We start from the raw sequence: 71141 nt of genomic DNA, 5'->3' as shown, positions 1-71141 counted from the left end.
GGACTAGTTTGGTCATCAGTCTTCTCCCACACCCCTGCACTTTCTATTTGAAATTGTTCTTTTGTTTCCATTCCCCTCCTCCACTCCACACTCCCACGTCCTTCTAAGACTTCACTTTGATACTGAATTCTCATTATTTTCAATGGGAATTTTTATGCATTGAGCCATGTTTGTATAGCAGGAATTCAGGAAGGACAGATGGACTGAGATAAACACTGCAAGTGGATTTTTGGGACAATCACCAAGTGCAATTTCATGGTGGGTGCCTCCAGGTGGATTGGGGCAGGGGGTATCCTGTCTGGGATCTGGGGACATTTGGTTTAGCTTTAGCAACCTCAGACTTGGCCCTAATGAGAAACCCTTTATGCGTGGGCTCTGCTTTTTTGTTTCTTCTTTCCTTTTTTTTTTTTCTTGGTTGAACAGAATGAAAAATATCACTGCCCCCAACACATGTTCTCCTAGAAGGGGACCAATCTCAAAGCCCTGGGCAGAAGAACCAGTTGCTTCTGGTCACCTATCATCCTAGCCCTGTTCTCTGCCCTCCTATGCTTAGAAAGAGTGAGGTGGACTGACTACTCAGATTGTAGACATGCCTCTCACCCCATTGCCTGCTAAACACCACCAACCCTTCCTCTGATCTTGGTCCAGTTGATGCCACATCCAGGAGGAAACGAGCAGTGGCCTGGTCTCCCCATTTGGCCCATATCCGCCCGTAGGTTTGCCAAGATCCACATTCTCCCCAGGCCCAAAGAGCAATTATTTGTTTCTGTTCAACCTTCAACTCTAAATGTCCCTAAGGCTACCTTCCCTGGAGCTGGCTGGGTCGGATCCCCAAATTAGAGACCGAGTGTGGAGATGTGTGGAGCATGACTGGGGGGTTGAGGGCAACCAGGGGTGATTAATTGCTGCTGTTTCTCCTAAGGACATAATCATGTGTGGTCGCCTTAGACTCTGTCTTTTCCTAAAACCACCCATTCTATCATGTCATGGAGGTGAGATTTCCTCTTCCTTGCCTTCTGCCCACAAATATCACTCATTCAGTCACCCATTCAGCAGGTACGCAGCCTCCTCCAAGGTGAGCTTTTCTCAAGGCATGATCGGAAACTTTCATCGAGCAATATTTATTGAGTGCCAACTATGTGTTAGGTACTGTGCCAGGCACCAACAGACTAGTCGTAAGGGAAACACGGCTCCAGCTTCATCTCATTCCCCAGGTTACACAGGCAGTGAACCCCTTTCGGTCGGACAGTTTCTCCGTTGTAAGTGTTTGAGTCCACATCACCCAGCCAGGCTCTGCGTCTTCTCCTTCCTAGCTCCCACCTCTGCAGTGCTGACCACAGCTGGAACCCCAGCCCCACTTCTCAGCCAGTATTCATTTCCCAAAACTACCCAGCCTTTCTCTCCCTTACTTCCACCTCTCCTCACCAGGCACCCAAAAGAGGATGCAGAACTAGCAGGCTGGACGTTAACCAGCTGTGTCTACTCTTCTCTGCTTGGCACAAGATGGGGAGCAAGCTGGAACATATGCGTCTTCCCCGCGTGCTGCTCTGAATGATTGGAAATTTGCCCACACTCACACATACAAATCTGGGCATTTGGGTGCAGGCTTTTCTAGCCTTTCTGTTAAAAGACTCCCCTCCGTAGCCTAAAGGTCCCACCTCCAAGGGAAGGCTTAGGCAATGGCCCAGTCTCTTATCAATAACCATGCCTTCACCCAGGGACTTGCCCCATACCTCCTGAGACTTCTCTCCCTCCATTCCCACCCAGGCTACCTTGTGGAATCATAGAACCTTGGAACTGGAAGGCATCTTAGAGGTTATCTGGCTGGAGTTGTGTCCGACAGAGTTAATGAACAGCAGCCTGGGCTTGTTTCTGCTCTTCCCTCAGGCCTTCTTCCATCTTGTCCTCAACCTCAAAACACACTTGCACAGACTCTTCTTGTACAGGCACCAAAACCAACTCCTCTCGCCCTGAGACTGTGCCCTGTGATCTCCAGTCCCCCCGCCCCAGTCGCTCCCCTTCCCCGTTTCTGGAGTTTGGCCAGGCTGTCCTGGAGAGACTCTGAAGTGTCCTCCTTTGCCTAAAAAAGCAGAAAGGTCGGCGTGCCCCAGGCTCTGAGTGTGTGAGCAGAAGAGGAACTGGGGCGAGGGGGAAGGAAAATGACTTTCATGGAAGCTCGTTTCTTCTCCCCTGCTGGCACAGACGGCATGTACTTTTGTCCTGGCCGCAAGGAGCGATATTGGTTTACTCCTGTATCCTTAAAAAGTTACAGAACTGTGTCTTAAGAGAATTATTTATAGTTACTATAACTGAATTGACAAATGTCAACTTAACTGATAAATTATATTTGGTAAAATAAAGAGGACGTTTATTTAGGTGGTTGGTGGTTTCTGTGTGCCTCATCTGAAAGCAGCATCTGCTGTTGTGGGGGCCCCCTCTGCTGTCCCCCCTCCTAGCTCAGAGGTGAAAAGGGGCCAAAGTGTGACAAGGACTGAAACGTCCCTTAAATACAGAGATTGTGTGAGAGAAAACACACGTTAATCACTTACTGAGACCCTGGGATCTACACAAGTGGCCGAATGCAGACTCCTTGCTCTCAGGGAGGTGGCATCCTGATTCCCGCACACTGACTCTGTGTGACACTGCGCTAGAGGTATGAGCATCTGAGTTAAGGTTCCCTCCTTCCAGTGGCTTTCACTCCGGTTGGGTCAAAACAATAATAATAGGAGCCCTGGTGGCAAAGGGGTTAAAGCGTTCAGGAGCTCATCGAAAGGTCAGTAGTTCGAACCCACCGGCCCCTCCAAGGGAGAAAGATGGGGCAATCTGATTCAGTAAAGATGTGCAGCTTTGGAAACCATATGGGGCAGTTCTACTGTGGTCTATAGCGTTGCTATGAGTTCGAATCCACTTGGTGACCGTGGGTTTGGGTTTTTATTATTAGTGAATATGTACTATGTGCCTTCCCTGTTCTCTGCAAGCCCTGAAGAAATTTACACTTCACTGCAAAGGACTGGAGTCAGACAGGCCTGGGTTCCAGTATCAGCTCTTTTGCTTGTGTCTGTGTGACCTGTAGCAAATCATTTACCCTCTCAGAGTCTGTTTCCTCATCTGTTCTAATTCCTATTTCATAGGATTGATATGAGACTTCAGTGAGATAATGTACATAAAGCAGTACGGACTGCCTGGCACATACTGAAAAACCAAACCCCAGACCTTTGAGTCGATTCTGACTCATAAACACAGTAAACTTTAAAGTACCAATCAAGAGGACAAAACAGTGACTACCAAAAACCAAACCTGTTGCCGTCAAGTCACTTCTGATTCGTGGTGACCCCATCTGTTACAGAGAAGAAGTGCACTTCATAGGGTTTTTAAGGCTGTGACCTTTTGGAAGGAAGCAAGTCACCAGGCCTTTCTTCCAAGGCACCTCTAGGTAGATTCAAACCACCAACCTTCCAGTTAGTAGTTGAGCACTTAACTGTTTGCACAACCCAGGGACTCCTGACCAATGACTAGGCAATGTCAATATACTAACCAAGGGCAGGGCAGATGAGAAAGGCACCTTAATCAAGTATTGGGGGTCAGGGAAGGCTTTTGGAGGGAGACACGCCCAAACTGAGAGGACCAGGAGTTAGCCTAGCAGCAGTGGGAGACGAAAGTTGTCCTGCAGAGGGAACAACGTGCTAAGCGGGGAAGTGAGCCTGGTGCGTTTGGAAACTGCAAATGACTGGAGTTGGGAGTGCAGAGGGTGATAATTAGATCCATGAGACGCACACGCATTTCTGACAAAGCAGGTTTTCTGAGATGACAGACACAGAAGGGCAAAGGCACAAGTCTGCCTATGCTGGGAACCACTGCCCACCCAAGACGCGCCCCCTACGGAATTCAGGACAATATGATACAGCATAGACTGAGTGCTGAATGGATGCCACTCGCAGAAACCAGCCTTTTCTAACAGGCCTGGGCTCTAGAACTAACTCTTCAAAGTAGCAACATGTTAATAAGGCTATTAAAAGTTAATAGAAAGAGGATAACTGCTAGTGTTTTACAGTACAATGTACTATACTATACAGTGTATTTTTAATAATAAGCCCCACTCATGACTTTTTATATGGCAGACATTTAATTTTCACAACAACTCTACAAGATAGATATAATCACCATTTTACAGAGGGAGAAACAGGCTCAGGGAGATTAACTGTCTTGCCCAAGGTCATACACTCAAAACACCAGGTCTCTCTCACCCCATGCCTTCCTGCCATGCCTGGAGTCAGATGAAACAGCTGGCAGGATGCTCCTCTGTAAGAAAGCACGAAAACGTGGCTGAAATATGGTGCCTGTTATCTCAGTTTTACTCATGAGACGTCTAACATTACTGTAAGATGTTCACTGTCTACTGAAATAGTACCTTCCAGTGGGCATTTAAAAACAAGCTTCCCAGATGCCAACCTATCTCTGATGATATTTTTGCAACATAATTACAGGCAATGCCACCAACCCTGAGATCAGCCAGCTGACAGTCTCATGAAACCAGCTGTCTCCTTCCAGCTAAAATTCTGAAACCAAGTAATGCGTGGTAGAGTGCTGTTTACTGCAAATGAGTGTTTTATTCTGTTGTCTAAATATAAAATCTTTTAATATGGCTCCCCCAAAAATGTCTGGCTTAGGAGGAAAAAAAGAACCCTAGAAAGGAAACAAATTGCAGAAAAGTTGATAGTTTGGCCAACCAGAAAAGAGATTGTAAACATTCTTTGAAAGACTTTATGGCTGTATTCATCTTTAGTTAAGTGCAGTAACTAACCCTACCTAAAAACCAAACCAGTTGCCATCGCATCAACTCCAGTTCATGGTGACCCATGTGTGTCAGAGTAGAACTGTGTTCCGTACGGTTTTCAATAGGTGACTTTGCAGAAGTAGATCACCAGGCCTTTCATCTGAGGTGCCTCTGGGTAGACTCAAACCTCCAACCTTTTGGAAGTTAAGTGTGTTAACTGTTTACGCTACCCAGGGACTCTTAACACTGCCTAAAAAAAAAAAAACCAAACCTGCTGCCATTGAGTCAATTCCGACATTGGTAATTCCTTATTTTGAACATGAATATTTTTTATTATAGGCATAGTTTTCTCTTAACACCTACCAAAGAAATGTGGAACAAGTATATAAAGAGTGTTCCTTTGAAGAAGCCCACAGGTGTATCTCTCTGGCCTTGACTCTGCCCCAGTCTGCCATGTGCATAACTTTCAAGTGCATTACCTAAGTTGTTAACTACTTCACAAATTATTCAGAAATGAAGTATAGGAGTTATAGAGCCATGAAAAGAGAAGCTATCTTAAAGAAATCTTTGAGAGGATAAATGACCTGCCCCAGGAGACATAGATTATTTGTGTCAAACCTGAAATATTGATGAAAGTCTTCTGATTGCCAGGTCAAAAATCAAACCTCCCACCATACAGGTTCAAGAAGGTGAGGAGATGTCACCATTGCCTGAGACACCATGGGGTGGGGGACAAGCCAGGAGTGCAGTGACTGATCTTTCTCCACTGTAACTCTACCGCTGTGGAGGACAGAATTCATCACGTGCCCACTCAGGATTCTACGTTCCCCGTCTCTTGCTTTGCTTACCATCTAGGTTATCTCGTTTCCTGTCTCAGGGTCAAAGCAGACAGCTGGAAAACTCTGGGATGTTGAGAACTCACCTAGCAGTCTTCTGCTATTCCACACAGGCCGCCTTCTCTAATCAGGGCAGATCACTGCTGTTTTATCTGCACTGTCAACAAGTAAGGGTCGTGTTGTCCACTTCCAGACTGAGGAAACTCTTAGGAAACACGCTGAAGATGCCGCCCTTCTGGAGGTCTCCCTGGTCCCCACACACAGCTTATATTAAAAAAAAATAATAAGCACAAGATTTAGAGATAGACATAGATTATTTAATCCCAGCTTTCTCAGTTTATGGCCATAATTAGCTTCCTTTGATCCTCAATTGCCCCATCTGTAAAATGAGACCACAAAGTCTTTCTTGTGTGGTTGCTAGGCACATGATTATATAATGTGGATTGGATGGGTGGTGGTAAAAAATGAGAACAGAAATACTCAGGATGTACAGTTTGAGATGATATGAAGGAACTAGTGAATCAAGAAATTGTTAGCCTTGGATGTAGTTCAACTTGGACAAGGCTGTGTGATGGGAACAGGTCGCCATGAATGCACTGTGTCCCTGGGTCTGGCCTCATCCTCAGAGCCTCAGAAACTCAGTCCTACCCAGAAATCATCTCCCTCAGGGAGACTGACTTGGACCCACCAACTCACAGAGGCCCGTACATAAAAGACTGGTCATGGGCAGTGAGATACCTTGGCCTGATCAGCATATTTGCTTCCTGAAGGCCAACATGGGAAGGCAGATGATCAGAAGGTACCTGGAGAGTTTAGAATCATAACAGACAAAGTTGTTTTTATAATACCAAAACCAAAAACCAAACCTGTCGCTGGCGAGTCGATTCTAATTCATAGCGATGTTATAGGGACAGAGTAGAACTTCCCCATAGGGTTTCCAAGGAGTGGCTGGTGGGCTCAAACTGCTGACCTTTTGGTTACCAGCCAAGCTCTTAACCAGTGTGCCACCAGGCCTCCTGTTTTTATACCAAGAAAGAATAATGCATTGGGCCTTGTCGATTGGCTGCATCCATCTCTACAAAAGTGGTATACCCCACAGATGGGGCAAATATTCCCATAAGACTCTGGTCTTTCTCCACCAGACAGAGTTTAAAAGAGCTGTGCCCAGTAATGTCCTCTCAGAGTCTCCTTTCCTTGTCTCTAAGACTGACCAACTTCCCTTTAGGTAACACATTCCTTCTTTAGATATGTCTGTACCTTCAATCAGGCTATGTCTCCTGCCTGGGAACCTCTCGTTACATATTGATATTTTAGAGTTTAATTCTGGGAGAAAGATTGTCAGTGGGTAATTAAATATGGCCTTCGGGTACAGTAATTTCTGTCTTCCTCACCTCTTAACCAACAAGTTACCATCAAGTCAGTTTCAACTCATGGTGACCTCATGTGCATCAGAGCAGAACTATGCTCCATAAGCTGGTTTCTCAGAAGAAGATCAGCAGGTCTTTCTTCTGAGATGTTGCTGGTGGACTGGAATCTCCAACCTTCTGATTAGCAGCATTTACACCCCACCCCAGGAACTCCCCCTCACCTCTTACAGAGGTGAAAAAGATGTAGGTAATTTTTTTGTAATTAAAATCGAATCATCTCAGTGCTGGAAGGGAACTCCATTTTACAGATGCCCAGTGGTAAATGGACTTTCCCAGTGCCACTCTGACAACTGGGGCCACACACTGAGTGCTTTAAGCCAAAATTTTCTCTCTAGCTTCCACCTCTTTACTATCTTCTTCCCCTGGTCCTTATCTGGGGTGGAAGGGAGGGTATCCACAGAAGAGGAAAATGTGGCAACAAAAGCAATAAAAACTATGGTTTGGGGTTTTCCCTAGGTGCTCCCAGGTTTACAATTAGCCCTAGACTCTTGGGCACAAGCCAGCAGAGGAATGACTGGCAGATTGCTGTTCAAACCCATCAGCCTCTTTCTCTAGAGGGTGTCCTTGGGGACCTTGCTGCAGAGATTTCCAGCCGAACGCTTAGCTGAGTCACAGGTATCTCACCGAAATGCCTTCCCCTCCTCCGAGCAATCACCGAAACACCGTGACTTTTGGAATGAGTCTGGGGCTTGGGGCTGATGGATAGCTGTGGCACCATGGCCTCCCCGTTCCCTGGCTCTGACCCTCCCTCCCTGCTGCTGGACCATTTGCTCCATCACTTCAGCCTCCATTTCACGTTGGTGTTGGGTGCCATTGACTCGTTTTCGAGTCATAGTGACCCCATGTAACAGAGTAGAACTACCCCATAGGGCTCTCTTGGCTATAATCTTTACAGAAGCAGATGGCCAGTGCTTTCTCCCGCAGAGCCACTGGGTGGGTTCAAACTGCTGACCTTTTGGTTAGCAGCCAAGCGTTTAACCATTTGCACCACCGGGGCTCCTTGGCAAAATGCTAGGGATTTGTGAATCCAGCTGAAGGACATACTGGTATTCACTGTACTCTTCTTTTAACCTCTCTACAGAGTTGAAATTTTTCAAAATCAAAAGTGGAAAGTAAACAGTAGAAAGAGAAAGGCAGACAGAAACAGAGCAAGGCTGACCACTTACCCCAGCTTCCAAAAGACTGTGCTCCCAACATGTCTATGCAAATCAGTTGCTTGACACTCTGAATGTTTTTCTTTCTCTCTTATTTATAACTGTCTCTCTGGGAAACTGCAATCAGAATTGCAACTTAGTATCAAAGAAATATTCCTCCTGCCCCCCCCCATTCCACCAAAGGAACCACTAGTCCTGTGACTTGGGGGAGCGTCAGTAATTTGCTCATCTTCCTTTTTAAACCTTCACTCCCCACATTTTCTGATTTGGGAAACTACGGGTAGTTCCCACACTGACAACCGGGGTCGAAACCAAAATGTTGTGTTTGAAGTCCCCACTTCCTGTGTAATGCACTGGTTGTTTATAAGTCAAATAATTGTAAACTGGTTGTATAGTTAAGTGACCAAAAGCTGAGCAGATTATAAATGCTTAGGTGACCGATACGGGCTGCAATAATAAAGGAAATATTCATAAATGAGGTGATACTTAAAATCAGGCCTTAACGCAGCATTTCTCAAAGTGGAATCTGGCCTAGGATTCACCCAGGTATTTGCCAAAAACACAGATACTCCTGGGTCCTACCTCAGCCCTACAGAATCAGAATGTCCCTATTGAACAAGTGCCCTGTGTGATTTTTATGCGCACTAAAGTTTAAGAACTTACAGTGTGGTAAGCATTTGAAAGTGAAAGAAGTCTGAAGGGTATTCTGATGGGTGAAGGACCCTGGGCAAAGATAAACATAAAAAATGAGATGGCTTTTCAAGAATATAAGGAGGGCGGGTTGGGGGAGGGGGATAAGAGACACTTAAGAGCCACTGAGCTTCTGTTAAGAGTGATGGAAAAAGTTGGAAATAGATAATAGTGACGGTCACACAACATGGTAAATACTATTAATGTCACTAACTTGCACGTGTGAAGAATGTTGAAATGGCAAATATTTTATGACAATAAAAAATAAAAAGTGTAAGAAACCCCACCTTGTTGGAGGGAAGAAATTCCCATTTCAGGTCCGTTGAGATGGAATGAAGTTGGTTAGGTAGCGTGGGGCCAGCATGAAAGCCTGGACACCAGCTCAGGGAGGTTGACCAGTTTTTAGAAGGTTTTTTGGTAGGCATGAAGGAACAATAATAACATTTTAGGAGAATCATCCTGGCCAGTTGTGTAGGATGAATTGAACGGAAGAGAAACTGAAGTCAGTAAGACCACTGAACAGGTTATCGAAGTAATACAGGTGTGAGATGCGGAAAGCCTGAGCTGGGAAAGTACACTACATATGGAGCAGAGAGGGTGGATGGAGGAAACATTCTGGAAGGAGGAATCAGAACACACATGATGCCTGACTTTTTAGAAGGGAAATGGGCACACAAAAATCAGTTGTGTTTCTATACACCAACAATGAACGATCTGAAGAGGAAATCAAGAAAACATGCCCATTTACAATATCATCTAAGAAAATAAAATACCTAAGAATAATTTAGCCAGTGAAGTGTAAGACTCATACACTGAATACTGTAAAATGTTGCTGAAAGAAATTAAATAAGACTTAAATAAGTGGAAAGACATCCCATGTTCATGTTTTGGAAGACTTAATATTGTTAAGATGCCAGTATTACCCAACCAAAAAAAAAAAAAAATTACCCAAAGCAATCTACAATTTAATGCAATTTGTATAAAAATTCAGAGAGCCTACTACATGGGCACACCAGCCTAGGGGCAAAGACAAGAAGGCAAAAGGGAACAGGAAAGCTGGTAACAGAGAACCCAGGTTCAAGAAGGGGAGAGTGTTGACATGCTGTGGGGTTGGCAACCAACGTCACAAAACAATGTGTGTGTTAATTGTTCAATGAGAAACTAATTCGCTCTGTAAACTTTCATCTAAAGTACAATAAAAAAAATCCCAGCAGCCTTTTTTTAATGAAATGGAAAAGCCAATCCTCAAATCCATATGGAATTGCAAAGGACCCTGGACAGCCAAAACAATCTTGAAAAAGAAGAGCAAAGTTAGAGGACTCACACTTATAATTTCAAAACGTACTATAAAGCTACAGTAATCAAAACAGTCTGGCACTGGTTGAAGGACAGGCATTTAGACTAATGGAATAGAATCAAAAGCTCAGAAATAAACCCATACATCTATGGCCAATTGATTTCTGACAAGGATGCCAAATCCATTCAATAGGAAAAGAATAGTCTTTTTAGTAAATGGTACAGGAACAGCTAGATGTCCACATGCAAAGAAATGAAGTTGGACCCATACCTCACATCATATACGAAAATTAACTCTAAATGGATCAATGAGCTAAATATAAAAACTAAGATCACAAAACCTTAGTCAAAAACATCGGGGTAAAACTTAAAGACTTCGTTTTTGAAAGTGAATTCTTAAGTATGACACCAAAAGCATGATCAATGAGGGAAAAAATAAATTGGAGTTCATCAGAATGAAAAATTTTTGTGTATCAAAGGACTTTACCAAGAAAGTGAAGACACAATCTATGAAATATTTGGGAACTATATATCTGATAAGATAAGAATTTACTATCCAGAATATATAAAGAACTTCTGCAATTCAACAACAAAAAGACAACCCCAGTTGAAAAATGGGCAAAGGACTTAAATAGACATTTCTCTAAAGAAGATGTACAAATGGCCGAGCAACACACAAAAAGATGCTCAATGTCATTAGTCATTAGGGAAATGCATATCAAAACCACGGTGAGATACCACGTCACACTCACTTGGATGGTTATTATTAGAAAAACTAAAAAGTGTTGGCAAGAATGTGGAGTGCCCTCATGCGTTGCTGGTGGAAATGTAAAATGGTGCAGCCACTGGGGAAAACAGTTCGGTCGTTCCTCAAAATGTTAAGCATAGAATTACCTACTAACGATTCTACTCCTAGGTATATACCCAAAAGATTTGAAAACAGGGACTTAAATAGATACTTGTATCCCAATGTTCATAGCAGCATTATTCACAGTTGCCAAAAGGTGGAAACAGCCCAAATGTCCAACAACAGATGAATGGATAAGCAAAATGTGACACACATACAATGGAATATTACTCAGCCATAAAGAGAAATGAAGTTCTGATACATGCCATGACATAGATGAACCTTAAAAACATTATACTGAGTGAAGCAGGTCAGACACAAAATGACAAATATTGTATGATTCCACTTATATGGAATGTCTAGAATAGGCACATGCATAGAGACAAATGCTTGTTAATAGTTATCAGGGGTTAGGTTAGAAATAAATGATGCATTGCATTGGGCAAATTTGCTGCAAAAGACCTCTTTGAAGTGTTAAAAAGCAAAGATTTCACTTTAAGGACTAAGGTGCACCTGACCCAAGCCATGGTGTTTTCAATCGCCTCATATGCATGTGGAAACCCTGGTGGTGTAGTGGTTAAGAGCTTGGCTGCTAATCAAAAGGTCAGAAGTTCAAATCCACCATGCATTCCTTGGAAACCCTATGGTGCAGTTCTACTCTGCCCTATAGGGTCGTTTTGAGTCAGAATCAACTCTACAACAATGGTTTTTTTTTTGTTTTTTTTTTTTTCAGATTCATGTGAAAGCTGGGCAATGAATATACCATGAACTGCCAGAAGAATGAACAAATCTGTTGTGGAAGAAATACAGCCAGGGTGCCCCTTGAAAGCGAGGATGGCAAGGATTTGTCTTATGTACTCTGGACATGTTATCAGGAGGGATCAGTCCCTGGAGAACGGCATCACACTTGATAAAATAGAGAGTCAGCAAAAAAGAGGAAGACCCTCAATGAGATGGATTGGCACAGTGGCTGTAGCAATGGCTTCAAGCATAAACGACAATCATGAGGGTGGTACAGTACCAGGCAGTGTTTCCTTCTGTTGTATGTAGTGTCACTGTAAGTCAGAACTGACTCGATGGCGCCTAACAGCAACAACAGGAGTTAGGAGGAGGAGGAAATGGGAGTTACTGCTAAAGGGGTACTGAGTTTCTGTTCAGGGTGATGTAAAACTTTTGGAACTGGTGGCGGTAGCACAACATGGTGAATGTAGTATCACTGAATTATATACTTAAAAAGGGTTAAAATGGCAAACTTTTTGTTATATATATTTTACCACAATAAAAATTTTAAAAAGCAGTGGGGGGGGAGGGCTGTAAATGGACATCTGTAAAAGGAAATATTAATAATGCTCATGGTCTGAAGCCTCAGCAAAGGGAAGAAATGACAAGGCCAGTGACCGAAATAGGGAAAGTGAGAAAAGGAGCCGTTATTTGGCCAAGTGATGAGTTCAGTCCAAGAAGTAATGAGAGGGAAGCTGAGCTGTGGTGGAACATCCAAGTGGAGGTTACTTTTCGGAAGTTGGATGTAATGAATTAGAGGTAAAAACAGAGAGATATTTGAAACCAAGGGCAATTCACCAAAGGGAAGAGTTTATAGAACAATCAGCTCAGGGATTGTCTTGTTATCTAGGGTTGCTATAACAGAAATACCATAAGCAGATGGTTTTAATAAAGAGAAATTTATTCTTTCACAGTCTAGGAGGCTAAAAGTCCAAATTCAGGGTGCCAGCTCCAGGCGAAGGCCTTCTCTCTCTCTCGGCTCTGAAGGAAGTTCCTTACCATCAATCTTCCCCTGGACTGGGAGCTTCTCAGTGCAGGAACCTCAGGTCCAAAGGATGTGCTCTTCTCCTGGCACTACTTTCTTGGTGGTATGAGGTCCCCCTGGGTCTCTTTGCTTGCTTCTCTCTTTTACATTTTAAAAGAGATTGGCTTAAAACATAATCCAGTCTTGTAGATTGAGTCTCATCAACATAACTGCCGTTAATCTCATCTCATTAACTTTATAGAGATAGGATTTACAACACATGAAAATCACATCAGATGACAAAATGGTGGACAATCGCACAATACTGAGAATCATGGCCTAGCCAAGTTGATAGATATTTTGGGGGGACACAATTCAATCCATAACAGGGATCAAGAACCAAGCCTTAGGAAATACTTAGGGGGAGACGGGATGGAGAGAAACATAAAAGAAAAAGAGGTAGGATGACTATGAAAGAACAACGTCACAGAAGTCAAGTGGAAATAGATTTTAAGCCATTTGAACTATGTCAAAGCAAATAGGAATTGAGAAGGGCCATTAGAAAGGGATCTGAGACATTGTTAAAGATGTCTGACCTCCCCTAGCTAGGGTAACAAACAATTTGAGCTAAATAAATTGTGAACCATGCTGATATTCTTTCCTGGCAGAAAGCTAAGTGATAGTATTTCTACCAATAGATGTGGGCAGGATTTCACGAAGTCAGCCCTCTGGGCTATTTCCCCACAGCCCTACTGCTCCCACTTCTATTCCTGTGAAAAGCATAGAAAATGAAGCTCACCTTGCTTGCCAAACATACATCTTGTCCCCTTACCGCCTGCCTAAAAAACAGGCAGGTCGGAAAGGTTACAGGATGAAAATTTTAAATTACTTGCAAAACGAGTTTAATGATGATATGGCCAACAGCAGCAACAAATAAATAGAGCAAGGCTGATCCAATTAGCTTCCAGCTCAAATGATACATGTTTTGTCTAGAATATGGACTAGAATAGGGGCTGTGAGAGTGAGAATGAGGAACTATCTCTTGTTTTCTATCTTCATTGCTGTGGCTAGTTATTAAATGTTGTAACTTTTGGCATGGGATTTTCTAAGGGCCGGTCTCTTGGGTCAAGTTTCCCTGAACTTGCCTGATACTGGGTCATACCCAATGCCGTCAACTCGGGAACAAAAACCCAGTGCCTTCAAGTCGATTCCGACTCATAGTGACCCTATAGGACAGCGCAGAACTGCCCCATAGAGTTTCCAAGGAGCGCTTGGTGGATTCAAATTGCCAACCTTTTGGTTAACAGCCAAGCTCTTAACCACTATGCCACCAGGGTTTCCACAGAGCTCCATAGAACCTTTAAAGATACGAGGAATCTAATTTATCTGTAGAGGGATTTAGGAAGGTGAGATCATGTTGAACAAATCACCTGGAAGAACCCAGAATTATTTTAATATAAGATCCCAAACTAGTGACGAATTATGGGGGTTGTGAAAGTCTTGAAACTTCGCGTAGGCTTTTTTAATAAAAATAGTTCATAAACTACTTTTCCCAGGAGGCCTTGCGGCGAGCCTCCACACTCGGCTAGTTCTCTTCACCGCGAAGTGACATGGGAAATGTAGTGCTTCTCGCAATCTGCACGTGACGCATGCGGAGGGAGGCGAGGGGACCGCGCCACCAAGGCCAGCCAGGGTCCAGGAGTGAGGTGTGGAGTACTCTTATCTCCGAATTTGGTTTGTGCAGTGGGGGCAGGATCCCCATCTTCTGGCCCTAACCTTGAAATAAGCTGACCCGGCTTCAGTCGCCCACTGGAGCCGCCCGCGGGAAGTGCGGGTGGGTGAGGCAGCGAGGTGCTCCGTCCCGTTTCTCGGCAGCCGGGCCGGGAGGGGCAGAAAGTTCCAACAGCCGGGGGGCTTGGAGCCGAGCCCTACGCCCCACCCAGGCTGCGGCCGCGGGGGAGGAAGCGCGTAGAGGTGGAGTGCAAAGTTTCCTTTTTTTGCTTTTTCGTCAGAGCCGCCCCAGAGGCGGTGGGTGGGAATGCCTGACCTGAGTGTGTAGGGAGTCCGGAGCTAGAGGGGTTAAAACGCTTCCCACCTCCCTAAAACGCACACCCCGCTAGCCCGCCATGGGCAGCCGCGACCACCTGTTCAAAGTGCTGGTGGTGGGGGACGCCGCAGTGGGCAAGACGTCGCTGGTCCAGAGATACTCCCAGGACAGCTTCAGCAAACACTACAAGTCCACGGTGGGAGGTGAGACCTCGCTGGGGACAGGGGGGCGGCTGGACAGAGGCCCGACTAAGGACTCGAGCTGTGGGCCCAAGTGGGGTGGAGGGGAGGGAGCTCGTGTCCGTGGGTCCTTCTCAGGTCAGGAAGTGCGTGTTCGGGATCCTGAGGGGAGCGATTACTGGAGGTTTGATTTGCATGCCCCCTTGGGCTGCCCCACTTAGGTTTTCCCCGACAGAGCCAGCTGCCTGGAAAGAGATAGGGCGGAGGTGTGAAGATAAGAAATGGAGAAGGGAGGGTGAGAGAAAGCAGTTTCTGCGTTTCGCGAGCGAACTGTGAACTCAAGTTTCTTGCAGCCTTCGAAGCTGTCACAGGCAAATCTTAGCGAGGGGCAGGGGCAGCTGAGACCCTCTGTATGGCTCGGTAGGTGCCAGCTGCGACTGTGCGTTGTGGAGGGAGGAACAGAAGGATGTTTCACCTGGCCTCGAGGGGAGGACCTAGGACGTTGAGCTGGTCTGAAGGACCCTAGCTTTGTTATGGGAGTGCCTGGGCAGGGTGGGGACGGCAGATCCTCTGTGGGGCCTTGGCCACAGAATCAGGTGCTTATCAGGGCTGATGAGCTGTGTATTGTCCACTGATTGCTTAAAGGCAACCTAGGAATTCTTTGAAAAATGTGAAATATACCACTTTTCTGACCGATCTTCCTACCCCTCTTTCCCTCAAAGCGGGAAGGGGAGGAGGACAGGGGACACCAAGACTTAACTCATTTCTCTCTCAGGTGTGGATTTTGGACTCAACTGAGCTGTTTTTTTCAGAGATAGAGATGCCTTGTGGTTCCCTTTTCGTTAACTAGAGCGTGTTTAGCTGAGAGGAAACCCTGGTGATGTAGTGGTTAAGTGCTACGGCTGCTAACCAAAAGGTCAGCAGTTCTAATCCACCAGGTGCTCCCAGGAAACTCTATGGGGCAGTTCTACTCTGTCCTGTAGGGTTGCTATGAGTCGGAATTGACTCCATGGCAGTGGGTTTAGTTTTTTTGGTTCTTAGCTGAGAAGAACTAGTAAAGGGAAGAAGTAATTTAAACATTTATTTGTCTCTGTTAAAAGAACTTTTTTAAAGGAAAACACTTGTAACCCATTGCCGTGAAGTCAATTTGGACGACTCATAGCGAGAGCGACCCCATAGGACAGGGAGCCCCATAGAGTTTCCAATGCTGTAATCTTTATGGGAGCAGATCGCCAGCTCTTTTCTTCCTCAGAGAGGCTGGTGGGTTCAAACCGCCGACCTTTTGGTTAACCACTGCGCCACGAGGGCGCCTTGTAAAAACTTGCATTAGTCTGAATTTTGAAAATGGGTACTGGTGTTCATACAGAATTTTTTAAAATATCAAACATTTACATTGCAATTAAAGCATTCTCTTTCCCCTGTAAGACCATCAGCAAAATTAAGGGTTTAAAGTTTCGAAGATTGTTTCCTAACCACTTTGCCTCTTCCCCCTACTTCTAAATAATATGAGGGTCCCTATTTCATGGATGGATTGGAGCCTTGGTGGCACAGTGGTTAAGAGCTCATCTGCTAACCAAAGGGTTGGCAGTTTGAATCCACCAGCTGCTCCTTGGAAACCTTATGGGGGGTTCTACTCTGTCCTATAGGGTCACTATGAGTTGGAATTGAATCAACAGCAACGGGTTTTGTTTTGTTTTGTTTTCCTTTTAATTTAATGGATTATGGAGTCCCTGGGTGACATAAGGAAAACCTGGTGGCATAGTGGTTAAGGGCTGCAGCTACTAACCAAAGAGTTGGCAGTTCAGATCCTCCAGCCACTCCTTGGAAACCCTATGGGGCAGTTCCATTCTGTCCTTTAGGGTTGCTGTGAGTCGGAATCGACTCGACAGCAGCGGGTTTGGTTTTGGTGTTTTGGGTGATGCTGTGTGCTCAACTACTAGCTGAAAGGTTGGCAGTTCAGAGCCATCCAGAGGTGCCTCCGAGACAGGCCTGGCAATATGCTTCTGACAGGTCACAGCCTTGAAAACCCTGTGGAGCATAGTTCTGCTCTGCACACATGGGGTCGCCATGAGTCAAAGCCGCTAACAACAACAGTATTTCATGGGATTTGAGTTAAAAATGTCTTGCTAATTAACTTTTAGCAATTGCTCTGGTTTTCCTTTCGTAAAGAGTATACAGTAAAAAATCTGCAAAGCCAGGACTTGTGTAAGACGGAAACCTGCCGGAAGGAAAACAAATATTTTCCAGTGTGGTAGAACTGTGCCTTGTCAAAGGCAGAAGGAAGACTTCCGAGACTCGGAAAAACAAGGCATTCCCATCGAGTTCTGGTGCTGACAGTTTTCACTCTGACTCTAGCAAATTTTTTAGGGGGGGGGCCGGGGGGCGGCGTTTATTATAAATGTCCCCCAGCTCTTATTTCTGTCACAGATGTGGAAGAATGTATTTCCAGACCTCAAAAATTATCCTATTTCTCTGTTATCAAAAAGCTTTTCTCCTTGGAATGCTTGTTCAGCCTTAACTCACGGAGTCTCAGCACATCTAATGGAATCCTGAACAGATGTGGCGGTAGATTCCAGCGTAGCTCTTAAGCGCTATCCATGCAGTGTTCATTTCCTGGGAATCCTCTGGGACTTTTTCACTTTAATCCTGTTCCGGCCTGGGATAATTTCTATCGCCTTATGGAGGATATAGAATCCCCCAGGGCGTATTTTTCTCCCCCTGCACTTGAATTAGAAACCAACAGTGAAATGGAATGTGGAAGATGCAAGAGCGACCACACTTACCTCGTTTCTCCTCCCACCCCATCATCCCTTCCCTGAGAAAACCCCCAAATCTCCCAGAGACTGTTTAACCCGAGATTAGGAGTTGTTTTCATAATGACTGTCACCTTCCTGTCCCCAGCCTTTGAGACAAATAGTGTCAAATAAATTGTTTTGGCAGCAGAGTAACAGCTGGAGACTCCTTCGGAGAGGAAGTATGAATTATCTGTCTCATACCTAGTACACGAGGGTGGGCTCGGCTCAGTCTGTTAAGGGCTTAAAAATAAATGAGTAATCCCCAAAACTATTGCCCTGAGATACTCTTCAGACCTTGGATGTAGACTAGCCCCTGAGGCCACCTTATTTAGCTCTAAAAAATAAGGATTATCACTTGTAAGTACTGTGCTCCTTTAAAAAATCACCTGTACGATACCAAACAGTCAACAGTTACTGTGAAACAAAGACGGCAATATGAGGGGGCAGGGAGATGAAAATGGGACAACCAGAACGGAAATAATGAGTGTGTTCACACATTGTGAAGGGTGCAGCCAGTGTCACTGAACAACTCGCGTAGAGGTTTTTGAATAGGAACTTAAACGGCTGTGTAAACCTTTACTGAAAACACAATAAAATATTTGTAAAAATTAAAAATAAAATGGGTTTGGGAGCTGTGTGCCCCTAGAGTTGTAACTGCAGATTTGGTCTGGGTGTTTTTCAAAGGTTAAATTTCATTAACGTATGATATCCATTATACTTTCAGTGGATTTTGCTCTGAAGGTTCTTCAGTGGTCTGACTCGGAGATGGTACGGCTCCAGCTGTGGGATATTGCAGGTGAGCTGGGCAGGCTGGATAGGAACAAGGGAAGAAAGTTCAGTTCAGCTAGCAGTCTGTCAGAGAAAAAGGGGGACAGCCAAAACCCAAACTTCTTTCTGAAGGTGGAATGGTTAAGTTGCTCTGAGGATACAGAAACTTAAAGTTTTGCCCTAAACAGATGTAGAGCAGTGTTTGTGTGACTAAAGGGAATGGTAAGGTGGTAGGTTGTCCAGACCATAGGTAGACACTTCCACAGCAGGGGCAGGGCACTTTTTCTGGGTTCTCAGCTGACCTTGATGAGAAAAAAGATCCCTAGAAAATAGAGATAATAATAAGAAGTAGTAGTTTGTCTTGGAAGAAGTACAGCCAGAATGCTCCTCAGAAGCAAGGATGGCGAGACTACATCTCATATACTTTGGACACATTATCAGGAGGGACCAGTCCCTGGAGAAGGACATCATGCTTGATAAAGTAGAGGGTCAGTGAAAAAGAGGAAGACCCTCAACAAAATGGATTAATGCAGTGGCTGCAACAATGGGCCTATACGTAAGAACAACTGTGAGGATGGCACAGGACCGGGCAGTGTTTCATTCTGTTGTACATAGGGTTGCCATGGATTGGAACTGACTCAACAGCACGTAACAACAACAGCAACAACTCTTAGTACGTGCAAGCATACTCCTGAGCATTTTAGACTCACTGGCCCACAAATCCTCACGACAATTCCATGATAACAGCTACTGCCTTTACCCCTATTTTACAGGTGAGAGATAACGAAGCACTGAGAGCTTACCTTGCCCAGAGTCACATAGATAGTAAGTGGCAGAACAGGGATTTGAACTTGGACAGCCTGAGTGCAGAATCTTTACTACATATACTGCCTTTTCCCCCACAATCAAGGTAGAGAAGGCAGCGGGTCAGAGAGGGGACTGAAACTGTTTCTAAAATCACCTCCTTGTGTACCCTCCCCTTTCTCCACAGGACAGGAGCGCTTCACCTCTATGACACGACTATACTATCGGGATGCCTCTGCTTGTGTTATTATGTTTGATGTTACCAACGCCACTACATTTAGCAACAGCCAGAGGTGGAAACAGGACCTGGACAGCAAGCTCACACTGCCCAGTGGAGAGCCCGTGCCCTGCCTGCTCCTGGCCAACAAGGTATGGGATCAGTCTAGGAAAATGGCCTATGGTCAGAGAATATCCGTGGTTTAGAGAATATAGTCCAAGATGCCGTCTGGTTCTAGGCATCTTTTTCCCCTTCTCAAGTTGGCAGAATCATCTCTTCCGCTTTTCAGGGGATGGTGAGAGTGAAGCTTTCTTTGGGAAGAATGTTTATTATAGATTTTAGATGCTGGTGTCCTTAGCCCTTAGTTGGTGCTGGAATGTTTTAAATTCACAGGTATCTGAGCAGTGTTCCTATTCCCAGGAAGTTTATGATGTTGTCTTTTATTTCTCTGCCAGTGTGATCTGTCCCCTTGGGCAGTGAGCCGGGACCAGATTGACCGGTTCAGTAAAGAGAATGGTTTCACAGGTTGGACGGAAACATCAGTCAAGGAGAACAAAAACATTAATGAGGCCATGAGGTGAGTAACTTACGCTGTTCTGGGCATAAGTGTGTAGATTTCCCCACCTTCCACTGCCGCCCCATGGGCCCTCTTTTTTTGGTTCTGAGCCAACAAGAACAGATTGAGTCATTGGAATGCCAGTTTCTGAAGGTCAGGGATGCATCTTCCCTCCTGAGATAACTGGGGACAGAGGGGCATTTGAACCTTGTGGCTTTTCTGAATGCTGTCTTTTGATAAAACAGATGATGTCTGCCATTTCTCCATCACCTCCAACCAGTTCTCAGGCTTATTTTTTATTTGCTTTTTAGAGTCCTCATTGAAAAGATGATGAATAATTCCAGAGAAGACGTCATATCGTTGTCCACCCAAGGGGACTATATCAATCTACAAACCAAGGCCTCCTCCAGCTGGGCCTGTTGCTAGTAGTGTTTGACTTGTTTTTCATTCCAGTTTAAGGAGATCTTTTCAACTCTTCCCTTTGGATGCTCACCAAGCAGTTTTATTAGGTACATTTGAATGTGCCTTGAAACCATCAGTCGGCTTGTATAGCAGCTGTCCAGTAAGGAGGCCCATCATCATTTTAAGAAGACACCTGGGACCCATGTGCATTTCTGGATCTCCTGAAATTATCTTAGCCTTGCTCCTGCCTCACATGGTTGGGTTAGTGCCTTCTGATTAAGGAGGATCATCTCATATCCAATTCGTTATATGGAATTTTGTGGGAAGGGTTAGAAATCACCATCTGTGTTTTAAACATCATAATTCTCAGCTGCTTTGACCTGATTTTTCCATTTGATGGATGTTAATATCATGACTTCAGATTGAGGGGGTGGGGATCAAGTGTCATTTCCCAAATTCTAGGTCATTGCTTGCAGATACTTTCTGTCTTGGATTTTGAATTTAAACATCAGATTCCAGGATGTAGAAGGAGAGGCCTGGACATCTGTGGCTAAAGTCATAATTTGCTTCCTCTTGTCTTGGCTTCAAGAATAGTCCGGCTTTTAAACTACCTATGTTGTATGACGAGAGCATTTCTTTCCACAAGGAAAGAACTCTGCCAGTGGTGTGGGGGTGGGTTTGCAGGTATCTGGGTTGATGTGCTTGATGCGTAGTGCCATACGTGGCATCACTTGGCTGTGGGCTCTGAGATAGATCTGTTCCTGGCAGCTCTCAGAATTGAATGGAAGAGGAAGAGGGAGAAGTTAACAGAACTGAATCCTTGCTTATGAGCACTACCAGCAGTTAGTATTTAACAGCCATAGGAAACAAATACTGTGTACAGCCTAGCCTGGGGGTGGAGAATGGATAGATAGAAAATCATTAGGTAATTTAAAGGCTAAATTAGGCAGGGTTTTGAGTATCAGATCACTTCCAGGCAATTTAATTTGTAAAATTCTCTGTAGGATGATGATTTATAACCTACCCAAAGTTATGAACATTCTTAGTGAACTTGGAGGCCTAAGGTTCTTTGATAGGCCTTAGATAAGTGTCCTGAGTCAGTGGTTCCCAAATATAGCTGATCAGAACCACTTGGGAAATTCGTAAAAAGATAATTTTTAAATAAAATATTTTAAGATTTCTGGGCCTGTCTTAATTATCTAGTGCTGCCGTAACAGAAATACAACAAAGTGGATGGCTTTAACAGAGAAATTTATTCTCTCTCAGTCTAGTAGGCTACGAGTCCAAATTCAGGGCATCAGCTCCAGGGGAAGGCTTTCTCTCTCCGTTAGCTCTGGAGGAAGGTCCTTGTCATCAGTTTTCCCCTGGTAGAGGAGCTTCTCATCACAGGTACCCTGGGTCCAAAGGACGCGCAATTCTCCTGGGTCTTGTTTCTTGGTGGTATGAGGTTTCCATGTTTTTCTGTTTACTTTTCTCTTTTATATCTCAAAGAGAATGGCTTAAGACACTACCTAATCTTGTAGATTAAGTCGTGCCTCAGTAACATAACTGCCACTAATCCCATCTCATCAACATCGTAGAGTTAGGATTTACAACACGTAGGAAAATCACATCAGATGACAAAATGGTGGACAGTCACACAATACTGGGAATGGTGGCCTAGCCAAGTTGACAGATATTTTTGAGGGACACAATTGAGTCTATGACAGGGTCTGAACCTCAAACCTACAGAATCAAAATGTCCAGGGGTGAAGCCCTGGAGTTTGTTTTGTTTTCAAAGCGCCCTGGGTGGTTTTCATCGGCCTGGGTTGCAAACCATTGCTGGGGAACTGAAATGAGCCTGGGCATCTGTATTCTCTTAGTTCTCCAGGTGCTTCTGATACACACCAGACTTTGAAACCCACTGTACTGAGAGAAAGATCAAAGGCCAAACATCAGAAAGAAAATGGGGGCCAACCTGTCAATGTTATTGGGTATTTTAAAAAATGCCAGTTACTGCTACTTTTGCACAGTCTTTTGAGACCTTAACGTTCTCTTTTGTATTACTGTTTTTAAGTAGGGTTTTGATTGCGATGATTCTGAAGATAATAGTAACAAATTCCCTTTATGTGGGAGAAAACTGGTTTTTATTCACTAGTTTGAACCCGTGCAAAATCACAAATAAATTGAAAATTAAGTCTTGTGTTCATGGTAGTTATTGGTCTTTAAGTTAGTTTGTTGAAGTAGTTTTATACTGATAGCGCAAGAGTATTGTGGAAATGGAGCTTAAAAAAACACCTTCTTTTAAAAATGAAGTATTCTGTTTACCTGTTAATGTACTAGTACCAATTGCCTAGATCCTGTTGCCTAGTACTAACTCAGTACTTGATATAACATCCCAAATACTGCTTAGAAATGTGACCATTTTAATAAATTGAATTTGCTTTCTGTTGCCATTTGCCAGCTCAGGATTTACCTGCCTTTTCATGCATCGTTAGAGGCTGGCTGTCAGCTCTTCTGGATTTTCTCTGCCAGTTGGTGAACATTACGGGCCTGAAACTAATTAAAGAAGGAATGAAAATATAACTAATTCCTCTCTATCCCCCATCCATAAAGAAAAGAAAAGCAATTAGGATAAGGAAGAAATCTTTACAGAATTAGAAATGTGATTATACTAAAAATAATTAAGCCCTACTACCTCTTTGGTGAAACTGTTTGGAGCAGGGATATTGTTGTAACCCTTCCCTAGAGAAGTTTTTGTATTTAGGACAAGGTGCTCCACTAACCACTCAGGTGGTCTCTGGCCAAAAAGAAAACACATATTCCCAGCAGAGTGCTCTGAGAGACCTGAGGAAGGGCTGTAAACAGAGCTGTGGGCTTGTGACTGCCCTGGTTTCTACTTTGAACAGAATTGTGGAGCGACCAAATAAGCAGGGGCAAGAGATGCAGATGCAGGGAAGCCCCCTGAGCAGGAAGTAACGATTTGCTGTTTCATCAGTACTCATGGGCCAAAATTATTCCAAGATGATTTCCCTAATACACTTCCTTAGCTGTTGCTAAGGGGTGATTGGGTTCTTCATTGTGAGTGTGTATGCGCATATGTGGTAAAAATATATGTAACAGAACATTCGCCAGTTTAACAATATTTACACGAAAAATTCCCTGGCATTGATTATGTTCATCAGGTTGTGTAACCTTTACCACTATCTTTTTCCAAATTATTCCACCACCACCGACAGAAATGTAGTGGCTCCTAAGCAATGACTCCCCTTCGCCGTTTCCTCCCACCCATTTGGTCTCTATCTTTGCCTATTTTATATAAGTGAAATCATACAATATTTGTCCTTTTGTGACTGACTGATTTCACTCAGCATCATGTTTTTAAGATTGTTCCATGTTGTAGCATATACCAGGACTTCATTTCTCTTTGTGGCTGAGTAACATTCCACTGTATGTATTTTCCATGTTTATCCGTTGTTCTGTTGATGGACATTTAGGGTGTTTCCACCTTTTCACAGTTGTGAATAGTGCTGCAGTGAACATTGGTGTATGTGTTCCTGTTTGTGTTTCTGCTTTCAGTTCTTTTGGGTGTATACATAGGATTGGGATTGCTGGGTCACATAATAGTTCCATGAGTTCTTCATTTTTTCTTACTATCGCCAGATTTAACTTTTCCTTAGGTGGTCTATATTCTGTCCTCAGATGAGGCTTTTCCTCCTGGCCCTTCTGTAGGCAGTGGCCTTATTGCAGGGCATCATCGAAGGTCGTGGTCAGAGGATATAGCAATCTCCATGGTATTCTATAAAATCCAGTGACCAGATTGCCCGAGGAAACAGACCTTAGTGCCCTTTTTTTCCTCCACCCCTTTTTGTTCACTATGTATAAAAAGATTCCTCAGCAGTGTAAGTGACTCATCTATTAAAGTCAAATAACCCCCAAAGCTGTAAGTTGGAATAGGTAGGAAGCTAGTAGAAAATGGTGTGTGTTGGAAGGAATTCTACATGAATTTTTGATTCAGAAATAAACACCAGAAACTGAAAATGTATCTACATACGACCTTTGTTGTTGTTAGAAAAATCTTGCTTTTCTTTGGCTTTCTAACATGATCTGAATTCTCTTAAATTTGACCTTAGGGTTTCAGTATAATAATGCTGTTGCCCTTAACAGCCCTCTACTGTATAATGGGTCTATTTTAATACCTCTTCTTCAGATCTCCTTTGATTCACATTCAAAATCCATCTGATTGGGAACTAATAACATGTTAATGGGAATAAAGACGAGAAAGTGAATAGGAAGAGGAGGGAAATGAGATGACTTTTTTGCAGGACACCCTAGTCCCACTACATACCAAGATCTGATTTTATACAGAACTCTTCTCTCAGATCTGTGAGTTGTATGGGGCTCTTACGCTAGCTTTTAAATAAGAAGGCAAAGAAACAGTTCTTCCCATTTTATGTTTGAGAGAATAAATGTCTCAAAATTTGACTGACGGAAAGGCAGTGGTTGAATTTGTAGCAGAGCCAAGGCATAACTGCAAGGCTTCTGATTCCCTGTCTCCTTTCTGTCATTTAGGATTCTGGAAAACATTTGGCCTGAAAAACCTATTTTAGAAAATAAGCCAGACATTCAGAGACGCAGAACTGACCCCCTTTTTTGGGTTGAAACTCTTGATTCATGTTAAATAGCTTTCGAGGTCATGTTCATGAGTGGAATAGAGATGTGGAATTAAAGTTTGGGCCAAATTAGGTATATTGTAAAGAGCATACAGGGCAGACATATCCTAAAATGTTTCATTGGTGACTTTTGCTTACTAAGATAGGTCACCTAGGTACAGTGACTTTCATTTAATTTTGAATATCAACTTATTTTCAAATGCAGGGGTTTTGATAGCCATTCTGTTTTCAACAGTTGCTGCCAGTACCTAACATTTGCATGCTGATTATAGGCCAAGTACTCTTCTAAGCATTTTACTGGATCATTTTACTTTCACAATGACCTAATGAGATAAATATATGAGGAAACTGAGGCACAAAAAAAATTAAGATGAGGTTAGACAGCTGGCAGGTGACAAAGCTGAGATTTTTAACTTTAAGCAGTGACTCCAGAAACACTACACTGCCTCCCATTTTGGATGTGTATGTTTTGGGGGTGGCATCCTTGAAGTTTCTCCATATAACAAGTTTTCAGTATGGTGGAAACAGTAACTTATTAAATGGCTATAAAGATTTTTAGGAAAGTGGGGAAAAGAAAAATCCAAATCACTCATAGTCACACAATCCAAACAAAGCCTCTGTTTCCATTTTGATAAATTTGTTTTCAGCCATTATTTTTAATGCAAAGATTCTCCCACATATACGATTGTATTCACATTTAAATAAAACTTTCAACTACACATCTTTTATATACCTAGTATTGCAATAGGAGTTGTGGGGGATATAAAGACATGCCATACGAGTTCAAATGAAGAGGCCAAGGAATGTTTCTTAAAAGGAAGTAGGACTTGAAATGGATAAAAACTGAGAAAAGGGTAAGGTAGGATTTCAGGTTAGGAAGACAGGGAGTTTAACGTTCTTATGTGGGTTTGGGAAGTAGACAAATCAGAAGGCTCATGCTGTGGAGCAGTAGGAAATAAAGTTAGAAAGATTGTTGACAAATTGTCATTGTCATTGTTGTTAGTTGCCCTCAAGTCAGCTCCAAACTCACAGCAACCTTATGTATAAAAGAAAGCATTGTCCAGTTCTGCACCATTTTCGTGACCCTTGGTTTGGTTGAGTCCATCGTTCCACTCTTGTGTCAGTGTATTTCACTGAGAGTTTCTCTCATTTTCATTGGTTCTCTACTTTCCCAAATGTGGTGTCATTCCTGATAATGTGTCTAAAGTAAATGAGTCAAAGTTTTCTAAGGAACATTCTGGTTGTATTTCTTCTAAGACTGATTTGTTCATTCTTTGGCAGTCCATGGTACATTCAGTATTCTTTGCTGACACAACGGTTTGCATCAGTTCTTTTATCTTCCTTTTTCATTATCCAACTTACACATACCATGGCTTGGTTCAGACACACCTTAGTGATCCAAGTGGCATCTTTGCTTTCTAACACTTTAAAGAGGTCTTTTGCAGAAGATTTGTCCAATGCAGTACGTCATTTGATTTCTTGACAGCTACTTCTGTGGGCACTGATTGTTGATCCAAGTAGAATGAAATCATCGACAACTTCATTTTCTTCTCCATGACAGATTGCATAGATTATTAATTAATATAACTAATAGTTGCATGCCTGCCACGTGCCAGATACTTTATTAGGTGCATGGAATGCAGGACTGGGGAAGTGAAAGTCCCTGTCGAGGAAGGGCAGTCCAGAAAGGAGACAGACATGTAAAGAACTTCATCTCAGTATGGGCAGTGCAGAGTTTTTGCTTGTTGTGAGGGAGGACAAAGAGGGAAGTCAAGGATGACCTCATGGAAGAGAGGGCTGCAGAAGAGCTGCACTTGAGCTGCATAAGAGTTTGTCAACTAGATGACTGCATTTCAGACAGGTAAAAAAATGTGACCAAAGGCATGAGGGCAGACAACAAACAGCAGAGCTTGCTCAGGGAGCAGTGGGTGTTTACTGTGGCTGGAGCCTGGGGGGTAGAGTGGGGTGCTGTAGGGTAGAGGTGAGAAAACCAGATTGGAGATAGGGCCAAATCAAGGAGAGGTCTGTATGCCATGCCAAGCCATTTGGACTTCATCGTATAGTGGGAAGTTGTTACGGATTTAATTGTGTCCCCAGAAAACATGCACTGTAAATCCTAACTTCTGTGCCTATGGTTATAATAAGATTTGGGAATGGGCTGTCTTTGTTGTGTTAATGAGACAGGATTAGGGTAGGGTGTGTCTTAAATCAATCCCTTTAGAGATAATAAAAAGCAAAACCCACTGCCATCTAGTCATGCCATCAAAGCTCTTTGTATATTAATGATATTGTAAATGTACTACAAATGCATTTGTCATGTGTATTGTAAATATTTTTCCCAGTTCACGGAAGAACTTTAAGCAGAGTAATGTTAGATTTGTGCTTGAGAAATCTCTCTGCTGGTAGCTTAAACTCTAGGTTAAGGAGTTAAGACTTTATTGTGGAAACTGTGTGGAGTTATTAAAAATTTGTATATGAGAATGACATGAAACCAGTGCTTTAGGAAGGCAGTGTCATCTGTTGTATCTAGCACAGATTACAGAAAAAGGAAAGGCAAGTGAAAAATGAATTTGAGAGATGTGATGAAAATATCAAGAGATTTCCACGTTGAAGACTAACAATGGTGGTAGAGAACTCAAGTAATTGTTACAAAAATAGAGGAGTCAGGAAGAGAATGTACGGAAGCTGATGAGTTTGGCATAGATAAATTGAGCTTGCAGGCGCGCAAATGGAAATGTCTGTTAGGCAGTTAGGGATACTGCGCTGGAACCCAGAAGAGAGGCAGAGAGGCTGGCAGTAGTTGGTGGAATCTCACCCGTATTGGTAAAGGTTTGAATAGATAAATTCCCCTAGAAAGATTTAGGTGGTAGTGGAGAGAGAGACAATGCTTTGGACATCCACAGTGCTGAAAGATGATCGTCCTCACTTCTCACTGTCCTCTTCATCTGTAAGCCTTGGGCAATCTTTGTTCACAGGGTCCAGGGAGGATTGTGTTCTGTTGGAAGAGTAACCCAGCTGTTAAGAGTTTAGAGTTTTTCCTTCAGTGAAGGTAATATGGTCCCATTCTACCTCCCACAGTGCTTCATAGTACACAAACTACTTTTACACATTATTATTATTATGCCAACTTTGTGAAGTAGGTAGGAGCCAGTGTAATTACCCCCATTTTACAGATGAAGGAGTCGAAGCCCAGAGAGTTTTAAATTTGCTGAAGGTCACCTAGGTAGTAAATCATGGAGCTCAGAAAGATGTTTTTTATTACAAGTTTGGTGTAGTTTTTGTTACACCATGGGGCCTCACTCTCAGGAAAGTTCACATCACAGTATTTGTAAGTGGTTTAGGTGGATAAGGCTGTGTCTCCTGCAGTGTTAAAATTGGCAAGTTTTCTATGGACTTCTTTGGTGTGGAGCAGAAAAGTAAATGTTAGTCTTTTTTTGTTTTTTAGTTTTTTTCTTCTCCAATGTAAGCTGGATGTCAAGTTGTATATTGTTAACTTTTTTTAGTAGGAGAAATTCACCTAAACTTAGTTCTTGACGTTCTTAAAAGTAGAGAAGAAGTAGAATCCTGGAGCAGAAGGGATATATATTTGAGCAAAAGAGATCGAAAATTTAAATTGACTTTGGTACAACCTTTTTCTGGCTATGACTTGAGGCCGAGGGGAGCATGCTGGATAAGCATGAACCTTATCTCCAAGCAGGCGATTCAGCCTCTGGGATCACAGAAAGACTAACCAAAGACACACAGCTCTTTCTCCTGAGAACAGAAGGGCAGAGAGAGCCAGCAGTTGGAGGGAGGCCGTAAGAAAGAAAGGAAAAAAAAAAAAACTCAAGAGAATCTTTTTTTTTAACTTCTTGTTAGTGTCTTCAAAGAGAAGTACCTTTCCATGCTCCTGTGGCCAGTAGAAGCGGTGTCTGTCTTCAGACCTGGTTGGTTGACTTTTATGGGTTCACATAACTGGAAGAGTAAGTGCTCAAAACTTGTCCTAATGCTCCCTGTTGCTGTAGCATAGCCTTAAAGGAAACAGGTCTTCGTTAGGGATGTGAAGAATCATCAGTCCTACACCAGCCTGAGGTGGGTGGATTCGAGCAGCCGAACTTTTAACCACTGTGCCACCAGGGCTCCATGCTGGAATAGAGTGATGGATCCTAATTCAATCTGAGTTACTCCTTTTAAAAGAGGACGAGACACAGAAAAACAAAGGAAAAATGATCGTGCAAGCCAAGGAATGCCTGGGGCTACCAGAGTTGGTAGAGATCAAAAAGGATCTTCCTCTAGAAACTTTGGAGAGCACATGGCCTTGGTGACACCCTAAATTCAGACATCCAGCTTCCAGAACTGTGAGACAATAAATTTCTGTTCTTATAAACCACCTGATTTGTGGTACTTTGTTACAGCCCTAGGAAACAAATGCAGCAGGAAAATTAATTTTGGGGTTTAAAAAGCCATTAGAGTTAATTTCTAGGGAAAAGGAATAAGTGCCATTTTTATCTCCTTAGCCCTGAGCCTTTTTTGTTTTCATAGTTTTATTAAGTATATTGTTCCTTCAGAGTTATCCAACAGTGCTTCCAAAATCTAATCTTCAGTTCCTGACAGGCTTGTTGTGTTCGAGACAGGTGCCCAGAGCTAGAGGAACCTGACCTTGGAGACTGCATTCCAGGTCCTCCTGGCAGCCAGCTAGGACCCTTTTAGTTAGGCACAGCTCTGTACATGCCCACTAAAAAGTAAACTGGAAGTTAAAGTTTTAAGTTTTTTCCTTCCTAAGAGACAGTATTGAAATACTATTCGAATAAATGAGGAAGTGGAGGGAAGATACAAGCTGAAGCTAAGGTGAGGAGAGAGGTAGGGTATGGCCCTCATCTTGGAAGGGAAAGGCCTTCATTCAGTAGCCATCTGTATATTGGTTTTAGATTAAACTCCCAGGTCAATGCCTGGAACCTTCTACCTTCTTGGACATGCTATGATCAGTTCAGTTCATTACCTAATAAATGGGTAATAAGAATTCCTCTGCTTTGAGTCTGAAAACATTCCCCTTGAGAATGGGAACCAGACAAGGATGCCCTTTATCAACACTCTTATTCAACATTGTGCTGGAAGTCCTAGCCAGAGCCTTTAGGCTAGATAAAGAAGTAAAGGGCATCTAAATCGGTAAGGAAGAAGTAAAAGAATCTCTATTTGCAGATGATATGATCTTATACACAAAAAACCCTAAAGAATCCACAAGAAAACTACCAGAACTAATAGAAGAGTTCAGGAAAGTATCAGAATACAAGATAAACATACAAAAATCAGCTGGATTCCTCTACACCAACAAAGAGAATGTCTAAGAGGAAATTACCAAATCAATACCATTCACAGTAGCCCCCAAGAAGATAAAATACTTAGGAATAAATTTAACCAGAGACATAAAAGACCTATACAAAGAAAACTACAAGCCAGTACTGCAGGAAACCAAAAGAGACCTACATAAGTGGAAAAACACATCTTGCTCAGGGACAGGAAGACTCAACATTGTGAAAATGTCTGTCCTACCCAAAGCAGTCTATAGATACAATGCAATCCCGATCCAAATTCCAATGGCATTTTTTAATGAGATGGAGAAACAAATCACCAGCTTCATATGGAAATGGAAAAGGCCCCGGATAATCGACGGCACTGGGTTTTTTAAGTAAAGCATTACTGAAAAAGAAGAACAAAGTGGGAGGCCTCACACTACCTCATTTTAGAACCTATTATACCACCACAGTACTCAAAACAGCCTGGTTCGAGTACAACCACAAATACACAGATTAATGGAACAGAATTGAGAACCCAGACATAAATTCATCCACTTATGAGCAGCTGATATTTGACAAAGTCCCAAAGTCCATTAATTGGGGAAAAGACAGTCTCTTTAACAAATGGTGCTGGCGTAACTGGATAGCCACCTGCAAAAATAAAAAATAAAGCAAGACCCATACCTCACACCATGCACAAAAATGAACTCAAAATGGATCAAAGAACTAAATATAAAATCTAAAACGATAAAGATCATGGAAGAAAAAGTAGGGACAATGCTAGGAGCCCTAATACATGGCATAAACAGTATACAAAGCATTACTAACAATGCACAAACACCAGAAGAGAAACTAGATAACTGGGAGTTCCTAAAAATAAAACACTTAATGCTCATCCAAAGACTTCACTAAAAGACTAAAGAGATTACCTACAGACCGGGAAGAAACTTTTGGCTAGGACATATGTGATCAGGGTCTAATCTCTAAAATCTACAAGATACTGAACAACCTCAACAACAAAAAGACAACCTAATTAAAAATGGGCAAAGGATATGAACAGGCACTTCACTAAAGAAGACATTCAGGTGGCTAATGGATACATGAGGAAATGCTCACGATCACTAGCCATTAGAGAAATGCAAATCAAAACTATAATGAGATACCTTCTCACCCCAACAAGGCTAGCATTAATCCAAAAAACACAAAGTAAATGTTGGAGAGGTTGTGGAGAGACTGAACACTTATACACTCCTGGGGGGAGTGTAAAATGGTACAACCACTTTGGAAATCCATTTGGTGCTTCCTTAAAAAGCTAGAAATAGAACTACCATAGGATCCAGCAATCCCACTCCTTGGAATATATCCTAGAGAAATAAGAGCCCTCATACCAATAGATATATGCACACCCATGTTCACTGCAGCACTGTTTACAATAGCAAAAAGACGGAAACAAAACTCGGTGCCCATCAATGGATGAATGCATAAACAAATCATGATATATTCACATAATGGAATACTAGGCAACAATAAAGAACAATGATGAATCCATGAAACGTCTCATAACATGGATGAATCTGGAAGCCATTATGCTGAATGAAATTAGTCGCAAAAGGAGAAATTTTGTATGAGACCACTATTATAAGAACTCAAGAAAAGGTTTATGGGGAGGGAGAGGGATATTCACTAATTAGATTTAAAAAAAAAAAAAACCCACTGTTGTCGAGTTGATTCCAACTCATAGTGACCGACCATTTGGTTAACAGCAGTAGCACTTAACCACTACACCAAGCAGGGTTTCCACTAATTAGGTAGTGGACAAGAATTATTTTAGGTGAAAGAAGGACAACACACAGTACAGGGGAAGTCAGTACAAATGGACTAAAACAAAAGCTAAGAAGTTTCCTGAATACAACAAACACTTCGAGAGACAGAGTAGCAGGGGCAAGGGTCTGGGGACCATGGTTTCATGGGACATCTAGGTCAATTGGCATAACAAAATTTATTAAGAAAACGTTCCTCATTCCACTTCGGTGAGTGGCATCTGGAGTCTTAAAAGCTAGCAAGCTGCCATCTAAGATGCATCAATTGGTCCCAACTCACCTGGAGCAAAGAAGAATGAAGACCACCAAAGACACCAGGAAAATATGAGCCCAAGAGACAGAAAGGGCCACATAAACCAGAGACTCCATCAGCCTGGCACTGGAAGAAGTAGATGGTGCCTAGCTACCAGCTATGACTGTCCCGACAGGGCACACAACAGAGAGCAGAAGAAAAGTGGGGTGCAGAACTCAAATTCTAGTAAAAAGACCAGACTTGTCTGACTGGGACTGGAGGGATCCCAGAGAACATGGTCCCCAGACTCTCTGTTAGCTCAAAACTAAAACCATTCCGGAGGCCAACTCTTCAGACAAAGATTAGACTGGACTATAAGACATAAAATGATACTGGAGAGGAGTGTGCTTCTTAGTTTAAGTAGACACATGAGACTAAGTGGGCAGCGCCTGTCCAGAGGTGAGATGAGAAGGCAGAGGGGGACAGGAGTTGGTTGAATGGACATGGGAAAGACAGGGTGGAGAGGAGTGTGCTGTCACATTATAGGGAGAGCAACTGGGGCCACATAACAATGTGTGTTTAAGTTTTTGTATGAGAAATTAACTTGAATTGTAAGCTTTCACTTAAAGCACAATTAAAAAAAAAAATTCCTCTGCCTTGTCACAGAATACCAAATAATGGTATTTGCTAAACTAATAGCAATTTGTCCTAATAATACAGCCTCCAACAAAAGCCGGTCCTTGCACCACCCTCTGCACTGGCATTCTGACAGTAATTTGGATGGTAATACGCTTAGTCAAAACATATTTGGGGAGAGAGGTGGAGTGACATGGAAGGGGCAAAAAATAATGCTTCACTAGTGGCATGTGCCCTTCTCTTCCCTTAGGGAAGGTGGATTTTACATGGGGAGACTTTCAGGAGATGGTTTTTTGTTCTTGTTTCGAGAGTATACCTTCCGGGGCAGGGATTGAAGTCTATTTACAAAGGTGGCTGTCCCCATACCCCTTGCAGTGGAGATGATTCTGACTCCCAGTGTCCCTACAGGACAGAGTAGAACTGCCCCATAGTGTCCCTACAGGACAGAGTAGAACTACCTCATAGGACTTCCAAGGTTGTAATGTTTACGGAAGCAGACTGCCACATCTTTCTCCCCAGGAGAGCAGCTGGTGGGTTCCAACCACAGACCTTTTGTTTAGCAGCCGAGTGCTTAACCATTGTGCCACCAGGGCTCCATAAACTGATCCCATAGGGATCCAGAACTCTGCCTCTGAGAGATTAAGGCATCCAGCAAATGTTCATGGATTTAAATTGAAATATCTGAGTTATCCTCAGACTTGAAAGAGTCTGGAGCCAGGCCTCCCCCCCGCCCCCGCCAAAAAAAGGATCATTTTTAAAAAATTGAATTTAACAAACATTTACATAGCCCTTACTGTAGGCCAGAGGCTATCCTAAAGGCCTTTCCTATATCAACTCATCTAATCCTAATAACCCTATTAAAAAAACATAAGGTAGGTACAATTACTTCCCATTTTACAGATGAGAAAATTGAGGCATAGAGAGGTACCTGGGATTGGAACTGAGACATCTTGTGGCCCCAGAGCTCACGCTCCTAAGCACTAGGCTCATGCCTCTCTTTCTTTGAAACAATAATGTCCAGTACTGGGACTTTAATGCCCCAGAAGTGAGTCTCAAGGTATAGAATGGAAAAGAACTGTGGAAATGGGGGATTAAATTATTATTTGATTATGAGCCTGCCTCTTGACTCCAGCAGCGTGGTTCGGCCCCTGAGGGGTAGCATAGAAGCCAGGCGGAGGGCTTGTAGCGTTAAGGTCAAATTTTTTGAACCTATGGAATTTCCCTCCAATTCAGAAGCAGCCCCTTAGTGACGAATCTGCTGTGTATATAACTGGTTCCGTTCTTAATGGAGTTTATAGATGATCAAGGCGGGCGAAATGAAACATAACTAAACTAATACTCGGCGATGCTGAACCCTATATAAATCTTCTTTTATAGTTGTCCCAAGATGCGACGTAAGACGAATCTGCAACTCTGGAGTGGAAGCCAGGGGGCGGGCTGAGCAGCGACCATTTTTGTTTTGCGGCCGTGCGCTCTCAAAGCATCTTGACTTACAGGACCCCCACGGAGGAGGCGGAGCTGCCCGGGAAGGGGCGTGGCCAGAGAGACGTGATGATTCAAATTGACTAACGAGCTGGGCGCATCTGGCAGGAACCGCCAATGAGCGGGAGGGTTGGGGCGGAGCGCACAAGCCCTAGTGGGTTTGGTTGCACGGTGGCTTTGGCGCATTTTCGGCTGGTTTGATTCATCCATTTTGAAGAGACGGGGGAGCGGGGGGCTCGTCTGATCAAGGGGCCCTGAAAGAAAGAGCGGCGGAGTTTGAGAAACCAGCAGCTCGGGGTTCAACGGCAGCCGTCTCATCGGCCGAAGTTCCGGGGGGGTGGGGCGCCGAGCGCGCGGGGTGGGGGGGGTCCTGGTCTTTGGCTTCTCGACTCGGTCCTGTTTCGACAGCGAACATGTCTCGGCCTGTCAGGTCAGTGCGGAGTCCGAGGCCTGGAGAGGGTGGGAGGGGGCTGGGGGCGAGAGGTGAAGGAGTAGAGGACAGAAGCCTAGAGTAGGCCCTCTTCGGTGCCACGCGCGGCCTCCACCCTTTCGGGGCCCGCGCGCGCCCTTGAGCGCGGGGGGCCTTGCGGGCGCGCGGGGCTGCGCGGGGGTGGCGGCCGCGCGCCCATGCGCGCTACCCCCGCCCTGCCGCAGGGCTCCGGGCTGCTCTGCTGCCTCCCCCACCCGCCGCACTGGGGCGGGCGGGGGTGTTCCCGAACTGCCAGCGGCCGGCGGGGGAGGGGTGTGAAGTCAGCGCCCCCAACCAGGCCCCACCTCCTCGGGGCCGGCCCCTTGGAGCCCGCGGCGGAGACTGTTGGACTGGTGCTCAGCGCCCAGCCCAAGTGGGGAAGGGCAGAGGCGTCCGTCCTGCCGCTTCTCCCCTCGCCTTGCGTGGGGGTGGGGGGCACTCGGTCTCGGCGCTCGGGCGGACAGGGGTGTTCCACGTGAAGGGGGGGCGGCGCGGCCACACGCCCGCTGTCGTCCTCCTGGGTCGACGTAGGGCCCCGCCTCTCGGATAGGGCCGGCCGTGGGCGGGACGCGTTCTTTTCCCCGCGGGCAAAAGTAGGAGTTCGGGACTGGGCCCGGGAGGACAGTGGGCCGCTGCCTCTCCCCCAGCTCGTAGTTTTGAGAGATGTAACTCCAAAGTTCGCCCATTCCCTCCGACTCGAAATACCCTTCTTCGGGGACATGTCATTACCCTGGGAGGTGCGGGTTAACAAACCCAAACAGCGCGACCCAAATCCCGTGGGGTTCTCCTTCCCGTTACCCCTCTCCTCTCACCGGCCTACACGTGTCGGGATGTATCGTAGCCATCTCTTTCCCTCGAATAACTTTAATAAGAGAGGGTCTAGGGTCAGTTACCCTCAGACTTGATTCACGGAACGTTGACAAGTTTACTGTTCCCCAGCGGACGGTGGAATCGCCCTTTGCCATCCTCCTGGCCATTGTATGGAATGTGCCATTTATGGAGGGGTGTCGTTGAGTCCAATCTGTCGGAGCCTGTAAAACGGAGAGCTGTTGCAAATACATAGTAGTTCCTTGACCCTTTAAATATAAGAAAGTGGCCACTTTCCGTACTGTTTTCTAGGTGATTAGGTAGAGAGAGAGGTTTAAAACGTTTTAACAGTTGTAGCTTCCCCTTCTTCCTTCCCAGCTTGGTGGGAAACGGAAGTATCTTGATTTAGAGCTCTAGACCGAGGTTGGGGACCTGGAAGGGGTTTTGGTGCACCGGATTCTGTCCCATGACTAGATCATCGTCTCCAGCTGGTGGTGGTGTGTCGCTGCGTACTCCTGCTCTCGGGGTGGGGACGGGGGCGGGAGCGGGAGCGGGAGCGGGAGCTGACTACCTGACTGCCTTTCTGCCTTCCATGTCAACCTCCATTTCTTTGGTAACACCACTGGCACCCTGAAAGTTGTGCTGGCTTTTGACAAGGGGTCTGAAAAGCCATTTTCATATTACAGTATGCGTACTTTTTTTTGCATATAAATTGATCAGTGTATGCCATTAACTCATGTAAAATATTTTCTTTAAGATCAGGTCAAATAGACAATTATTATAATAAAGGTCTGTCTCCTTGTGAGTACTGTGTGGTGAAATCAGGTGAATATTTTTCTGTACCTCTTAAACTTCAGTTCACTAAGTTTTGATGACTGCCTGTTTTATTGTAGTGAAGATCTTGTATTCATCTGCCTGGATTTGTGTTCCCACATTTAGATGTTGGAACTTTTTTTTTTTTACTAAAAACAATTTTTTTACTCAAAAATTTGAATTTTAACGTGGGGGTAAATATATTAAACACATTCTAACAGTTTTGGGGGGGCATTGAGATTTCTGCAAAACTTTTTTGCTTAATATGTTTGTTCAAAGTAATTTTAACCTTGTTTGTTTGTCTCTGAGGAGTGAAATTAATATATGGACTTTTTTGATCACTTTCAAATTAATATTTTTCAAAACAACTTCTGATTATCCATATTTTAGTGATAAAATCTCTTGATGTAACTTTCTTGAAGAAATCTTTAATATATTCATGAGCCATAATAAACAAAGCAGAAATTAAACTTGAGTTCGGTGGTTTGTTAAATTTTAAATAAAGTGTTGTCTTAGGGAAATGTTTGTCAGAGTGTAATTGAAGAATCTGAGTACCCTAGAGCATTTAACAAAAAATTAATGATGACATTGATCTGATTCCAGAATGATCAGCCTTACTTAAAAAAAAAAAGCACACAGAAAATATCTGTCCTTAAAACTCACGGCCAGGTTGATTCCCACTCCTAGTGCCCCTGTAGGTCAGAGTAGAACTGTCCCACAGGGTTTCTAAGGAGCTGCTGGTGGATTCAAACTTCTTACCTTTCAGTTAACAGCCTGAGCCCTTAATCACGGGGCCACCAGGGGTCCATTTCTGTCCTATATAATAATTTTGTGATTTTTCTGGTTTACATTTTTACTGTATTATATGTTAACCTAAGCATTTAAAGAGCAATTAGAAATGTAATAATGGTGCCTTGACACCAGTTTACCAGTGAAGCTAGTGATGGATTGGTCAGCTATAGCCCATTTTTCTAAGACACAGGTCTAGCTCATTGTATTTAAGTAGCTTTGCTCTTGTAAGATTGCTACTTACTGTTTATAATGAGAGTTCAGATATTTTAGGCCTTGGATTCAGATTATAATATAAAATCTCACAGTCTTGAAGCTAGAATGAAATTTATGCCAACTCATTTTACCAGAGACCTAACTGGGACTGGAGAGGTGAAGTGCCCTGCATCACATGCTAGTGGAACCTAGATTTCTTAATTCCCAGTCCAGCTGGGTCCCCTCCCCCCATCCCTGTAATAATCACTATCTTCTGCCTGAAGAATATTGATGCTGGTTAAAGAATATAGCTTGTGGCACTTTTAACTTTTTCATGACTTATCCTTGAGAGGAAGGATGGAAAATGCTGTTACTTCCTTGTAAATGATGAGAAAGAGAGCTCAGAGATTTACTGACTTGCCCAGACTAGAAACCAGTTTTCTTGAAATTCAGCTTAAAATACACATATTCTCCTTCCTTATTGAAAGTGATCCAAGTCACTGTTTGCCCCTGTCTTTGTCAGTTTACTCGATTTCTTCTTTTGCTTAATGCTTGAGGTTGTAAGGGGCTTTAACATGGGTGTGAAAGCATAGGCTCTTACAGGTTTATATCATTTTTTTACTTTTATTTTGTCATGTTTATAAATTACATTGAAAATGAACAGCTTTCCTAAAATTCCAGATTGCTTTCTTTTCAAAGGGAATTTTGTTTGGGATGTGTCTGGGTTCTAAAAATTAATACTCTTTCTTACCAGAAAATTAGTTTCATGAAGCCCTTATTTAAAAGGGAAACCTGAAAATGCAAGGTGAACCAAAAAGACCTAAACATGTTGCAGTCCAGTCTATTCCAACTCATAGTGACCCTATAGGACACAGTAGAACTGCCCCCATAGAGTTTTTGAGGAGCAGCTGGTAGATTTGAACTGCCAACCTTTTGGTTAGCAGCCAGACTCTTAAGCACTGTGCCACGAGGGTTTGAAAATACAGGGTAGCTTGGAATTTATGATACCAAGTATGCACAGAAAGACACTCAAGGTTTTAGCCCCCAGATTTAACATAGTATGGATTCTTAGAGGCTGACGGAAAGAGTCACATTTTAGCATCCTAGTAAATGCAGGTGAGCCTGGTTCCTTATAGCTCTTACTCTTCACTGCTTTCCCAGGTGTGTGTGTCAGAGGGAGAGAAGAAAAGTATGCTTTTATTAACCTTGAATCTGTACATTTTATTATTGCATGTCACCTTCCTCCAAAAAACATAATTCCTGCTGTAGACTTTACCTTCAAAGACATATCAGTGTCTACAAGAACACTAATTCAGTATTTTCCAACATTTGTGTATTTAATTAAACTGAAAATTATGATAATATTTAAAATGCCTAATTTCTGTGCTGGTTTTTAGAGTGTTTATTGAGAAAAAATGCATAGTCGGGCACTCTGCCAGAGGCTTTCACTTTACCTTGTTTTAGCCTCGCTACAACCTCGATGTATGTATTTCATTTTTTAGCCCCGTGTAACAGATGACAAAAAGGTTAAAGAATACACTCCTCAGAGTCATAATGGCAGAGACAAGATGGGAACCCAAATCTTCTGAATACAAAGCTAACATTCTTTCCATGATACCACTCTTTCCTTCCTAATATTTGGCATGAAGTTGGTCACATGTTTTTTATTTAATCTTTTTTTTTTTTCCCAATGGTGAGTACATAGGTTTTTGGCTCTATATAGAAAATACTTCAGGGAAAGCATCGCCAAAATGTTTTAAATATAAGCAGTTGTGTTCAACTCGGTATTTAATGTAATTTTCAGAGGTTTTTTTTTTTTAATTAAAATTATTGAAGAGCTAGAAAGAACTTCAGAGATTTATTTAATTCCTCCAATTCACAGTGATGATTTTGAAGCCCAGTGAATTGAAGTGTGGAGGTAGTAATAGCAAAGCGAATTTAGACTTTCAAGAGTTTTGTTCATTCTTTCTAATAGATTTACATTTATTGTATTGATGCTACGCAGAATGTGTTAGGCCCATAATCCCTAGTCTGAAACCCTGGGGCCTATCTGTGTTTGGAAATTCAGAATTTTTCAGAAAAATTTAAGAGGATTTGGGGTACGTACACTTAACATACCATCACAAGTAAATTTAGAGGAACACTAGAATCAAACTGTAGTGAACTCACAAATGATCACAATAAATAAAGGTTGTAATAAGCCTCACATGGTTCAGGTAAGTCAGGTTTTACTACAGTATCAGTTATGAAAAAGTTTTTGGTTTTCAGGACTTTTTGGATTCCTAAATTCGGATCAGGGATTGTGAACCTTTAACAGTAAATACTCCTTTCTCAGCCTTCAGGTTTAGAAATCACTCCAAACTTGTTAGAGCTATTACTGAGCAGGTCTCACGTGCCAGATATTCTGCCAGATACTTTATATATATTACTTCAAAAACTTGCAGCAAGTCTTCAAGCAAAGTTTGTATTACCGTTTGACGGGTGAGGCAGCTGAGGCTTAAATTAAGTAACTGGCCCAAGTTTACCTAACTGTTCCAGAGTCTGGCCAACCCAAAGCCTGCGTGATCTTTTTTGTGTGACTTACAGCTGCAGGGTGTTACTCTTGGGGTGATAGCACACTTTGTCTTTGGAAGGGGTTACAGTTCGTAATAGGACTTTTGTGAAGATTATTTCAAAAGTAAAGTGAACTTCAGGGAGGAAGGTGGAGAACTGAATAATTTTTTGGAAGAAATAGAATATGGGAATGAAGGGATTAAAGGAGGATACACCTGAATGGAGAGGAAAAAACAGTGAAGGTGGTTACTATGAGGTTTTTGGGGAAAGGTAATATGGATGTTAGGTATATTGTTTTAACTTTATAAAATCTGTAATGCAAGGGCATTGTCCCCTGACTAAAATGAATGAATGGATATCCAAAGCCTCCTAAAGGACAATACAAGAGAATTACAGGCTCATTTCACATAAAATTATGGTTGGCACAGTGCCAAACAGGATGTTAGGTAGCTGAACCCAGTGTGTATTAAAAATATGTCGTGATCAAGTAGGGTTTATCCCAGGAACAAAAAAAAAAACCTATCACTGTAATTCATATTAAAAGATTAAAAGAGAAAATCATGGCATTTAAAAAAGTTCAACTATTATTAAACTCATTAAATAGTACATTAGGATTAGAAGGAAATTAAAATTAAAATTGATTTCACTTGACAAAGGTTATGAACTAAGTGTTTGAATTTTTGGTGTGGTCTCATTAGCAATAACAAAACTCCTGGGAGGTGGTAGCATGGCACAGCAAAAACCCTGAGAACCAAAACTTAGGTTCCTGCCTAGCAATTGGAGATGTTGAACTGTTAGAATAATAGCACCTTGTGTTTATAAATCACAGGTTTCTCCCAGCTCTAATAATAGTACTGTTTATTATGAAGGAGAAAACCACTTTCAAATAGTTTAGTGCTTTGTTTTTGATCACTTGTCCCAAAAAATGTAAAATAGGCCAGAGTACGGTGCAATTCCATGACACCATCTGCATTATAGACTGTAAATGGTTTCCCTCTGGAGTTGTGCAATTTACAGTTTGCATGGCCAGGTGGGTTGTTTTGGAAACTTTGGCTGCTTAAATTTAATACCATAAAGTTAGTGTACTGTGAATAGGTACTTATATTTGCATGTAAGAAAAATTCTTAGCTGTAAAGATGGAAATAAATGTGACATGTTATTACTCCAGGTTCAGAAGTAGCTTCTTGGCATCTTGAGTTGTTGAGACTAGAGACAGCACCTAGGAGATGCCCATGTTGTGCACAATAGGAACAAATCTTTAAGTGTAGGACCACTTTGGTCAAACTGAGGCATCCCTTTGTTTTGTTCTGAATCGTGTATTACTATCTAGGTCTCCAGGTGGCACAAAAAGTTTGCTCTCAGCTACTAACCAAAAGGTTGGCAATTCAAATCTACCCAGTGATATCACAGAAGAAAGGCCTGGCAACCTACTTCCATAAGATTAACCTGATGCTGTCGAGTCGATGCCGACTCATAGCGACCCCATAGGGCAGAGTAGAACTGCCCCATAGAGTTTCCAAGGAGCACCTGGTGGATTTGAACTGCTGACCTTTTGCTTAACAGCTGTAGCACTTAACCACTGTACCACCAGGGTTTCCTCCAAAAGATAACCAAAAAAAAACAAACCCACTGCCATCAAGTTGATTCCGACTCATAGTGACCCCATAAGGCAGAGTACAACAGCCCCATAGAGTTTCCAAGGAGCACCTGGCGGATTTGAACTGCCAACCTCTTGGTTAGCAGCCTTAGCACTTAACCACTATACCACCAGGGTTTGCTCCATAAGATCACAGCCGCTGAAAACCCTATGGAGTGTACTTGCACTCTGAAACACTTGGGGCCCCGCTGAGTGGGAATCCACTTGGTAGCAACAGGTTTGTTTTGGTTTATCTAGATCTAGTGAGTGGAACCTATTGTTACAGAATTGTATTGCCGTATTTTAAAATAAAACCCAAAATGCCAAGCCTGGTTCCCTCGAGTCGATTCCGACTTGTGGTGACCTCCTGTGTTACAGAGCAGAACCGCTCCATAGGGTTGTCTTGGCTGTACACTGTGGAAGCAGATCGTTAGGCCTTTATTTCCTGGCAGGCAGCGTGGGCTCAAACCGCCAACCTTTAGGTTAGTATTGAAGCGCACACCATTGGCGCCACCTAGGGGCCTTATTTTTAAATAACTGCTATTGAAATAGCCATGGGAAACCCTGGTGGCGTAGTGGTTAAGTGCTACGGCTGCTAACCAAGAGGTCCGCAGTAAAAATCCACTAGGCGCTCTTTGGAAACTCTATGGGGCAGTTCTGCTTTGTCCTGCAGGATTGCTATGAGTCAGAATCGACTGGACGGCAGTAGGTTTTGGTAAACAGCCACGTGACTCAGTGTCTTGAGTCTAAAATGTTAACCATATTCCTGTTTTGAAATTGTCAGTCTTTGAAATACTTTACGTGAAGGAACCGCAGGCTGTCCAAGAGTGTTTCATCTGGATGTTGGGTATTTTTAATTGGATGTGATAACCTGAAACAGATCTGCCTGTTCAGCAAGGTCATCTTCAAAGCGTTTTCCTTCCCGTTGCCTTTGGTTGAAGTGCAGTATCCTTCATCTGTCACGACCAGATTGCCCAGAAGACGAACTTATTGAGAAAGTAAAAGTCTGCCCTGCTATGCTTTAGGAATGAATAACAGGCACAGATAAAGACAGCTATCTTTATTTCAAGGGCGGGCTGCATCTGTAGAGAGCCATAACAACCAAACACCCTTTGAGTGACTACTGATTTCTTACTGCTTCTCTAAAATCAGAGACTGTCATAAACATTGCTGTTTGAAATTATATCAGTAAAAATGAAATGTTGGACTTTTTTCGGGAAGATCTAACTCGTTTTGACACATAACTAGCCTTAATTTACCATTCAGGTGCAAAGCCTCAGATTAGAGGTTGCTGGGCCCAACGTTTCACACCAAACTTAACTCTTTTCCGTAGAACCGTAAGTCTGTTTCACAGTCCAGGCCTGATGCTGATGCCTTTTACATGCAATCCTACTTTGCTTTGAGCCTATCAAGACATGACTTCATTTGATTTTCACTTAAACCGTACCCTTCCCAAAACCTGCAGTCTCGTTTATTATGTATAACTAGTCAGTGAGCCTGTCAGACTGGAGGTTATCCCTAGTGATTGGGTTAAGACAATTTGGAAGCTTTGCAATGAGGTTTCTGAGACCCTTTGTTGCAGAGCAGAACTTCTTAGTAATAATGTGCACATCTGAGACCCCCTTTGGAAACCGTGGTGGCATGGTGGTTAAGAGCTATGGCTGCTAACCAAAAGGCCGGCAGGTCAAATCCACCAGGCACTACTTGGAAACTCTATGGGGCAGTTCTACTCTGTCCTGTAGGGTTTGCTGTGAGTCGGAATCAACTCAACAGCAGTGTGTTTGGTTTGATTTTTGGTTTAGTCTCACCCACTTGAGGCCTCTCCCCATTTGCATATGTTGTGAAGAATCTAACCTAGCACACTTGGTATCTTAGTATACTCACTAAAATTTGTATTAAATTTTAAATATTTGAAAGGAAGTATTTTCTTATCTGGAGAGAATGTGGTGAAACTGAATATAACATTTGTAAATTGTAAAATAGTGAGTCGGGAATAAGCAGTACCATATGAGAGTTAAAATTTATTCATTTGGACATAACATTAGCAAGTTAATATTTAGTAAGGGATTGTAACAGCTGTCTAGTAAACAGATTTCCCTGGCTCATTCAGAAATCCTTTACCCTTCCCTTTTCTGCAAATAGAAACTTATTTTTTCTTTTTTACATTTTTGTTTCTTGTGACCTTGTTTTCTAATTCATACTTTAAATGTAAATAATAGAATGATATAAAATATATTCAAGGCAGTACCTATCTTAGGTACAAGGAACTTGAAGCTCAAGATAACTGAAGCAATTGTAAGAAATTACGTACCCTGAATTTAGTTCAGGGTATGTGGTTGGGAGGGCTTGGGTTGGAAAATTGGCTTTACCACTTAATGGCTTGTGACCTCTGGTTCTTGGGACTTAAGAGGGTCACTATGAGTTGAAACAGACTCAGTGGCAACAAGTTTAGGTGTTTTTTTGTTTTGTTTTTTTATCCTAGCCTTGATGAACTAACATTCTTACATCCAGACAAAATTTGGCACATGAGATTTCATAACGGTAATCTTTGAGGAATAGAAGAGTGAGGAGAGGTAAATGTCCCAAATTTTTAAAGAGGAGGAAGTAGCTATATACAGAAATGGCATCAGTTCTGTAGAAAGGTTGGATTTGTGAATACTTAGGAAGGTTTGAGAGGTGGCATCAACAGTAACGTGTGGAGGTATATGGTAGGGTGGGCTTGGGTTGGAAAGTCAGTTTTGCCACTTAATGGCAGTAGTAGAAAGTTATTTAACCTTTCTGAGCATTAGTTACCTTATAAAATTAAAATGTTAATTAGCTCACTTTATGAAATTATTGTGAGAATTTAGGTAAAGTATCTGGCATGTGGAAGCTGCTGTTATAATTATTTTTTTTTAAGTTGCCCTCAAGTCAATTCTGACTCATAGCGACCCTATGGGAAAGAGTAGAACTGCTCCATACGGCTTCCAAGGAGCGTCTGATGGATTCGAACTGCTGACCTTTTGGTTATCAGCCATAGCTCTTAACCACTATGTCACCAGATTTCTGTAATTATCATAAACATTAACAAAAGGATGTGTTCACAAAAAACCTGTTGTGTAGGTCAGTAGTCTTCATAATGTTGGCATTAAAATATATCTCAGACATTGGATTCAAATTTAATCTTTATAGGTAATTTTAGAAATCAAAGTTAGGCAGGTGTCTTTAGTACAGAATTTTCAACGTTTTTAACATTGATATTCTTCATGAATGTTTAAACCACTAGTTGTCATTGAGTCCACTGCAATTCATGACAACCACATGTGTGTCAGTAGAAGTGTGCTTCATGGTGTTTCCGGTGGCTCTTCTTTCTTCTGAGGTGTTTCTGGATGGACTCAAACTGCCAGCCTTTCGGTTAGCAAGAAATGATAATATCCAGACTTATCTGATCAGGAAACCCATAGAAAATTTATTTGGATAGAACACAGAAAATTCTGTAGTGATGAATATTTTAAAAATTAGAAGTCGTAAAACAAATTTATCCTCTTAAAAGTTCTGCATTTACTCTTACTTAGCTGATTTATTTTGTAGTTCTTGGGAAGATTTTGTTTGCACAAAAAGGGCTTATTGCTAAAAAGTTTTAACAATCACTAATTTAATGAATTCATTTCCTTTTTAAAAAACATATTGGGCAGAATACTGTAAAAATACTCGTTTCTTATTTTAACAAGGATTTCAACAAAGCTTCACATAAGGTGTCCTCGTGGGTCAAACCAAAAACCATTGCCGTCGAGTCAATTCCGACTCATAGCGACCCTATAGGACAGAGTAGAACTGCCCCATACGGTTTCCAAGGAGCACCTGGTGGATTTGAACTGCTGACCTTTTGGTTAGCAGCCGTAGCTCTTAACCACTATGCTACCAGGGTTTCCTCCTTGTGGATAAGATGGAGAAATGCAGGCAGAATGATAGTTCAGTGTGATGGATGTGTGCCTTAATACCCAGAGAGGACTGATTAATAGATTGTTGTCAACCTAGAAGAATATTTCCAGTGGTGCCTTAAAGGGCTTTGTTCTTGGCCTATCTTTTTATTAATGAATTAGATGAAGACATTGATGGCATGGTGATTAAATTTGCAGATAATATGAAGTTGGGAAAGGTAAGTAATATGAAATGACTGTGTCAGGATAAAAAAAGGGTCTTAGATTTTAGAAAAGGAGGTTTTAGTTACTGGAATTGCAATATCAAGTCTACTAACAGCCCAAAAGGCAAACAGGATCTTGGATTGCATTAGTAAAAGTATAGAACAGTCAGAGGAAGGTCATAATCCTGATGTGCCCCCTCCTCCTTTTAACCATATTGTTAATGTTTTGTTCCAACACTACTTGATTTTAAAAACATTGCTGTCAAGTTAATTCCGATTATGGCAACTTCACGTTTCAGCAAGTCTGCTCTGGGTGGATTCGAACCTCCATCCTTATGATTAATAGCCAAGCGAAGGTTTGCACTACCCCAGGACCTGGCGACCTTTACAGAATTGGGTGTGGTATGGAGGAAAACATCTAAATTGAGAGGATGCTTGAAACATGTATTTACCAAAAAGACCAAACCCATTGCCGTTGAGTCGATTCCGACTCATAGCAGCCCCATAGGACAGAGTAGAACTACCCCATAGAGTTTCCAAGGAGTGCCTGGTAGATTCGAACTGCTGACCCTTATGATTAATAGCCATAGCACTTAACCACTACGCCACCAGGGTTTCCTGAAACATGTGTTCCCAAAACCAAACCCACTGTCGTCGAGTCGATTCTGACTCATAGCAACCCTATGGGACAGGGTAGAACTGCCCCATAGAGTTTCCAAGGAGTGCCTGGTGGATTTGAACTGCTGACCTCTTGGTCAGCAGCCGTAGCACTTAACCACTGCGCCACCAGGGTTTCCAATGCATTGGGAGGTGTTAAATGAACCCAATACTGGGGTTCATTTATCCTGGATGAAATAGTGGAAACTGTCCTTTAAATTTGCTCTGTGGAGGAGGGATTAATTAGATTTAGACCATGATAATCCCCGAAGGTAGACCTGCAACCAATGAGTGGATATTAGAGGCAGATTTCATCTCATTATGAGGAATTATTTAATTACTGGGGTTTTCTTAGAATGGGCTGCCTTGAGAGATCATGAGAGGTTCTCAGCCATCCCCTGATTTGTTGACAGGATACAAAATTTGGATAAGATTATACGTAGGGTCACTCTGAGTTGGAAGCAACTCGACAGCACCTGACAACAAAGTCCAATATACTCCTTATGCCATCATTTCTCCCCTTTGCCCCACCACTCACCAAACTTACATAGTCCTTATGAGTGCTTAAGCTTAGCAAAAAAGTTTTTTTTTAATAAGAGATTAAAATGGGAAGAGATGTCATTCTTTTGTGGCCATGGGTCAATCAAATCATTTTTTATAAAAGTAAAGCCAAAAACTACTTAGGAGGGCTCTTTTTGCAGCCCACTTTTTATTCTAAAGCAGCGTCTGTCAAACTTTTCTGATGGCGCTCCATTAGGAAGTACATTTTACGTTGCAATTCTCTACCCACTTGAGCACAGACACCTGAAATGAGTGCTTTTTTTTTTCCCCCTCATATTATCTCTTTGCTTTTTGTTCTTTTAAAATGCTGGTTATACACCAACAAATTGATTTCATGACCCAGTAATAGGGTGTGACTGAGAAAGGTTGTTCTACAAGACCTTCAGGATTCTGATGAACTGAGATGTTTACCACCTAGGTGATTAGTGAAAAGAGCTATGTTGTCTATTTTCGGTTTCTCAAAACTCAGATTGGAAATTGCATTTTAAGTATTTAATGAAAAACTTGTTAAATTCTACAAGTTAGCAAAGTTTTTTTTTTTTCTTCCTCACATTGGCCAAAACTATAATTTCTTCAAGGTAAAGGTGGAAGTATAGCCACCTTGATCGAGCTAAATAATGTAGTAGGTGGTCTAAAAGATTCCTGCATTTGACTTGAGAAAGTGATTTTGTGCTGTTTAGTATAAGTCTTAGGATGTCAGTAATTACCTGTGGGTTTGTGTTTGACAGTTCATTGTTCAGCCTTTCTCTTCTACCTGCAGCTTGCTTGAGATAGTTTATTTTTCCATATTCTGATGTGAAGAGTTGTTATAAAGTAGAGCTAGATTGTAGGGCCTCATCTGCTTTCTCATCTGTAGATTAAGGGTGGTAGATGAGATCATTTCAAAGCAAGGTAATTTTTATCTCCAAAATACTGTGACTCTTCAGGATGTTGATTTACATATCAAGAATATCATTGCTTGGATCTTAGATAGTTGCACTATCAGAAAAAGCATTCTTTGGGTATACTTGTCAGTAGAAAGAAGCTGATGATTAAGAGTGGAAGAAAAGATTCTGTTGCTTGTAAACTTCTTTATAGTGTGAGTTATCTACGTTTGGTGCCAAATAGATCTTTTAGGGTTCTTTGTCCAGTTTCCCACTTAACTTTTCACTTTTGCACCTTAAACAGATACAGAGGTGGGGGGCTTCCCATTTCAGAGCCCTCTGGGGATCATCCAGAAGTTAGTTCTTTATGAGGACCAAGGTATGTTCAGAACCCAGATAAGAGATGATATCAGCTTTTAAAGTAAAAGCAAGCACGGAACTGAAGTTTTTGTCTTCCTGTATTTTGCATTTAAACATTTCCTTACTGGGTTACAGTAGTTCTCAACCTTTTAGGATTGTTAAGAACAAACTCCAGTTGATTTGAATGATGGAAATTGGTCTAACTTGCATGATGGCTGTAAAATAATTACTACTGCTACTTTCTCTGGCCAAAACAGTAACCTGAAAAGTTTACCATAAAGCTAAAAATAACGTTAACATAGAAGTAGGGAGGTTTTTTGGTATTACTTTTACATTTTGGAAACCCTGGTGGTGTAGTGGATAAGTGCTACAGCTGCTAACCAAAGGGTCAGCAGTTCAGATCCACCAGGTGCTCCTTGGAAACTCTATGGGGCAGTTCTACTCTGTCCTATAGGGTCTCTATGAGTTGGAATCGACTTGATGCCAGCTTTTTTTTTTTTTTTTAGTTACATTTCAGTGAAATAGCAAGAAAGCTTTTAAGTCAGTCGTTCTAGGAGGTGGTGATTGTTAGTTGCTGTCGAATTGATTCCAACTCATGGTGACTCTATGTTACAGAATAGATCTGCCCCATAGGTTTTTCTTGGCTGTAATCTTAACAGAAGCCGATCTCCAGACCTTTTTTTCACCTGCCACTGGGTAGGTTGCAGCCACCAACCTTTAGGTTAGCCTTCCGGGTACAAACGATTTGTGCCACCTAGTGGTTAAGTGCTACGGCTGCTAACCAAAGGGTCAGCAGTTCAGATCCACCAGGCGCTCCTTGGAAACTCTGTGGGGCAGTTCTGCTCTGTCCTATAGGGCCGCTGTAAGTCGGAACCGAATCAACAGCACTGGGTTTGGGTTTTTTTTTTTTTTTTTGGGTTTTAGGGACCTTAAGTGGTAGTCGAACCAGTAATTAAAGATGTGCATATTTAAAAACTGAGTCACTTAATCATCATATCTAAATAATTAAGAATGTTAATTGTGTATGTTCAAAACTGTAGTGGTGTTCTGGGTGGAACAAGTTAGTTCCACACAGACAAGTAATGACAGCTGCTATTTACTACTTATTTTATGCTTCGCACTAAGTACGTATTATATACTGAGTACCTATTATTATCTCACTTATTCTGAACCATGAGAGATAGGTGTTGTTATTCCTATTTTACAGGTGAGGAAACTGAAGTTCAGGAGGAAGTAACTTGCTTAGGGACATACAGCTAATAAGTGGCAGAGCCATGATTTAAGCCCAATCCAAAAATCTATGTTTTTAACCTCTATGCTGTATTGGAATTTTGTGTCGCCCTACAGTTCTAGGTGTTGATACTCATTTTACACTGAAGAGTTAGTTTAGCTTTGGCGTTTAGTTTAAGTTATGGTATTTTGGGAAGGTAAGAATGTTTCCTTGCTTTCAACAAGAAGTAAACCTTGCATGCCCTTGGGTTTAAATAATTACCCTTAAGTGTTGTGTTTCCACCCTAAAATGTGTTTTGCATGTCCAGTGTACATAGGATCACACTCATCAGAATGAGCAAGTATGGCGAATCTTCAAGTAGTGGAAATAGTGTACTGTTTTGAATACGCATCTTTAAAAGTTAGGATATAGTTTGGGAAAGAAACCAAACTATTATTACAAGTCATTATAATGAGTTACTATGAATGACCCTCATTACCGTAGATCTTTTATCTATCTAAATTTTCTTTCTTTCTCCCCATTAGCATTTAAAGATGACCGCATTCATTCACTTACCGAACACATTTCTTGAATTTGGTGTTCCCAATGAAGAAGAGACAACCCCTGTCCTCAAGAAGCTCCCATTTAATGGGAAAAACAGACATTTAGTAGATTGCGTTAAGAAAACCAAACAAACCAAACCCATTTCCATCGAGTTGATTCCAACTCATAGCGACCCTATAGGACAGATTAGAACTGCCCCAAAGGGTTTCCAAGGAGCTAGTAGATTTGAACTGCTGACCTTTTGGTTCGCAGCTGTCGCACTTAACCACTATGCAACCAGGGTTTCCATAGATTACATAGCAAGAGGTTGAGGATGATGAGAGGAGGTAAGATTGTATGTGATATGAGTGGGAGTGATATCAAGGCATTCCGGACCGTAGAGCAGCAGGATGGAGGTGTGAGAAACAACAGGATTGGAGGAGCTACAGACTTCCTGGGTTGCTTGGGAGACAAGTGGCAAGAGATGAGGTATGATCTTAGAAGACTTTAAGGAGATTGGATGTTACAAATTAGACTTCTGACATAGCTCTTTAAATTTAATCTTTTCCCCTTCCTATCTCTTGTTCCTTAGGCTGTATTGTTTTTTCCCTTAATTGTCTATATATTGTATGTCATGTGACAAAAATTTAGTTATCCCTGAACTCAGTTTGAGTCAAGTGTCAGACGTGGCTGCTAAATCTGGTTTAGTGGAAAGGACCCAGTGAATAGGCAGTTGGGTTTTTCTCATTCCCGCTTTTCAGTTTTTTGTGTAAGAGCAAAAAAGGTTCAGAAAAAATTTGAGTACCTACTTTTTACCTTGCGCTATACCAGAAATGGGCTGTGTGTGAAGATATATGTTAAAATGGGGAGTGTGCACGGGGGAGTTGACCATTTGTGATTGGAAAAATAATCTCTTATTAAAAACTTTAATAATTGTTGTTATTTAACTTTATAGAATTACTGACTTTTAGATCTGTCAGGCAACTTAGGTCATCAGTTCCAACACAAGAGGAACTGAGGCCCTGAGAAAGTAGTGACTTGCTTGGAAACTAGGACCAGAACCCAGGGTTCTTTTTGTTTACTGTTGTGTTGATTCTGACTCATTGACCTAGGACCGAGTAGAACTGCCCCATAGGGTTTCCAATGCTGTAATCTTTATGGGACTGATCACCAGGTCTTTCTCCCGTGGAGCCACTGGTGCGTTAGAACTGCTGATCTTTCAGTTAGCAGCCAAGCACTTCAACATTATACCACCAGAGCTCCTTATACAGTATTGTCCTGGGGTGTTTCTAAGGGTGGACTAAGAAAGTAACCATCATTAGCAGACTTAGAAGGTTCCATATGTAGAACTCACTCAATCTGGTTGCTAAGCAGGCTCATCTATTCCTTCAGAGCCTTAAGGAATTAACACCTGCCTTCCCTTTTGCCAGGTAGAAATTCCCATTTCATCCTCTTCTTCAAATGGCATATCCTTCATCATTCTAGTTGCCCTCCCTTACGTATTCTTGTATGATCTTTTTTTTTTTAACATGTGGCACCCAGAAATAAATGATATTTTAGTTGTGATTCCACGGGTATGGAATAAGCTAGAATTATACTTGCAAGTTCAGAACCTGTATTTTAATTATTAGAAATTAAAATTAAACACTCCCTCTTCTGGATGCTTTTCTTCTCTTGGTTCTGTGATCGTAACCCTGTTGTCCTGGCGTTTGTCGTTAACGGTCAGTGTTCTGCCGGAGCATGCATTTGCACACTAGCCCAATAAATACTAGGTTTTTAATAGTCATAATTTTGAAATTAAGTTTCCTAATATTATGGTATTCTTGATAATAGAAACTCATTTTCTTAAAACATGTAGTTAAGCTTATTTTATGGTTTTGCATTTTGACTTATTGAGAGAATAAAGTGAAAAGATAATTCTTAGTGATCTGCTAAAGAAAAAAAAATACAAATGCTTAAGAGTCTTTTTCCTTTGGAAGCCAAATCTACCTCTACTTTCCTCTACATTTAAATCCCAATCATGTTTTCAGAATTTACCCCACCCAAATCAGCTCTGCATGTTAAGACAGAAGATGACTGGTGCTTGCATTCTGGCCATCGTGCCTTGGAATTTCAGCGGTGTTTTAGTCTACAACACAGGAATGTCCCTCTGCTCAGGTTTAAGTGTGATTGGTGGCATATTGATCTTGATCCTTTCAGAGTTCACTGTTCTGTATCCGTGGAGGCCTACAGTTACAGTGCGTCTTTTATCTGTGGCTCTTTTGAGTGCCATGCTGTTTAGATATTAACATGGAAGTGTGTGTATGTGATATCAAGGAGAGGAATTTTAAACGTTTAGATTTGGAATGTGAAATAGGTAAACAGAAGTTAAGATTTGTTGAGGATGGTTAAAGATGCTTTACCTAGCACGAAACCAAAAAACCAAACCTGTTGCCATCGAGTTGATTGCGACTCATAGCGACCCTATAGGACAGAATAGAACTGCCTCTTAGGGTTTTCCAAGGAGCGGCTGGTGGCTTCAAACTACCTACCTTTTGGTTAGCAGCCAGGCTCTTAACCACTGTGCCACCAGGGCCCCATTACCTAGTAGGAAGTACTTAAAATCATTTCGAGTCAAGTAGATACATAAATTTGTGAGGCTTTCATATTTTTTCATTTACAGATCCATTAATAAAAAGCATCTTTTGGGTGGATATATTGTGTTAATATTCTATTAATATACTTCCTTTCCCTTCTGCGTAAGTCTTAACTTACTGTCGTCATAAATCGTTTGTGCATCATAACCAGTTGCTCTTGAGTTGATTCTGATTCATGGTCATCTGATGTATGTGTCAGAGTAGAATCTGGCTCTGTAGAATTTTCAGTGGCTGGTTTTTCAGAAGTAGATTGCCAGGCCTCTCTTTTGTGGTGCCTCTGGGTGGACTGGAACCTCCAGCCTTTTGATTAGAAACTAAGTAGTTAACTGTTTGCAGGACCCAGGAACTCCTTGTGGATTATAATGTAACTGTATTCTATTAAGTTTTTGCTTTTGTCATGCAAACTTAGTAATAATCTTATTGTGTGTGTGTGTAGACAGCAGTAAGAAATAGCATTTCGATTTTGACTTGTGCACATGTGATATCACTGTAAATATAATGAATGTATGTGTGATTTGACTCATTTTGCTGCTTTTTGTACTTGTGCTGTGGGAAATGAGAGGTGGTTTTGACGGTGAAAATGGGATTTGAGCTATCACTGAGATGAGCAACATAAGAATTGTAGCTTAAAATACCTTTGGTTTATTTCAAGTGGCACTTTGCCTTAACAAAATGATCGACGGTGTTCACAGGTCAGCTTTTTTCCATGGTAGTGGAGTATGGGTTTAAAGAGCCATGAAGAACTGTTTGCCATGTGGTCGATACGCTGCATCCTAAGTGATTTTCTAAAAAAACACGTTTTACTTTCACTGTCAGGTTAATCTCAGATGCCTAAAGAAGTATTTTGGCTGGGTTGGGGGTGGCTGTTGAGAAACTGCTTTTTGGAGAGCTAGTTTGTTTATGAAATAGAAATGTATGTTTCTGATATCTTAGAAGTCCAACATTTTTATTTTTATCGTGATTAATTAGAGTTTCTCTTTCAACAGAAATAGGAAGGTCGTTGATTATTCACAGTTTCAGGAATCTGATGATGCTGGTAAGTTTTGTGATTTCAATTCATTGTGAGTTGGACAGACTAGTAGGAGAATCTCCAGCTTATATAACTTTCTTAAAAGTCATGCTTTTGGAATACATTTTATCTTAAAATTTTTATGTATGCAAATTATATCAAGATCTGTGTCAGGCAAAACAAAAGTTGAACTTGCATGGATTAACTTTACCTTGGTAAATCATTGAAAATAAATATTTCGATAATTTTTTCTTACCTAGTTTCAGAGTCCAAAGTTTAAATGTCCATGAATTCTGATACATTGTTTGTTACTTAAAATATCTCCTGCTATAATCCAAGTAAAGTTGTACCTTGTGTTGGTGGTTAAGTTCTTGCACAGTAAAGTAACTAAGGGGAGAGTCTGTTCTGTGAAACAACTTTGTGAACTCATTTATTACAGAGTGAGTAATATGTCTTAAAACCATAGGCATAAAGGGGTTTTTTGTGTTCTTAATCTCCTTACTATTTTTCAGATGCATAGACTCAAGGGGGGTTTTTAATTTACTTTTTTATTTTCTGTCTTTATTTCTTTTAAATCTAACAACTTTATAAAAATATTGTGTGCTTTTTGAGAAAACTCAGAAAATGCAGAAAGATACAAAGAAGAGAAATATACAATCCTACCTCCTGAAAGTAATACTAACATTTATTAAATGCTTTGCTATGTGCCCGGAATTATTCTAAATCCTTATGGTTATTCATTTAATCCTTATAACAATCCTGTTGTAATGGTACATATTATTATTTCCATCTTACAGGTAAGGAAACAGGCAGAGGTATTACTCAAGGCCCTTTAGCCAGCAAATGGTCATTTAACCTTTTTGTTATTAACTGCTAGCCTTTTATCTTTTTCCTTTTAAAAATGTAGCTGAGATCTTTCTATAGCCTTTTGTATCGCCCACACACACACTTACAATATTTTTCTCATTTTATTAAAAATTATTTGAAAAATTCCTATTAATGGTTGTATAATATTATACTGTGGAATTTATAAGGTACCCAGTCATTCCATTATTGCTAAATAGCCAGACTACTTCCAGCTTCTTATCCTTATACATAATAGTGCAATAAATATTTTTTGAAATATTCACCTGTTAGGTAATTTTCTCTAGTTTTATAGGGCTTTTGAAATTGGTAGTAATTTTCCTTAAGTGCCAGGGTATGCTACATTTAAGACCTTAGATTAAATGCAATTTACTTGATAACAATAATTGTGTTAGGGTTGCAGAATTGTAGGTTCTTTCTAAAGTGTTTTAAATATAACCGTATTACTCTAAAAACTTTCAAATAAATGTAAGGATGTTGAAACAGGGAAGATCTTTAATAAATTAAAAAGGTATGTTCTGAAATGATAAGCGTTATTTGGCTATAGATTTTGCATGGCAAGGATCAGCATGAATCCAATCCCCAAAATGTGGAGATTGATCCAGTCTATTTCTCCATCCTCTTCGCTAGCTGCTCCTGTAGCACTCTCGGACCCTAGCTACCCAGGTCAGAGCTTACAAGTTAAAAGGACACCATCCTTCAGACTGGCAAATAGGCAGACCCAGCCGCAAGTTTGGAGGGTCCACATGACACCCCAGCCTGCTGACCCGTGGCCACAAATGTGGGGCTGGTTTCCCACTACCCCTTTAGGATGCCAGCCGCAGGCTCCGGAGTCCATATTACACCCTTCCTTTCCGATCTGCGGGCTCCTACTACCCCTTTGAGTTTGATAATCCACTGTAACAACTCGCAGACCTCATGAGAGAGAGTATGCTATACTTAGCACTACAGATTCATTATAACCTAAAAGGATACAAACAAAGACATGCATAGGGCGAGGTCTGGGAAGGTTCCCAGCGGTTACCTTCCAAGTCCCAGGGTCGTTGCTACTCTACAGAGAACGGATGTTCTCTCTGAGCCTCTGTATTCAGGACTTTATCGACTAGTTCTGAATGATAGGCTAACTCATGCCTCCTGAGGCTAGTCTTTGCTGGTCCAGCGAGCCACCTCTTGCCAGCATAGATTTCTCAGGTCTGACTTGGAAGTCCCAGACCAAGGCACCCCAGTTACTCCAAGGGTCACTTCTCTGGAGCTAAGGACGAAGGCTGCCTACTTGGGGGTAAAACTAAGTCCTTTATCCCACAAATAAGTTAAAAATACGTACATGAGGACTAGATATACAAAAATGGAAATAGTTAAGGTGGTAGGACTGGGGTGGAAAAGAATTTAAAAATAAGAAAGAAAATTATTTGGGAAAACTTGCCCCTCTCACCACTTAAATAGCATGCAAGATAATCATCTCATAAGTGCAGTGGTGATTTTTACATGTAAAAATCATAATATAAAGTAAATTGAATTTGAAACATGATTGGTTTAGATGAAGATTATGGAAGAGATTCGGGCCCTCCAGCTAAGAAAATCCGATCATCTCCCCGAGAAGCTAAAAATAAGAGACGATCTGGAAAGAATTCACAGGAAGATAGGTAAGAGATACTGTTGTTCTATTCTTGCTTACACTGTTGCCGCTCTGAGATGAGGGCAGTCTCTGATCTCTAGGTTGGTGGAATCTCCACAGACTCTCGGGAAGTGCTCATTGCCACATAGCGTTGTTCTGCGTATTTCATGTGCTCTCGGGCAGTGCTTCTGAATCTAGATGGATAGCCTCCTTAAGGTCGTGAGGCTTACTGGGGCTCAGCCGTGAATCCGAGGTAGTCTCCAGGAATGCCTTGCTGCTGCTTTAAACCTCTGAACATAGGCAGAAAGGTTAAGTTATTTAAGTGTGTAATTTGTTACTTAGTGTTAGTGTTGACAACTTCATGGTGCTGATAGCAAAGAATAACTGGCCTATCTTATTCAGTCACAGATCCTTGGCAGAATCATAACTAAAGCTGGTAGAACCTAAATTGTATAGCCTGCTGAGGTTACTGTCTCATAATCAGTTCTCCTTTGTTTAAATAATTAAATCATTTCAGGGTAGTTTCCTTTCCCTCACTTTTACAAACGAGTTCATTAATTTTTAATAATTTTGCCTCATGGGACTGCTCTTAAGGATACACACACAGAGACTCATACTCAGTGTAGCGTAACTTCAGGACTTGGTGGTAGTGGTGCTGATGATGATGATAGCCACCACCATTTAGGAATATTATGTGCCAGTCTCTAGTCTAACAACACCTCTACTAGAGTAGGTAATACTAACTTAGAGAGCTTCTGTGAGTTAACTGCGATTGCTCAGCAAATGGAGGAACAGCTTTTGAAACCATGTCTGTTGGATTCCAAAGTCGCTTTTTTAGTATTAGGCTACTATCAAACCCGTTGTTGTCGAGTCTGTTCCAACTCACAGTGACCCTAGAGGACAGAGTAGAACTGCCGCATAGGGTTTCCAAGTTGCTGCTCGTGGATTCAAACTGCCGACCTTTTGGTTAGCAGCCAAGTGCTCAACCACTGCACCACCAGGGCCCCTCATTAGGCTGTACTGCTTCCAAATAATACTATAACTAATCAAAGTTGACTGAGCTGTACAAGAACCAAAATAATATCTCTCGCTAGTTGTTCTAAAGTATTTCCCTTGGAGCACTAGAATCAGTAGAGTGACAGTGTAGCCCTAGGCAGAAGTCTTTCCATTATGAGTTTACACGGTGCTGAGTCCTTAGAAATAATAATATTAAATACCTGCATTACCTGCTGTTTTTCTCTTTGTTTTTATCACTAACCTCAAATATTTGCTGGAGAACTTCAGAAATGTACTTTTGAGAAAAAGTAAGAAAATTACACTGGGGGAAACAAGTCTTTTAATGCTTCATGGTACCGTATTTTTACGTAAATAATGCATGTGTTACACACTTTTTGCCAACGGCGCAACCCCGTTGTGCGTTACGTGTGCGTGCATTATTTGTCCAGCTTTAGATGGACTAGATTGTCTTTTGTTATAATATTCATTTACTGTATTTCTCCTAGGAATGGACTCCTTTGTGGCCTGTCACAATGTACCACCAGTGTAATTTTATCTAGCCTAAATTTTTTCTTGTTGCAATCATTTGGTTTTATTATTCTTTCCTAAGTATAAGTGATTATAATAAATAATTTTGTTGCCATTTGTATTAAGTGCCTTAGATGTTTTAATTCCCTCAGACTAGTCCTGCATGGATTTTTCTGTTTGTCTCCACCTAAAAGTTTAGCTGTTATTTAACTTTAATGGGGTTGAAGGATTTATCCAATTAATGTCAATAAACTCAATAATAAGAGAACTGTAGAAAATAATACAGTTCTTAGTCATTGTGGTAGACTTTTGAATTAAATGCTTATTTTGAACAACAACATTTATAACATTTATATAGAACAATCACAAGTTTCAGAATGATAAAGTGTCTTGGACTCATTTTTTAGTAAAGAAATTTGTTTGGTTTTTCTCATTGCTTAGGAATCTTGGGTTCGGTAGTTTGTCATTGGAATGTGGTCTATATTATGGGAAATACCCAAAGGGATTTACGAGACCTGCTGTTTGAGAAGGGAAAGCTATGAATGCAGTTTTTATTTTTGAGTTCCCTTTTTTTGTTCATCAAAATTCTTGTGGAATCATAAAATTTTACCACTGAGGAGGAGCATTAGAACCCAGATTCCTGAGCTGAGATTTGTAAGGACATAGAGTTTCTATCTTTGTGACTTAAATTGCTTTAAAAAACTTCATGGAAACTTTGAAACCTCTTAACTTCTTTTACTTCTCAGAGTGGTCTTGAGTTCACTTTTATTTTCTCCATGATACAAGGCAATTGTGTGTTGATGTTTCTATGCATGGAAATGGCTAGAAGCAAGAAGTACCAGGAAATAATTACTTAATAGATTTATATTCATTTCATTTTAGATAAATTTTTCAGAATATTGTCGGTTGCATAACTGAAATCCACTTCCCTTAAATGATTGTATTTAAGGTGCTTTTTGCATCAGCCCCATTTATTTGCCCAGTTTACTACCATCAACATATGCACTTTATGTAATTTATTTTTAGTATTCTTATGCTGTGTCTCTGTCCACAGAGGGTATCTTTTCTTATTAAATATTCTTGTGAACCAAGCCTTAGCCATGGGTGAGAGATTTGCAGCCTTTGTTGCCAGCTATTCTTTTTTTCTTTGGGCCCATTGGAAGCAGTGTTTTAGATTCTAAAGTAGATAAACTTGCTTATTCCAAGGTAGGGAAGTAAAGGAAGTGATTTCACTCCTCAGGATCTATTTGAACATTTAATACAGAAAAAGAAATACTCTTCAGTGTTCTCAAGTCAGTACCACAGATCTGTGTTCACTTAGACTTTGGGCTAAGAATAAGCGTTTGCTTTTTCTCCTTCTAGTGAGGATTCAGAAGAAAAAGATGTGAAGACCAAGAAGGATGACTCTCACTCAGCAGGTAGTAAACTATTTTTAATGTAATAAGTGTAATTCTAGTCATATATTTATTCATTAGACATTTTAATAAGCAGGTTTTATTTACCAGGTACTGTTAGAAACCCTGGTGGCATAGTGGTTAAGTGCTATGGCTGCTAACCAAATAGTCAGCTGTTCGAATCCACCAGGCGCTCCTTGGAAACTCTGTGGGACAGTTGTACTCTGTCCTATAGGGTCACTATGAGTTGGAATCAACTCGACGGCACTGGGTTTGGTTTTTTGGTTTTTGGTTAGAAATACTGAGATTACAAAGATACCCCATCTTCAAAGAGCTCACAGTGATTCTTATTCCTGATGGCTATTACAGTCACCTGTGAAGCTTTTTAAAAAAACGTGTCCTGCCCCAGGATTTCTGATTCAGTAAGTCTAGGTGGGACTTGGAGGCTTTGTTTTTTAAAAGCTTCTACAGATTATGCTGATGGATAGTCAAGATTGAAAACCACTAACATGGACAAATAAGAGATGTCAAGATAAATAGAGTAATAGAAATATGTATCAGTTGTTGTGTGCCTCAAGTCAATTCTGACTTATAGAGACTTTACAGGATGGACTAGAACTGCCCCATTGGGTTTCCTAGGCTGAAATCTTTTACACCAGGAACCGCTGGTGGCTTTGAAGGATTGATCTTCCATTTAACAGCTGAGCAGTTAACCATTGCATCACCAGGGCTCCTTAGACATACATATAAAACCAGTGCCGTCGAGTCGATTCCGACTCATAGCGACCCTATAGGACAGAGTAGAACTGCCTCCTAGTTTCCAAGGAGCGCCTGGCAGATTTGAACAGCTGACCTTTTGGTTAGCAGCCACAGCGCTTAACCACTACGCCACCAGGGTTTTCAGAAATACATATAAGCTAAAATAAAGTAAAAAAGCCAAACATGTTGCCGTCAATTGGGACTCATAGCGACCCTATAGGACAGAGTGGAACTGCCACATAGGATTTCCCAAGGAGCACCTGGTAGATTCAAACTGCCAACCTTTTGGATAGCAGCAGTAGCTCTTAACCACTAGGGCACCAGGGTTTTGGTATGAAAAAAAGGGAGTAATGGACTCTGGGATGAAAAGCAAACAAGTTAGTTTCAACCTCACTCTTAGACTTGGGAAGTAGTGCTTTGAAACAATGGCCACAGAGAGAGCTGTTGTCTAAGAATTTTAACTTAAAAGAATAAATATAAATTAATGAGAAATGCCATGACCAAATAAAAATGTTAAATTCTGATGACTTTACTTACTGTTGGTATTTATTTTTTAATTACCTCTTTTTAGAATTGAGAGTTTATTCCATACTGCTCACAGCCACTTAAGGTTTGGTTTGTTTATTTTGGGGGGGGGTGTTTTAGGTGAAAGTTCACAGCACGGATTAGTTTCTCTGATTCAAAAATTTATATACAAATTGTTTTTGTATGTAAATATTGGTTGCAATCCCAGCCACTTAAGTTTTGACCTACATTCTCCTGCTGTTGCGTTTTTGGATCACCTTTTAAACAAGAGTGCTGTTTAGCTAATGTGTAAAGGTAGACAAGGTTCCTCTAAATTTATTCCACTGAGCCGTTCGCGTTCCTTCCTATTCAAGTCTGCTGTCTGGCTGTATAAGTTGAAAATAAATTATATTAACCTGTTGTGCTATCTAGTGATCTTGTGATTGTATGATACACACTATTATTCATCTGCCTTATTGCCTCGTGGGCCCTAATTTGAAACTCTTATTGAGCACTACTAGGTGAGTTTAGTTTGGGGTCTGCCAAGGTCAGCTTCATTACCTGCCTCTGTTTGTTTCTAGATGAGGTTTTTGGAAGTGAAAGTGATGATTTGAGAACTGACTGTGGCAAGCATTTCCAGAAAAGCAACAGCTAACCCTTCACGATAAGGGAATCTGGAAGTCTAGGAAAAGGGCTGTAGGTAGAAACTAATACAAATAAACCATGATCTAGAGCCAGCAGGCAGTAGCTTGCCCTCTCATCAGATTCACTCACAAACATGACTGTGCTGAAACTTTTTTAATTAATAGACTGTACTCTGAAAGTAAATTGTTTTAATAAACTTGTACAAAGGTCTTTTAGCTAACTGGCCTAAATATGTGGTGTAAAGGTTTATCTCAGTTCTCTGAATTGAAATGGCCACACCTCATTCTTTGTAAAAGGCAGAATTTACCCTTTTGAATGAAATAAAACTGCAGATCATATCCCGTGGTGGCCACTGTGTGTTGGGGTTTCCACTCCTCAACCAAACACAGAACTCTACTGATTATGTCATGACGACTTTGATGTTGCAGAGGATAGTGAAGATGAAAAAGAAGACCATAAAAATGTGCGCCAGCAACGGCAGGCAGCATCAAAAGCAGCTTCTAAGCAGAGAGAGATGCTCATGGAAGACGTGGGCAGTGAGGAGGAACGAGAGGAGGAGGACGAGGCACCATTCCAGGAGAGTACGTGAGACTGGCTGGGGTACTTTGGTTGTGATGGTAGTATCTGGTCTTTGATCACTTTGGTATTTTTTAGGTTGCTAAATGTTACAGCCAGTCCCTTAAATTAGGTAGTTACTTCCAATTGGAAGAGATGACCGTTTTGATAGCCATTAGTATGTTAAAATATTTAAAAGGTTCTGAGAGTCTCATGATTACAATTGTCTATCATTGCTAATGGTTGTACTCTTTGTTCAGTGACTGGCACATCCATTTGTACTCAAATATTGAATGAACAATTTTTAGAGTAACAGTTACATGTATGGGTGTTAGGTTACGTGATTTCGATTTGTATTTTGGCCTGGGGGAAGGCATGTAGACCACTCTCCTTTTCCCTAAAAACTGTTAGTTTAATGTTTCACAGGTTACTGAGATTAGTTAGATGTATGTATTTTTGTTTCGTGTGGTTTTCTTTTGCAGTTATTCATAGTTGCACCAAAAACACCAGGTCTGTTCAATTTCATTTCCCTAATCTCATCCGCACTACACGGCAATGATGCAACTACCAAAGGTTGTTGGATGGTTCGATTTTTATTCAGATACCCCTTTCTGTTTCTTAAACTTGTTGCTGTTGAGTTAATTCCAACTCATAGCGACCCTATAAGACAGAGCAGAACTGCCCCACAGGATTTCCAAAGTTGTGTTCTTTACAGAAGCAGACTGCCACGTCTTTCTGCCACAGGGTGCCTGGTGGGTTCAAGCTGCCAACCTTTCAGTTAGTAGCTGGGTGCTTAACCACTGCACCACCAGGGCTCCTTACCCCCTTCCTGCTTTTGATCTGTCCTTCAAATAAGTCATGTAACCCTTATGGTGAGGTGAATGCTAAACCAACTTTATAGGCGGGGCTAGTAACAACTCCAACCAAATTGGTAGTTTAGCTCCAAGTAGAATCTAAAAGCATTTGATTCCCAAAATCAGTCCTTCAGTCATTCTTAACACTCTTTCCCTTTGTTCACATGGAAGAAAGTGCACATTAAGTTGGATGTTAAAATTCTTTCCCCCTAGAAGATTCCGGCAGCGATGAAGATTTCCTAATGGAAGATGATGATGACAGTGACTATGGCAGTTCAAAAAAGAAAAACAAAAAGATGGTTAAGAAGTCCAAACCTGAGAGAAAAGAAAAAAAAATGCCCAAACCCAGGCTAAAGGCAACAGGTGAGTTGTGCAGAAGTGAGATTAAAACACTGCTGTAAGAGATTTCAAGAACCAATAAAACTTTCTGTACAGAAATTTTTTATTGTGTCTTGACATTTGCCAGGTACTTAGGAGGGATGCAAGACTTCCAAATGGATCGTGTCTTGTATACCTAGAAGTATCACTTAAAATAGATTCAGTAGGAGAAGGGTTATGATTTGTTACCAAATAAAACTGGTCTGGGTCCCCTTCAGCGGTTTTTTTTTGTTTGTTTGTTTCAATGCCTAGGAAAGGCTGTCTAGGGTAGGGCTTTATTAAAATAAGGACTCCGACCCCTTCAAGAGTCTGGTAGGCTGAACCCTGTTCTTCAACTACTGCTATACATACCCAAGATTTGGGAATGACCTGTTTGTATCAGGCATGGTGGTAGAAACACTGTGTCAGCATAGCTATAAATGCCCCTTTTTCCTATCATTATCACAATCTCAAACCCCAGCAGCTAGTGAATACTTGAAATTTTGAAAAATACACAGACCTGCATGAATGCATTTAAGGTCTATGTTCCGACCCTCAACCTGTCCCCTCTGCTATCAGAATGAAACCGCTCTGGACAACATGGGTTCATTTTCTCTGTGCCCTTGTGGTTTCTGCCAGATATTCTCCTCATCAGAACTAACTTGTAATTAAATCACAAGGCTGGATTGTTTTTTGTGCATAGAGATTTATTCAGGCTAATCGAACCAGTAATTTTTAAACCTTTTCTTCATCACTTCTTACTCTTGGGAATGATAGAACTATGAAAAGTGATCATCAACAACTTGGATCAGACAGGCTGTGTTTCACAAGGCACTGAGGTTGTTGTGGCTCCTGTAGCCTCCTGTTTCTCTATTACAAGCATTAAACCAGTTGTCATCGAGTCATTGCCAACTTGTGGCAACCCTGTGTGTGCCAGCGTGAAACTGTACTTATAGGGTTTTCAATGACTGATTTTTCAGAGGTAGAAGATCATTAGGCCTTTCTTCCAAGGAGTCTCTGGGTGAACTTGAGCCTTCAGCCTTTTGGTTAGCAGCCACGTGCGTTAACCGCTTAACTTGCATCACCAGGGACTCCCGTCACAAGGATTATTGCTGGTATAACATGACAGTTTTGGAAAAAGTGATTGAAAACCACTAGAGCATACTGCAACAATTTATCCTGACAGGTTTGGAATCTGAGAGAGATTTATAGGGGTATATGTGTACCTCGGTGCCCATCTTTGTTTTTAGTAAGTTGGAGTTTTGTCTTTATAGATTTTGTTCTTACAGGTTGTTTTATAGCTGATTTTTATTAAAAACAATTTTTTCTCTTCCCTTTCCCAATTTGGTATTTTTCTTCTTTCAGTGACACCAAGTCCAGTGAAAGGCAAAGGGAAAGTGGGTCGTCCCACAGCTTCAAAAGCATCAAAGGAAAAGACTCCTTCCCCCAAAGAGGACGACGACGAGCCTGAAAGCCCTCCAGAAAAGAAAACGTCTGCCAGCCCTCCACCTGAAAAGTCTGGGGACGAAGGATCTGAAGATGAAGCCCAGTCTGGGGAGGATTAAAAGTGATGATGGTCTGGGGAGAGATTTTATTAAAAAAAAAAAAAGAGAGAGAAAGAAAAAAAGAACCTACTTAAGATAAACATGGTTTTGGCTATGGCTTGACTCGTGGGCTTTGAATGCTTTTTTCCATTTGTTGAAAATAACATTTTCCCTTCTTCTTTTTTTTTTTAAGAAAACCATTGTATGTTTAAGTTGCCTTTTTGTATGTTGGTCCTCTCTTTGCCACCCTCCCCTACCCCCAATCCCCAATGAAAGCCATGTCAAATTAATCACTGGATTGACTGCTTCATCTTTTTATTTTAGTGGACAGTATACCACAGCTGTAAAGCAGTAAGATTTGAGATGAACACTATAAAAATCTTGCTTTTTGCTAAATGATAGCAAGTTGAACAGTAATCAAAAAGTGTAGAGGAATTTTAGTTAAAAATGATTGCTTCTTTCCCTACCTGCACTTTTTAAAAAAATCAGTTGTCTCTAATATGAGCTTTTATTATCTGTATACATGAGTATCGAATAGACGTCTTTAAAGAAAATCATGACTTTAAACTTCCACTGATGAGGCAGGTAGGAGGTCAAGATAAATTCTGACTTATTGCTAAAAGTATTCATATTTTTATCTTGGCGGTGGGAGGGTATGGGGAATGGGGTTACCTGACCTTGTTTGAGGGCGTGGATTTTTTGTTTTGTTTTTCATTTTATCTCAAAGAGACTCAGAGCCAGTGATCCTTTATCCTGCGACAGTCTTTAAGAAGTTAAAAAAAAAAAAAAAAAGGCAGGGGCCACCAAAACTGAAATCACTCTTGATTTCAGATCTCATTCTCTAATGGTTCATGTTTTTAAAATATATGTGTATCTATTGTTTCTTGGGTAAAATTTTACCAAGGATTCCACCCCTCAAAAAAAAAAACCCTAGAATTTAAATGGCAAGACCAATCTATATATCACACTGAATTTCTTCTCCAGTTGACAATGTTGTCTAGGTTTTAAGCAAATAAAGTACCAGTCAATGTGAAACTCAGTCACAAAGAGTTGAGCTTTTTTCTTTATGAGAACAGAGAGTTGATACTCTCATGCCATAGATGTACTTTCAGATCCCATGACCCATGCTGGTTTGGAGGACAATGTTTTCCTTGCCATACCCTGTCTTTCCATTTCTCTGTAGGAACGTGCTGTAGAACGTATCTCAGCTTCCTGCTACTACATAGGGACACCACTGACCTCTCCACCCCAGTGTCTGCCAGGTCTGTTGTAAGACACTAGTGTTCCCATCTCTAGTCTTTATTTTCCTCACGCCCTTCCCTGGCCGGGAGTATGATAACACCACCCTCACACCAGGCCCTTTGCTCTTGTCCTTTTACCTGGCTCCCCTGGCTACTGCTCACGCTGCTTCAAGCAAGTGTTGGGGCTCTGCAGGCCTGGAGGAACCATGTGTTCCAGAACCCGACATGGAGGTCTTAGGAAAGCAGTCGCGAGATAGATCTGTAGGTTTGAAATTGTGAAATGAAACCGCTGTCTCTTTGCTGCCTTTTTATCTGGCTTCGCTTCCTTAGTGTCCTGCTTTTGCAGTTTTCTTTCTGTCTCAGACAACATGGCTTTCTTGCAGGTGTTCCTAAGGCAAGAGGCTATGCAAAGAGCATTTTTACTCTGATGTTTTTAAAACCCCCAGCGGCTGAGAGTCATTTCACCATTGCACTATGTGTGTTAAGAATGAGTTTGGAGTTTTCAGCGCAAGGCCAAAAATGCAAGACTTGAACATAAGCAGGGGTTGGATTGTTATCTCTCATGATGGATAAATTTATTGTGGTGAACTTTATAATGAGGGTGTTAAAAATGATTTGCTTTAGTGGGTTTGTTCAATTATCCATTTTTAACAGAAGGTTTGTGTTCATTTAGTAGAAGACCCATCAGTGTTTCCACCATGTGCCTGTGTTTTTAGGGCTTTATAACTTAAGTCTTATATTCCTAGAAAATTTGGGCTTTTCTTGGATTATGTTTCTTGAAGTTGTCTTTTAAAACTTCAACCTGGGATACTTTGTGTAACACACGTTCTCTTCAGTGTGTTCATCTATACTAACATCTCTGATGTGACACACACATCCTTTAGAGGTAATCGTGTCTTGATCATGTCTTCTAGGTTAGTTGTGTGCATTCTGTTGGGTTTTTTTTGTATGGGGTCCCTTTTTAAAAAAAAAAAAATCATTAGATTGAAAATGTATTATGTATTTCTCATAGACTGGACAAAAGGATCTGTGTCCCCAAGTGGGGCAGGCTCTGAATGACTTGTTTCCCCTACTTTTTATTGATGGTTTAAAGCACTCTAGTCTCCCCTGAAACCATTGCATGCAGATAGGAGCACCGTAGTGGTGACTCAGCTGGAATAGGTGCTCAGCAGTCAGGCTTGATAGTGACGTTGGTGTGCGTTACAGACTAGCTGATAGGGACTGGCCTTTAGCGCCCTCCGTGGCTAAACCTTTTTCTTTCTAGTGTGCCTATGGTGAAACGGCTATAGCATTCACTGTCTTATTTTGCAGTGCTCAGGAAACGGGACACGGACTTCGAAGGTGCTTGTTTGTGTTATCCAAATTCTCTGTGTTAGCTCTGTTAGGTTTACCTCTCTAACAGATCCATCAGCTATGCTGACTGACACTACATTCAGTTCTAAGACACCCCTGCCCAGATTCCCTCAGCGTGCTGGAACGGGTGGCTCCCATCTTACTAAATGTATCTGTACCTTGCTGCTCCGTTAGCCCTCCCCACCTCAGATTGGAGTCGGTGTGGGCCCAAGGGATAGTAAATTTTAATTTTAGAAATGTAGATTGTCCTGCCTTCTAAAACATCCCCCCTTTCATAGCTTCACTCCATATTGATCCCATACAGGAAAACTGGTGGGTGTTTCCTCCTTTAGGGAGGTGTGATGAGTGAAAATCTTTTAATAGTATAGTTGATTTCCCATGAAGGAGATTTGATACTGATTTTTCCCAATAACTTTGATTTGCCTCAGTTGAGTACTTAATTTGGCTGGGTTTTGGTAGCATTTTCTTACAGACAACTAATCAGGAATGGGATTTGAGGTTATAATCCAGTAAGGATTTTTGATACTCTTGTTGACATGGTCAGCTGAACTGAACTTGAGACATATTTTTTTACGGTCCTATTTTTTCTGCGAGCATTCAAGTAACAAATGGATTTTAGAGTTTAAGATACGCCTAAGAGTGTTAGGAAGACAAGAGCAGAATTTTCAGGAGGGGTGGGGAGAGGTTGTGTGGCCTTGGCTGCTGTTCTGGAGAAGGAGCGTAGGTAGCTTTGAACCATTCCTTCTGAGCCTGCATCCCCGTAGACGTGCTGAGAAGGAAGAGCTGTCACCGTAGGAGTTTGGAAACGGAAGAAACCTAGGCTCTGGTCTTCATGACATTCAGACAGAGATACTTAGACTGAGTAATAGACGTTTTCTGCTGAGAGGTAGGGAAAATACAGCAAGCCGGTTGCTCTTGAGGTGTAGAAAATTGTCGTATTCTCTGTGGATGAAGCTGGGTTTACTTGAAAACAGGGAGTTAATTTATTGTTTGATTCTTGGGACGCCAAGCTATCTATACCAGGTTTCAATTTGCAACCCGTTTCTGTTTGTTTTGGAATAAATTTGGTAGAACATGATTCCTTTTGAATCCCAAATCCGGAAGTTAACACTTCTCTTTGTTTTCAAAGCCAGATTCACAAAATTCACGGCGGTGCTGTGTATTAACCACTATTGGGAAAAGTCCCATAAAGCTGCCTGTTGCCATGCCAACGGAATGATTGAACCGGTGACACCTGTTTGAGCGTGCTTTGTGTGGCTGGTGGAATGCCACAACTGTGCATACACTTTGTACATCAGGGGTAAAAGGGAGGGTTTTCTAGATTCAGGGGGGAGGGGGAGGTTGGGATTTTTTTTGTTTTTTCCTTTTTTTTTTTTGTTGGGGTAGGGTTATAGTACTCAGCTTATGCCCTAAATAACATATATAAAACCCCCTGAAGTATTGTGTGTATGTGTATGTGTGTGTGTGTGTGTGTGTGTTTGTATATGTCTGGCAATTAAAACTTTGTCTTTTGGAAATTAGTGAATTCTTTTTTTTCCTCCAGAAGTATTTGTTACAAAATTTGTAAATAAGAGCTCTACTTAGTTTGTTTACCATGAACATGTTGTGGCAAACCTTCTTACACCTAACTCCCATAAGATACAAGGAGAGACGTTTACGACTTGCAAGGTTAAGCAGCAGCCAAGTTCTCAGTCATTGTTTGCCTTGAGAATTCACATTTCAGACTTCAATTTGCCAGTTCTAAAACTCCCAGTTGTCTTTGATTTTCCTTTTAAGCTTTTACGTTCTGAGCAGGAAGGGTAAAAGGACCTGCTCACGTGTACTAATGGTCCCTGCGGCATCCCTGTCTTCACACTGCAATGTTGCTAGGTAACGCCATCGGATACCAGAGGGTTGGGCATTCTTGCAATACCTTAACAGTGCTGGAGTCTGCAGCATGGTACTAAGGAAGTTAAAGTTTGAATGTAACCACTTTATTTAAAAGTCTTTTTGTTTTTTGTTTTTAATTTAAATGAAATGGGGTTGAAGTGAACATGATTTTGTTGACCATGTTCGTGAATTATAGATGCAACATGCATTGGTAAAAGTGTGTGACGGTCCTTTGTGATACTTAATTTTCACATATCCCAGTCTCTGTACGTACCAGCATAGACAAAAGAAAATACAAACTCCTGCATTGCTTTGATTGAAGGGTTTCCAGGACTGCGTGTCTGCTCTTGAGCTCTGTTTTAAGTATGTGTATCCTTTGCTTGTATTTTGTATTAAAAAAAATAAGAAAAAGAACCCTTTACTGTTGAGCATGTTGGCATTGTCCCTTTATTTTTTTTCTCTTTTTGGGACATACGAAGCAAGTTATTCTTTTTCTGTATCTTTTTTCTTTTGTAAACTTTTTTTTGTTTTGTTTAAAAATGGCTTTATAAAAGGGCTTTTATAACCCAGCTGTGTGCTCTGTGTACTTTTTATGTGATTTAAGCAAATGCATTGACGGGTGGGGGAGCAGCCCGTTCACTAATCAGTCCTTTAGAACAGTGACCGTCACTGTTGCTGGTCACAAGAACAGCATATCTTAGAAGTCAACAGGAGTGATTAATGCTTATGTCAGAGCGTGGAATCAAGAGGTAGTGAATTCACTGATGTTTTTATTAGGGGAGCAGTGGACTGCATGATGAAGATCCCTAATTAGTGGTTTTTAGATCCCTAATTAGCATTTTCCTACGTGCATATCCAAGGTTATAAAGCATTGTGGAGGACAGGGTTCATTTTATGAATTATATATAATAAAGGATAATGTTTACAGTTACGGAGCATGGAAATTGGCAATTTCATATCCCATCGGGACTTCACTAAACTACCTTGCTGTTTAGAATGAAATATTACTTCTTAGATGGAGAACCTGGCATAGATCCCTCTTGAGAACTGTGCTGATTTGTGGCCACTAGGACTTTTTGTCAGCCCTTCTCCGTGTTTACATACTTTGCTTATCCGTGAAACATTGTAATTGAAATGCAAACTTGGCTTTGAAATTAAATGCTTTATTTCCTGCTGTTAGCCCTCAGTTACTAGCTAACTTTGCACTTGTTTTCTTAATAGCTTGTCCCAGATCAAAGTTTACTTTGGAAGAATGTTCATGTTTCTCATCATCTGTAGGTGTTTTTTGATTAACATACTAAGTTTTCTGTTTCAGTACAGTACTGAAAATTCTAAAAATTCTGGTTTAAAGAAATTCAATAAACATCAAATGGATGAACATCCGATAGACAGAGATGGGGTTTGGTAAATACCTTTGGAGCTACCTCCACTCCTCTCCATGAACGGTGAGTATACGATTTAACACTAGTTGTACACACTTCACAGTTTATAAAGAGCCTTTATTTACATATTACTTCGTTCAGTTTTTCCAACAACTGAGATTGGCAAGGTGTTCATTGTTGCTCCAACTTTGTAGAAAAGTAAGTAGGATTTAATTGGACATGGCTGTGGGGCAGTTCTACTCTCCCACAGGGTTGCTATGATTCGGAATTGACGGCAACAGGTTTGGGGTTTTTTTGGTTTAGTGTGGTACAAGGAGAATTTGAATCAGGTCACTAGTTCTGTGTGCTTTAAGTTAAATCACTGCTGCTAGTTGTAATGCAGCTGCCGTTACTGTATGGATAATGAACGTCCTTCCTGGCATGACCCTTGTGACGTTTCCCTGTTCTTTAGCAGCTCCGAGTAACAGCAATGCTCGAACCAGTCCAACGAGTTACATCCAAGATTTAATGAAAAAATTCTGAAGCTTTTCAATGATATACAAAAGTGCCTCAGGAAATCATTCAACTTGCTTGAAAATCCCTATCCCCCCTAGATACAAAGCTTCCAGTTTTTAAAAAGCTTTATTTTCTGATAATGCCTTGAGAAAGATCACCTTGACTACGTAGCAGTTTTCTTCTGCCAGTAGAGGGCAGTGTTTGTCCTCCCTGTTCTCGGTGGTAGGCTTGCTTTCCTCTTCTTTTGTTCAGGTACTGCTCTCTGGGCTCTGTCCTGTGTGAAGACACCCTGCTGCCTACTTTGTTCTGTGATTGGTGTGCCCGCTTAACA

The 71141-nt window shown here is 41.5% G+C and overlaps 3 protein-coding genes across 8 annotated transcripts in view; all 3 read left to right on the top strand.

Moving 5' to 3' along the window:
• Positions 1–2362, top strand: part of SLC41A1 (solute carrier family 41 member 1) — a 24214-nt gene extending 21852 nt beyond the window's left edge. For 2 of the 3 annotated variants that reach the window (XM_049858035.1, XM_049858034.1), the window contains exon 11: positions 1–2362. This exon is cut by the window's left edge and continues 179 nt beyond it. In XM_049858035.1, coding sequence (XP_049713992.1) covers positions 1–7 — 7 coding nt within the window. In that variant the 3' untranslated portion in view covers positions 8–2362. The other variant, XR_007513808.1, reaches the window with a different exon arrangement.
• Positions 2363–14390: 12028 nt separating this feature from the next.
• Positions 14391–29639, top strand: RAB29 (RAB29, member RAS oncogene family). Of its 3 annotated transcripts, none has more exons than XM_049858110.1 (6): positions 14391–14474; positions 14781–15018; positions 18514–18585; positions 19549–19730; positions 20034–20155; positions 20446–29638. In XM_049858110.1, the coding sequence occupies exons 2-6, from the start codon at positions 14895–14897 to the stop codon at positions 20558–20560; spliced, it is 615 nt and encodes a 204-aa protein (XP_049714067.1). In that variant the 5' UTR covers positions 14391–14474; positions 14781–14894; the 3' UTR covers positions 20561–29638. The 3 variants fall into 3 exon arrangements, with proteins under 3 accessions (XP_049714067.1, XP_049714069.1, XP_049714068.1); XM_049858111.1 differs by having other exon boundaries at positions 14427–14502; XM_049858112.1 differs by lacking the exon at positions 14781–15018 and having other exon boundaries at positions 14405–14474; positions 20446–29639.
• A 5168-nt stretch (positions 29640–34807) lies between these two features.
• NUCKS1 (nuclear casein kinase and cyclin dependent kinase substrate 1) lies at positions 34808–65279 on the top strand. Of its 2 annotated transcripts, none has more exons than XM_049858455.1 (7): positions 34808–35061; positions 53833–53882; positions 56257–56362; positions 59221–59276; positions 61589–61741; positions 62786–62932; positions 64292–65279. In XM_049858455.1, the coding sequence occupies exons 1-7, from the start codon at positions 35045–35047 to the stop codon at positions 64489–64491; spliced, it is 729 nt and encodes a 242-aa protein (XP_049714412.1). In that variant the 5' UTR covers positions 34808–35044; the 3' UTR covers positions 64492–65279. The 2 variants fall into 2 exon arrangements, with proteins under 2 accessions (XP_049714412.1, XP_049714411.1); XM_049858454.1 differs by having other exon boundaries at positions 34811–35061; positions 62783–62932.
• Positions 65280–71141: the final 5862 nt, after the last annotated feature.

This window comes from Elephas maximus, chromosome 18, assembly GCF_024166365.1.
Source record: "Elephas maximus indicus isolate mEleMax1 chromosome 18, mEleMax1 primary haplotype, whole genome shotgun sequence".
Classification (NCBI taxonomy): Eukaryota; Metazoa; Chordata; class Mammalia; order Proboscidea; family Elephantidae; genus Elephas; species Elephas maximus.
The sequence above is the reverse complement of the archived record's forward strand: the minus strand, read 5'-3'. Positions and strand labels throughout refer to the sequence as shown.

Bases quoted from the DNA above. Each gene is read 5' to 3' on its own strand.
- RAB29 (XM_049858110.1), top strand. From the start codon at position 14,895: ATGGGCAGCCGCGACCACCTGTTCAAAGTGCTGGTGGTGGGGGACGCC. The intron at 15,019-18,513 runs GTGAGACCTCGC...TTATACTTTCAG, and splicing joins CTACAAGTCCACGGTGGGAG to TGGATTTTGCTCTGAAGGTT. The intron at 20,156-20,445 runs GTGAGTAACTTA...TTTGCTTTTTAG, and splicing joins AACATTAATGAGGCCATGAG to AGTCCTCATTGAAAAGATGA.
- NUCKS1 (XM_049858454.1), top strand. The intron at 56,363-59,220 runs GTAAGAGATACT...TTCTCCTTCTAG, and splicing joins AAGAATTCACAGGAAGATAG to TGAGGATTCAGAAGAAAAAG. The intron at 61,742-62,782 runs GTACGTGAGACT...CTTTCCCCCTAG, and splicing joins CGAGGCACCATTCCAGGAGA to AAGATTCCGGCAGCGATGAA.